Genomic DNA, 72,089 nt, shown 5'->3' with positions numbered 1-72,089 from the left:
GAGGTCTGATTACACATCTCTCCAGGGACAATACATAACACTGGCTGCAGAGAACACAGAGCACAGCAGTGTGAGGTCTGATTACACATCTCTCCAGGGACAATACATAACATTGGCTGCAGAGAGCAAAGAGCACAGCAGTGTGAGGTCTGATTACACATCTCTCCAGAGACAATACATAACACTGGCTGCAGAGAGCACAGAGCACAGCAGTGTGAGGTCTGATTACACATCTCTCCAGGGACAATACATAACACTGGCTGCAGAGAGCACAGAGCACAGCAGTGTGAGGTCTGATTACACATCTCTCCAGGGACAATATATAACACTGGCTGCAGAGAGCACAGAGCACAGCAGTGTGAGGTCTGATTACACATCTCTCCAGGGACAATACATAACACTGGCTGCAGAGAACACAGAGCACAGCAGTGTGAGGTCTGATTACACATCTCTCCAGGGACAGTACATAACACTGGCTGCAGAGAGCACAGAGCACAGCAGTGTGAGGTCTGATTACACATCTCTCCAGGGACAATACATAACACTGGCTGCAGAGAGCACAGAGCACAGCAGTGTGAGGTCTGATTACACATCTCTCCAGGGACAATACATAACACTGGCTGCAGAGAGCACAGAGCACAGCAGTGTGAGGTCTGATTACACATCTCTTCAGGGATAATACATAACACTGGCTGCAGAGAGCACAGAGCACAGCAGTGTGAGGTCTGATTACACATCTCTCCAGAGACAGTACATAACACTGGCTGCAGAGAGTACAGAGCACAGCAGTGTGAGGTCTGATTACACATCTCTCCAGAGACAATACATAACACTGGCTGCAGAGAGCACAGAGCACAGCAGTGTGAGGTCTGATTACACATCTCTCCAGGGACAATACATAACACTGGCTGCAGAGAGCACAGAGCACAGCAGTGTGAGGTCTGATTACACATCTCTCCAGGGACAATACATAACACTGGCTGCAGAGAGCACAGAGCACAGTAGTGTGAGGTCTGATTACACATCTCTCCAGGGACAATACATAACACTGGCTGCAGAGAGCACAGAGCACAGCAGTGTGAGGTCTGATTACACATCTCTCCAGGGACAGTACATAACACTGGCTGCAGAGAGCACAGAGCACAGCAGTGTGAGGTCTGATTACACATCTCTCCAGAGACAATACATAACACTGGCTGCAGAGAGTACAGAGCACAGCAGTGTGAGGTCTGATTACACATCTCTCCAGGGACACTACATAACACTGGCTGCAGAGAGCACAGAGCACAGCAGTGTGAGGTCTGATTACACATCTCTCCAGGGACAATACATAACACTGGCTGCAGAGAGCACAGAGCACAGCAGTGTGAGGTCTGATTACACATCTCTCCAGGGACAATACATAACACTGGCTGCAGAGAGCACAGAGCACAGCAGTGTGAGGTCTGATTACACATCTCTCCAGGGACAATACATAACACTGGCTGCACAGAGCACAGCAGTGTGAGGTCTGATTACACATCTCTCCAGGGAGAGTACATAGCACTGACTGCAGAGAGCACAGAGCACTGCAGTGTGAGGTCTGATTACACATCTGTCCAGGGACAATACATAACACCGGCTGCAGAGAGCATAGAGCACAGCAGTGTGAGGTCTGATTACACATCTCTCCAGGGACCATACATAACACTGGCTGCAGGGAGCACAGAGCACTGCAGTGTGAGGTCTGATTACACATCTCTCCAGGGACAGTACATAACACTGGCTGCAGAGAGTACAGAGCACAGCAGTGTGAGGTCTGATTACACATCTCTCCAGGGACAGTACATAACACTGGCTGCAGAGAGCTCAGAGCACAGCAGTGTGAGGTCTGATTACACATCTCTCCAGGGACAATACATAACACTGGCTGCAGAGAGTACAGAGCACAGCAGTGTGAGGTCTGATTACACATCTCTCCAGGGACAATACATAACACTGGCTACAGAGAGTACAGAGCACAGCAGTGTGAGGTCTGATTACACATCTCTCCAGGGACAATACATAACACTGGCTGCAGAGAGCACAGAGCACAGCAGTGTGAGGTCTGATTACACATCTCTCCAGGGACAGTACATAACACTGGCTGCAGAGAGCACAAAGCACAGCAGTGTGAGGTCTGATTACACATCTCTCCAGGGATAATACATAACACTGGCTGCAGAGAGCACAGAGCACAGCAGTGTGAGGTCTGATTACACATCTCTCCAGGGATAATACATAACACTGGCTGCAGGGAGCACAGAGCACAGCAGTGTGAGGTCTGATTACACATCTCTCCAGGGACAATACATAAAACTGGCTGCAGAGAGCAGAGAGCACAGCAGTGTGAGGTCTGATTACACATCTATCCAGGTACAATACATAACACTGGCTGCAGAGAGCACAGAGCACAGCAGTGTGAGGTCTGATTACACATCTCTCCAGGGATAATACATAACACTGGCTGCAGAGAGCACAGAGCACAGCAGTGTGAGGTCTGATTACACATCTCTCCAGGGACAATACATAACACTGGCTGCAGAGAGCACAGAGCACAGCAGTGTGAGGTCTGATTACACATCTCTCCAGGGACAATACATAACACTGGCTGCAGAGAGCACAGATCACAGCAGTGTGAGGTCTGATTACACATCTCTCCAGGGACAATACATAACACTGGCTGCAGAGAGCACAGATCACAGCAGTGTGAGGTCTGATTACACATCTCTCCAGGGACAATACATAACACTGGCTGCAGAGAGCACAGAGCACAGCAGTATGAGGTCTGATTACACATATCTCCAGGGACAATACATTACACTGGCTGCAGAGAGCACAGAGCACAGCAGTGTGAGCTCTGATTACACATCTCTCCAGGGACAATACATAACACTGGCTGCAGAGAGTACAGAGCACAGCAGTGTGAGGTCTGATTACACATGTCTCCAGGGACAATACATAACACTGGCTGCAGAGAACACAGTGCACAGCAGTGTGAGGTCTGATTACACATCTCTCCAGGGACAATACATAACATTGGCTGCAGAGAGCACAGAGCACAGCAGTGTGAGGTCTGATTACACATCTCTCCAGAGACAATACATAACACTGGCTGCAGAGAGCACAGAGCACAGCAGTGTGAGGTCTGATTACACATCTCTCCAGAGACAATACATAACACTGGCTGCAGAGAGCACAGAGCACAGCAGTGTGAGGTCTGATTACACATCTCTCCAGGGACAATACATAACACTGGCTGCAGAGAGCACAGAGCACAGCAGTGTGAGGTCTGATTACACATCTCTCCAGAGACAGTACATAACACTGGCTGCAGAGAGTACAGAGCACAGCAGTGTGAGGTCTGATTACACATCTCTCCAGAGACAATACATAACACTGGCTGCAGAGAGCACAGAGCACAGCAGTGTGAGGTCTGATTACACATCTCTCCAGAGACAATACATAACACTGACTGCAGAGAGCACAGAGCACAGCAGTGTGAGGTCTGATTACACATCTCTCCAGGGACAATACATAACACTGGCTGCAGAGAGCACAGAGCACAGCAGTGTGAGGTCTGATTACACATCTCTCCAGGGACAATACATAACACTGGCTGCAGAGAGCACAGAGCACAGCAGTGTGAGGTCTGATTACACATCTCTCCAGGGACAATACATAACACTGGCTGCAGAGAGCACAGAGCACAGCAGTGTGAGGTCTGATTACACATCTCTCCAGGGACAATACATAACACTGGCTGCAGAGAGCACAGAGCACAGCAGTGTGAGGTCTGATTACACATCTCTCCAGAGACAGTACATAACACTGGCTGCAGAGAGTACAGAGCACAGCAGTGTGAGGTCTGATTACACATCTCTCCAGAGACAATACATAACACTGGCTGCAAAGAGCACAGAGCACAGTAGTGTGAGGTCTGATTACACATCTCTCCAGAGACAATACATAACACTGGCTGCAGAGAGTACAGAGCACAGCAGTGTGAGGTCTGATTACACATCTCTCCAGGGACACTACATAACACTGGCTGCAGAGAGCACAGAGCACAGCAGTGTGAGGTCTGATTACACATCTCTCCAGGGACAATACATAACACTGGCTGCAGAGAGCACAGAGCACAGCAGTGTGAGGTCTGATTACACATCTCTCCAGGGACAATACATAACACTGGCTGCAGAGAGCACAGAGCACAGCAGTGTGAGGTCTGATTACACATCTCTCCAGGGACAATACATAACACTGGCTGCAGAGAGCACAGAGCACAGCAGTGTGAGGTCTGATTACACATCTCTCCAGGGACAGTACATAGCACTGACTGCAGAGAGCACAGAGCACAGCAGTGTGAGGTCTGATTACACATCTCTCCAGGGACAATACATAACACTGGCTGCAGAGAGCACAGAGCACAGCAGTGTGAGGTCTGATTACACATCTCTCCAGGGACCATACATAACACTGGCTGCAGGGAGCACAGAGCACAGCAGTGTGAGGTCTGATTACACATCTCTCCAGGGACAGTACATAACACTGGCTGCAGAGAGTACAGAGCACAGCAGTGTGAGGTCTGATTACACATCTCTCCAGGGACAGTACATAACACTGGCTACAGAGAGTACAGAGCACAGCAGTGTGAGGTCTGATTACACATCTCTCCAGGGACAATACATAACACTGGCTGCAGAGAGCACAGAGCACAGCAGTGTGAGGTCTGATTACACATCTCTCCAGGGACAGTACATAACACTGGCTGCAGAGAGTACAGAGCACAGCAGTGTGAGGTCTGATTACACATCTCTCCAGGGACAATACATAACACTGGCTGCAGAGAGCACAGAGTACAGCAGTGTGAGGTCTAATTACACATCGCTCCAGGGACAATACATAACACTGGCTGCAGAGAGTACAGAGCACAGCAGTGTGAGGTCTGATTACACATCTCTCCAGGGACAATACATAACACTGGCTGCAGAGAGCTCAGAGCACAGCAGTGTGAGGTCTGATTACACATCTCTCCAGGGACAATACATAACACTGGCTGCAGAGAGCACAGAGCACAGCAGTGTGAGGTCTGATTACACATCTCTCCAGGGACAATACATAACACTGGCTGCAGAGAGCACAGAGCACAGCAGTGTGAGGTCTGATTACACATCTCTCCAGGGACACTACATAACACTGGCTGCAGAGAGCACAGAGCACAGCAGTGTGAGGTCTGATTACACATCTCTCCAGGGACAGTACATAACACTGGCTGCAGAGAGCACAGAGCACAGCAGTGTGAGGTCTGATTACACATCTCTCCAGGGACAATACATAACACTGGCTGCAGAGAGCACAGAGTACAGCAGTGTGAGGTCTAATTACACATCGCTCTAGGGACAATACATAACACTGGCTGCAGAGAGTACAGAGCACAGCAGTGTGAGGTCTGATTACACTTCTCTCCAGGGACAATACATAACACTGGCTGCAGAGAGCTCAGAGCACAGCAGTGTGAGGTCTGATTACACATCTCTCCAGGGACAATACATAACACTGGCTGCAGAGAGCACAGAGCACAGCAGTGTGAGGTCTGATTACACATCTCTCCAGGGACAATACATAACACTGGCTGCAGAGAGCACAGAGCACAGCAGTGTGAGGTCTGATTACACATCTCTCCAGGGACAATACATAACACTGGCTGCAGAGAGCACAGAGCACAGCAGTGTGAGGTCTGATTACACATCTCTCCAGGGACAGTACATAACACTGGCTGCAGAGAGCATAGAGCACAGCAGTGTGAGGTCTGATTACACATCTCTCCAGGGACAGTACATAACACTGGCTGCAGAGAGTACAGAGCACAGCAGTGTGAGGTCTGATTACACATCTCTCCAGGGACAGTACATAACACTGGCTACAGAGAGTACAGAGCACAGCAGTGTGAGGTCTGATTACACATCTCTCCAGGGACAATACATAACACTGGCTGCAGAGAGCACAGAGCACAGCAGTGTGAGGTCTGATTACACATCTCTCCAGGGACAGTACATAACACTGGCTGCAGAGAGCACAAAGCACAGCAGTGTGAGGTCTGATTACACATCTCTCCAGGGATAATACATAACACTGGCTGCAGAGAGCACAGAGCACAGCAGTGTGAGGTCTGATTACACATCTCTCCAGGGATAATACATAACACTGGCTGCAGGGAGCACAGAGCACAGCAGTGTGAGGTCTGATTACACATCTCTCCAGGGACAATACATAAAACTGGCTGCAGAGAGCAGAGAGCACAGCAGTGTGAGGTCTGATTACACATCTCTCCAGGTACAATACATAACACTGGCTGCAGAGAGCACAGAGCACAGCAGTGTGAGGTCTGATTACACATCTCTCCAGGGATAATACATAACACTGGCTGCAGAGAGCACAGAGCACAGCAGTGTGAGGTCTGATTACACATCTCTCCAGGGACAATACATAACACTGGCTGCAGAGAGCACAGAGCACAGCAGTGTGAGGTCTGATTACACATCTCTCCAGGGACAATACATAACACTGGCTGCAGAGAGCACAGAGCACAGCAGTGTGAGGTCTGATTACACATCTCTCCAGGGACAATACATAACACTGGCTGCAGAGAGCACAGATCACAACAGTGTGAGGTCTGATTACACATCTCTCCAGGGACAATACATAACACTGGCTGCAGAGAGCACAGATCACAGCAGTGTGAGGTCTCATTACACATCTCTCCAGGGACAGTACATAACACTGGCTGCAGAGAGCACAGAGCACAGCAGTGTGTGGTCTGATTACACATCTCTCCAGGGACAATACATAACACTGGCTGCAGAGAGCACAGAGCACAGCAGTGTGAGGTCTGATTACACATCTCTCCAGGGACAATACATAACACTGGCTGCAGAGAGCACAGAGCATAGCAGTGTGAGGTCTGATTACACATTTCTTCAGGGACAATACATAACACTGGCTGCAGAGAGCACAGAGCACAGCAGTATGAGGTCTGATTACACATATCTCCAGGGACAAGACATAACACTGGCTGCAGAGAGCACAGAGCACAGCAGTATGAGGTCTGATTACACATATCTCCAGGGACAATACATTACACTGGCTGCAGAGAGCACAGAGCACAGCAGTGTGAGCTCTGATTACACATCTCTCCAGGGACAATACATAACACTGGCTGCAGAGAGTACAGAGCACAGCAGTGTGAGGTCTGATTACACATGTCTCCAGGGACAATACATAACACTGGCTGCAGAGAACACAGAGCACAGCAGTGTGAGGTCTGATTACACATCTCTCCAGGGACAATACATAACATTGGCTGCAGAGAGCACAGAGCACAGCAGTGTGAGGTCTGATTACACATCTCTCCAGAGACAATACATAACACTGGCTGCAGAGAGCACAGAGCACAGCAGTGTGAGGTCTGATTACACATCTCTCCAGAGACAATACATAACACTGGCTGCAGAGAGCACAGAGCACAGCAGTGTGAGGTCTGATTACACATCTCTCCAGGGACAATACATAACACTGGCTGCAGAGAGCACAGAGCACAGCAGTGTGAGGTATGATTACACATCTCTCCAGAGACAGTACATAACACTGGCTGCAGAGAGTACAGAGCACAGCAGTGTGAGGTCTGATTACACATCTCTCCAGAGACAATACATAACACTGGCTGCAGAGAGCACAGAGCACAGTAGTGTGAGGTCTGATTACACATCTCTCCAGAGACAATACATAACACTGGCTGCAGAGAGTACAGAGCACAGCAGTGTGAGGTCTGATTACACATCTCTCCAGGGACACTACATAACACTGGCTGCAGAGAGCACAGAGCACAGCAGTGTGAGGTCTGATTACACATCTCTCCAGGGACAATACATAACACTGGCTGCAGAGAGCACAGAGCACAGCAGTGTGAGGTCTGATTACACATCTCTCCAGGGACAATACATAACACTGGCTGCAGAGAGCACAGAGCACAGCAGTGTGAGGTCTGATTACACATCTCTCCAGAGACAGTACATAACACTGGCTGCAGAGAGTACAGAGCACAGCAGTGTGAGGTCTGATTACACATCTCTCCAGAGACAATACATAACACTGGCTGCAGAGAGCACAGAGCACAGTAGTGTGAGGTCTGATTACACATCTCTCCAGAGACAATACATAACACTGGCTGCAGAGAGTACAGAGCACAGCAGTGTGAGGTCTGATTACACATCTCTCCAGGGACAATACATAACACTGGCTGCAGAGAGCACAGAGCACAGCAGTGTGAGGTCTGATTACACATCTCTCCAGGGACAATACATAACACTGGCTGCAGAGAGCACAGAGCACAGCAGTGTGAGGTCTGATTACACATCTCTCCAGGGACAATACATAACACTGGCTGCAGAGAGCACAGAGCACAGCAGTGTGAGGTCTGATTACACATCTCTCCAGGGACAATACATAACACTGGCTGCAGAGAGCACAGAGCACAGCAGTGTGAGGTCTGATTACACATTTCTACAGGGACAATACATAACACTGGCTGCACAGAGCACAGCAGTGTGAGGTCTGATTACACATCTCTCCAGGGACAGTACATAGCACTGACTGCAGAGAGCACAGAGCACTGCAGTGTGAGGTCTGATTACACATCTGTCCAGGGACAATACATAACACCGGCTGCAGAGAGCATAGAGCACAGCAGTGTGAGGTCTGATTACACATCTCTCCAGGGACCATACATAACACTGGCTGCAGGGAGCACAGAGCACAGCAGTGTGAGGTCTGATTACACATCTCTCCAGGGACAGTACATAACACTGGCTGCAGAGAGCATAGAGCACAGCAGTGTGAGGTCTGATTACACATCTCTCCATGGACAATACATAACACTGGCTGCAGAGAGCACAGAGCACAGCAGTGTGAGGTCTGATTACACATCTCTCCAGGGACAATACATAACACTGGCTGCAGAGAGCACAGAGCACAGCAGTGTGAGGTCTGATTACACATCTCTCCAGGGACAGTACATAACACTGGCTGCAGAGAGTACAGAGCACAGCAGTGTGAGGTCTGATTACACATCTCTCCAGGGACAATACATAACACTGGCTGCAGAGAGCACAGAGTACAGCAGTGTGAGGTCTAATTACACATCGCTCCAGGGACAATACATAACACTGGCTGCAGAGAGTACAGAGCACAGCAGTGTGAGGTCTGATTACACATCTCTCCAGGGACAATACATAACACTGGCTGCAGAGAGCTCAGAGCACAGCAGTGTGAGGTCTGATTACACATCTCTCCAGGGACAATACATAACACTGGCTGCAGAGAGCACAGAGCACAGCAGTGTGAGGTCTGATTACACATCTCTCCAGGGACAATACATAACACTGGCTGCAGAGAGCACAGAGCACAGCAGTGTGAGGTCTGATTACACATCTCTCCAGGGACAATACATACCACTGGCTGCAGAGAGCACAGAGCACAGCAGTGTGAGGTCTGATTACACATCTCTCCAGGGACACTACATAACACTGGCTGCAGAGAGCACAGAGCACAGCAGTGTGAGGTCTGATTACACATCTCTCCAGGGACAGTACATAACACTGGCTGCAGAGAGCACAGAGCACAGCAGTGTGAGGTCTGATTACACATCTCTCCAGGGACAATACATAACACTGGCTGCAGAGAGCACAGAGTACAGCAGTGTGAGGTCTAATTACACATCGCTCCAGGGACAATACATAACACTGGCTGCAGAGAGTACAGAGCACAGCAGTGTGAGGTCTGATTACACATCTCTCCAGGGACAATACATAACACTGGCTGCAGAGAGCACAGAGTACAGCAGTGTGAGGTCTAATTACACATCGCTCCAGGGACAATACATAACACTGGCTGCAGAGAGCACAGAGCACAGCAGTGTGAGGTCTGATTACACATCTCTCCAGGGACAATACATAACACTGGCTGCAGAGAGCACAGAGCACAGCAGTGTGAGGTCTGATTACACATCTCTCCAGGGACAATACATAACACTGGTTGCAGAGAGCACAGAGCACAGCAGTGTGAGGTCTGATTACACTTCTCTCCAGGGACAATACATAACACTGGCTGCAGAGAGCTCAGAGCACAGCAGTGTGAGGTCTGATTACACATCTCTCCAGGGACAATACATAACACTGGCTGCAGAGAGCACAGAGCACAGCAGTGTGAGGTCTGATTACACATCTCTCCAGGGACAATACATAACACTGGCTGCAGAGAGCACAGAGCACAGCAGTGTGAGGACAACACATAACACTGGCTGCAGTCTCCATGGTCACACCTGCTGATGGTTTCCCCTCTGGTCAGTGCAGGATTGGGCAGGATTATAGCTGTGTAATCCGGGGTAATCTGAGGCTCCTCACCTGTGCTCCGATCCCTTTGTCTCCGCTGTGTTTGATATGTAGACATGGTTTTTTTGTGTTTTCTGCCCTTTTCACTAATTCCCTGTGTAATTCTGCGATAAACCCTTTAACCTTCCTAATTTGTGGCACTAAGCCTCCCATTGTCAGCGGGGAGGACAGAGGCTGGAGCTGAGGGGTGTGTGGATGGACCTGGGGATCATCTGCTACCTGATGCTTAACCCCTGAAGCTGCACATCCTTATTACACCTGTGTTGTGTCTATGGGACATGTGCTTAACCCCGGAATGGCCGAGCACTTTGTTGTGTTTCTCTCACACACCCAGAGCCCTGGTTTATATTTCTTCCATGTTACTGAACGAGGTCTTGTTTCTTTTTATTTTAGGACAAGTCAGATAAGTCTTTTTGATCCCTTTGTATTATGTTTTTGTTTTTTGTTTTTTCAGTAAATGCAGCAAATCTTTGTCAAGTTTTATTTATTTTTATTAGTATTTATCACGTGGAACAAATAACATGAGATAAATACATAACATGAGATGATACATGAGATACATACATAACATTAGAGACCCGACAATGCCCAATATTTGTATTTCTTACTTGTGTCTTGTTATTTGCTATATACAATGGGGGTCATTTACTAAGGGCCCGATTCGCGTTTTCCCGACGTGTTACCCGAATATTTCCGATTTGCGCCAATTTCCCCTGAATTGCCCTGGGATTTTGTGCATGCGATCGGATTGTGGCGCATCGGCGCTGGCATGCACGCGATGGAAATCGGGGAGGGGCGTGTCCGACCGAAAACCCAACGGATTGGGAAAAACTGCCGCATTTAAAAAAAAAAAAGTGTCGCGGAGCTTGCACTTACCTTCACTAGAAATAGGCCGGTGAACTTGAGTGCGTTCCGATGCTCTTCAGCGCAGCAGCGCCACCTGGTGGACGTCGGAGGAACTGCCTTAGTGAATCCCGGCCGGACCCGAATCCACCGCAGAGAAGGCGCCGCTGGATCGCGAATGGACCGGGTAAGTAAATCTGCCCCAATGTATCTCTTTGCAGAGTGTTAATATCTGCTTTGATATGGCATGGCACCTCATGGGTTAACCCTTTTCTAAACAAAGACCCCCATAATGGAAACGTGTCTGATCACTGGGACCCCTGGTGATTACAAGAATGGGGGTCCTGTGCCCACCTGTATGAAAGGAGATACTGCACTATATACATGCTGTGCTCCATTCACGCACGAGACCCCCATACCTGTGACTGGTGGGACCCTCTGTGATCAGACATATAACATCAGTGCTTTGGACAAGTTACCCTAGTTTCACCCTAACCCAAAAATGTTGTTTTTCACTGACAGCAAGCGGAGATCTTGAAAACATCAAAGAAAGTGTCCAAAAAAGTATCACAGAACGTTATGTAACTTATAATGAAGTGACTCGGCCTTCTATACATTGTATCAAATGTCGCACAACTTTCTCATTCCATGCCCATTTCTAGACCTCTGCTTGCTGCCAGTGAAAGATCCCTCTGGGACCAATATTACATGTCCAGATCCATCGCAACACACTATTGAGGATCCACTCTACCTGGATAAAATTGTTCCAAACCCTCAGCTGTGAGAAGTGTCATCTGTTATAGTTGGATGATCTTCAGTTGGGGACTGAGCAGTATTTCACTCTCTAGATATAAGCAGCATTCACTGACATCAAGCAGAGATCTTACAAAATGATGCATGCACTTAGCGGCAGAACTTTCCCTGATAACTTTTCACATACTTTCCATAGTTCCAGAACCTCTGCTGTGTGACAGCATGAAGGTCTGTGCCCCATTGTTCCCGGGGAGGTGTGGGGTCTTGTATTTTACCCCCCATGAGTCGCTCACGTTTCAGGATCATATATCTGAGTGTTTCATCTCCTCTTCTCCCTAATCTGCAGTAAGTATGTGGAGCTTTGTGCGGCCGGCCGGGGGCTGGGGGCCGGGGGGACAATGGCATTAAGTGCAGGTATTTGTGAAGTCACCTGGATCAGGTCTGGGTGATTACATAGCCAGAAGTGACAGCTACTCCCAGGGCTTTGAAGCTCCCCCCCCCCCCCCCTGCACCTCTGCCTAGTAGTTTGGGAATTAGGGTTTGAAGTTAATTTTGGGAAACTTGCAATTAGCCGCCTTGTTCTTTCCCACCTTCTCAGCAAATTGTAAACTCCTTGGATTTGTAGAGTCGACACGTCCTCACTGTACAGAGCGGTAACCTAAGGGGGCTGCAGGAGCCATAGGGGCCCATAGGGTGCCTCCTCCCCATATGTAGATAGGAAAGAGGGGGCACAGCCTCAAAGGAAGCTAGATTTGAAATTTTTTAAAAAATCTCAAAAATTCCTGCGGGAAAAGTAATAATTATATTTTCGGTTGACATAGGCAGGAGGAGGAGGCTGATTCCCTGCTGAGCTTCACTCACAGTTACCATAGCTCAAAAGGCTCCTCCTGCAGGGAAAGTAAGAAGGAAACTGATTCAGACTGGAAGAGAGGAAGGAGACTGATTTACACTGTTAGAGGGGAAGGAGACTGATTATGTGCAGAGCGCCCCAGAAGCTGTAGAGGGGGAATGACGCTGATTCTGTGTAAAAACTCCACCTATATGCTGATAGAGGGGAAGGATTCAGATTCTCTGTAGATATTGTCCTTGGTTGCTGCCAGAGGGGGAAGGAGACTGATTCTGTACAGAGCTCCCCCAGCAGCTGTAGAGGAGAAAGGAGACTGATTCTGTGCAGAGCCTGCCCCAGCAACTGCAGAGGGGGAAGGAAACTGATTCTGTGCAATGTGTCCCCAGCAACTACAGAGGGGGAAGGAGACTTCTGTGCAGAGTCTGCACCCAGCTCAGATCTATGTTATTTTTCAAAATTTACTATTAGAATCTATGGAGGATATTCTGTGTTTTAAAAACCAACTATTCAAGCCCTTACGTTCTATTTATTTTAATGAAATTAAATAATTAAAGTGACATTTTATAAGAGTGTAGATATCCGGAAATGGGTTTTTCCGTAGCCTGCATCCAGCAACTACAAGAGGGGGTTGAAGATTGATCCTGTGCAAAGCCTGTCCCTATCAGCTGGTAGAGAGAGAGAAAGAGAGAGATTCTGTGCAGAGACTGAGCACAGCAGCTTACGATGGGAGAGGGGACTGATTATGTGCAGATTCCATCTCCAATAGCTTCCAGAGGGGGAAGGAGACCAATTCTGTGCAGAGCGCCCCCAGCAGCAGGGTGAATGAGATTTCTTCCATGCAGAGCCTGGGCACCACAACTGTAGTGGGAGAAGTTGGCTGATTTAATGCAGAGCGCCCCCAGCATCTGTAGAGGTGGAAGGAGACTGATTCTGTGCAGACCGCCCCCAGCATCTGTAGAGGGGGAAGGAGACTGATTCTGTACAGAGCCTATCCATATATCCATAGCAGCTGTAGAGCGTAAAGAGACTGATTCAATGCAGAGCCTGCCCATAGCAGCTGTAGAGGGGAAGGAGACTGATTTTTTGCAGAGCACCCCAACAGCAGCTGTAGAGGGGGAAGGAGACTGATTTTGTGCAAAGCCTGGGCACCACAACTGTAGAGGGGGAAGGAGACTGTTTCAATGCAGGGTGCCCACAGCATCTTTAGAGGGGGAAGGAGACTGATTTTGTGCAAAGCCTGTCCCAGCAGCTCTAGAGGGGGACTGCTTCCATGCATAGCTTGAGCACCACAGCTGTAGAGAGGGAAGGAGACCAATTCTGTGCATAGCGCCCCCAGCAGCTGTAGAGTGGAAAGGAGACTGATTCAGTGAATAGTGCAGAGTCCACTCGTATCAACTCGTAGAGAGAGAGAAGGAGACTTATTCTGTGCAGAGCGCCCCCATCAGCTGTAGAGGGGGAAGGAGACTGATTCTGTGCATAGCGCCCCCAGCAGCTGTAGAGTGGAAAGGAGACTGATTCTGTGCAGAGTCCACTCGTATCAACTCGTAGAGAGAGAGAAGGAGACTTATTCTGTGCAGAGCGCCCCCATCAGCTGTAGAGGGGGAAGGAGACTGATTCAGTGAATAGTGCCCTCAGCAGCTGTAGAGGGGAAAGGAGACTGATTCTGTGCAGAGTGCCCCCATTAGCTGTAGGGGGGGAAGGAGACTGATTCTGTGCAGAGCGCCCCCAGCAGCTGTAGAGGGGGAAGGAGACTGATTCTGTGCAGAGTGCCCCCATTAGCTGTAGGGGGGGAAGGAGACTGATTCTGTGCATAGCGCCCTCAGCAGCTGTAGAGGGGAAAGGAGACTGATTCTGTGCAGAGTGCCCCCATTAGCTGTAGAGGAGGAAGGAGACTGATTCTGTGCAGAGCGCCCCCAGCAGCTGTAGAGGGGGAAGGAGACTGATTCAGTGCATAGCCTGTCCCCCAGCAGCTGTAGAGAGGGAAGGAGACTGATTCTGTGCAGAGCGCCCCCAGCAGCTGTAGGGCGGAAGGAGACTGATTCTGTGCAGAGCGCCCCCAGCAGCTGTAGGGCGGAAGGAGACTGATTCTGGGCAGAGCGCCCCCAGCAGCTGTAGAGGGGGAAGGAGACTGAATGCAGCTACCAGTGGGGGCTATTTCAATGACCTATATTGTGCAAATAATAATAAATACTGTATTTTTTTATCCTAGGAACAAGATTATCCCAAGGTTTTTCTAGGACAAGGTATGTGAGATAATCCGCTGAAGTTTCTTGTTTTTTAAGCAACCTGTGCAGTTGTGTGAAGTTTTCTCGTCTTCTGGTCTGATGACTCGCCTCACGCTGGGGCTGCGGGACCTGCGCTCGCTAATACGGGTAATTGATGAATGAAGTAGTGATGGAGCGGCAGCAATGTACAGAGGTCAAAGTCCTGCAGCGAGATTTGCTTTGTAATCAATTGCAGATGATTAGAGGTAATGCTGAGGCGTACAATCGCCATTATCCGGGCTTTGATCTGTGTCAGTACCATCTTGTGAAAGTTACGAGGAGTTTATGCTTTGAAGTAAACAACCATATAAGTAATTCAGGTAGTTGTTTACAGGAGGTGAGAACCGCGATAGCGTATCCCCGCCGCCACAAGGCGCTGCCAGCCTCAGCACTGCGCTGCCACATCATACCGTCATATGGAACACTGATAACACTGCCGCCCATCATACCCATAATAATACCGCCCACAGGTGCAGCCCTGGGGTATAATACAGGATGTAACTCAGGATCAGTACAGGATAAGTAATGTCATGTATGTACACAGTGACTGCACCAGCAGCAGAATAGTGAGTGCAGCTCTGGAGTATAATACAGGATGTAACTCAGGATCAGTACAGGATAAGTAATGTCATGTATGTACACAGTGACTGCACCAGCAGCAGAATAGTGAGTGCAGCTCTGGGGTATAATACAGGATGTAACTCAGGATCAGTACAGGATAAGTAATGTCATGTATGTACACAGTGACTGCACCAGCAGCAGAATAGTGAGTGCAGCTCTGGAGTATAATACAGGATGTAACTCAGGATCAGTACAGGATAAGTAATGTCATGTATGTACACAGTGACTGCACCAGCAGCAGAATAGTGAGTGCAGCTCTGGGGTATAATACAGGATGTAACTCAGGATCAGTACAGGATAAGTAATGTCATGTATGTACACAGTGACTGCACCAGCAGCAGAATAGTGAGTGCAGCTCTGGGGTATAATACAGGATGTAACTCAGGATCAGTACAGGATAAGTAATGTCATGTATGTACACAGTGACTGCACCAGCAGCAGAATAGTGAGTGCAGCTCTGGAGTATAATACAGGATGTAACTCAGGATCAGTACAGGATAAGTACTGTCATGTATGTACACAGTGACTGCACCAGCAGCAGAATAGTGAGTGCAGCTCTGGGGTATAATACAAGATGTAACTCAGGATCAGTACAGGATAAGGAATGTCATGTATGTACACAGTGACTGCACCAGCAGCAGAATAGTGAGTGCAGCTCTGGGGTATAATACAGGATGTAACTCAGGATCAGTACAGGATAAGTAATGTCATGTATGTACACAGTGACTGCACCAGCAGCAGAATAGTGAGTGCAGCTCTGGAGTATAATACAGAATGTAACTCAGGATCAGTACAGGATAAGTAATGTCATGTATGTACACAGTGACTGCACCAGCAGCAGAATAGTGAGTGCAGCTCTGGGGTATAATACAGGATGTAACTCAGGATCAGTACAGGATAAGTAATGTCATGTATGTACACAGTGACTGCACCAGCAGCAGAATAGTGAGTGCAGCTCTGGGGTATAATACAGGATGTAACTCAGGATCAGTACAGGATAAGTAATGTCATGTATGTACACAGTGACTGCACCAGCAGCAGAATAGTGAGTGCAGCTCTGGAGTATAATACAGGATGTAACTCAGGATCAGTACAGGATAAGTAATGTCATGTATGTACACAGTGACTGCACCAGCAGCAGAATAGTGAGTGCAGCTCTGGAGTGTAATACAGGATGTAACTCAGGATCAGTACAGGATAAGTAATGTCATGTATGTACACAGTGACTGCACCACCAGCAGAATAGTGAGTGTAGCTCTGGGGTATAATACAGGATGTAACTCAGGATCAGTACAGGATAAGTAATGTCATGTATGTACACAGTGACTGCACCAGCAGCAGAATAGTGAGTGCAGCTCTGGAGTATAATACAGGATGTAACTCAGGATCAGTACAGGATAAGTACTGTCATGTATGTACACAGTGACTGCACCAGCAGCAGAATAGTGAGTGCAGCTCTGGGGTATAATACAAGATGTAACTCAGGATCAGTACAGGATAAGGAATGTCATGTATGTACACAGTGACTGCACCAGCAGCAGAATAGTGAGTGCAGCTCTGGGGTATAATACAGGATGTAACTCAGGATCAGTACAGGATAAGTAATGTCATGTATGTACACAGTGACTGCACCAGCAGCAGAATAGTGAGTGCAGCTCTGGAGTATAATACAGAATGTAACTCAGGATCAGTACAGGATAAGTAATGTCATGTATGTACACAGTGACTGCACCAGCAGCAGAATAGTGAGTGCAGCTCTGGGGTATAATACAGGATGTAACTCAGGATCAGTACAGGATAAGTAATGTCATGTATGTACACAGTGACTGCACCAGCAGCAGAATAGTGAGTGCAGCTCTGGGGTATAATACAGGATGTAACTCAGGATCAGTACAGGATAAGTAATGTCATGTATGTACACAGTGACTGCACCAGCAGCAGAATAGTGAGTGCAGCTCTGGAGTATAATACTGGATGTAACTCAGGATCAGTACAGGATAAGTAATGTCATGTATGTACACAGTGACTGCACCAGCAGCAGAATAGTGAGTGCAGCTCTGGAGTATAATACAGGATGTAACTCAGGATCAGTACAGGATAAGTAATGTCATGTATGTACACAGTGACTGCACCAGCAGCAGAATAGTGAGTGCAGCTCTGGGTATAATACAGGATGTAACTCAGGATCAGTACAGGATAAGTAATGTCATGTATGTACACAGTGACTGCAGCAGCAGCAGAATAGTGAGTGCAGCTCTGGAGTATAATACAGGATGTAACTCAGGATCAGTACAGGATAAGTAATGTCATGGATGTACACAGTGATTGCACCAGCAGCAGAATAGTGAGTGCAGCTCTGGAGTATAATACAGGATGTAACTCGGGATCAGTACAGGATAAGTAATGTCATGTATGTACACAGTGACTGCACCAGCAGCAGAATAGTGAGTGCAGCTCTGGGGTATAATACAAGATGTAACTCAGGATCAGTACAGGATAAGGAATGTCATGTATGTACACAGTGACTGCACCAGCAGCAGAATAGTGAGTGCAGCTCTGGGGTATAATACAGGATGTAACTCAGGATCAGTACAGGATAAGTAATGTCATGTATGTACACAGTGACTGCACCAGCAGCAGAATAGTGAGTGCAGCTCTGGAGTATAATACAGAATGTAACTCAGGATCAGTACAGGATAAGTAATGTCATGTATGTACACAGTGACTGCACCAGCAGCAGAATAGTGAGTGCAGCTCTGGGGTATAATACAGGATGTAACTCAGGATCAGTACAGGATAAGTAATGTCATGTATGTACACAGTGACTGCACCAGCAGCAGAATAGTGAGTGCAGCTCTGGAGTATAATACAGGATGTAACTCAGGATCAGTACAGGATAAGTAATGTCATGTATGTACACAGTGACTGCACCAGCAGCAGAATAGTGAGTGCAGCTCTGGGTATAATACAGGATGTAACTCAGGATCAGTACAGGATAAGTAATGTCATGTATGTACACAGTGACTGCAGCAGCAGCAGAATAGTGAGTGCAGCTCTGGAGTATAATACAGGATGTAACTCAGGATCAGTACAGGATAAGTAATGTCATGGATGTACACAGTGATTGCACCAGCAGCAGAATAGTGAGTGCAGCTCTGGAGTATAATACAGGATGTAACTCGGGATCAGTACAGGATAAGTAATGTCATGTATGTACACAGTGACTGCACCAGCAGCAGAATAGTGAGTGCAGCTCTGGGGTATAATACAAGATGTAACTCAGGATCAGTACAGGATAAGGAATGTCATGTATGTACACAGTGACTGCACCAGCAGCAGAATAGTGAGTGCAGCTCTGGGGTATAATACAGGATGTAACTCAGGATCAGTACAGGATAAGTAATGTCATGTATGTACACAGTGACTGCACCAGCAGCAGAATAGTGAGTGCAGCTCTGGGGTATAATACAGGATGTAACTCAGGATCAGTACAGGATAAGTAATGTCATGTATGTACACAGTGACTGCACCAGCAGCAGAATAGTGAGTGCAGCTCTGGAGTATAATACAGGATGTAACTCAGGATCAGTACAGGATAAGTAATGTCATGTATGTACACAGTGACTGCAGCAGCAGCAGAATAGTGAGTGCAGCTCTGGAGTATAATACAGGATGTAACTCAGGATCAGTACAGGATAAGTAATGTCATGGATGTACACAGTGATTGCACCAGCAGCAGAATAGTGAGTGCAGCTCTGGAGTATAATACAGGATGTAACTCGGGATCAGTACAGGATAAGTAATGTCATGTATGTACACAGTGACTGCACCAGCAGCAGAATAGTGAGTGCAGCTCTGGGGTATAATACAAGATGTAACTCAGGATCAGTACAGGATAAGTAATGTCATGTATGTACACAGTGACTGCACCAGCAGCAGAATAGTGAGTGCAGCTCTGGGGTATAATACAAGATGTAACTCAGGATCAGTACAGGATAAGGAATGTCATGTATGTACACAGTGACTGCACCAGCAGCAGAATAGTGAGTGCAGCTCTGGGGTATAATACAGGATGTAACTCAGGATCAGTACAGGATAAGTAATGTCATGTATGTACACAGTGACTGCACCAGCAGCAGAATAGTGAGTGCAGCTCTGGAGTATAATACAGAATGTAACTCAGGATCAGTACAGGATAAGTAATGTCATGTATGTACACAGTGACTGCACCAGCAGCAGAATAGTGAGTGCAGCTCTGGGGTATAATACAGGATGTAACTCAGGATCAGTACAGGATAAGTAATGTCATGTATGTACACAGTGACTGCACCAGCAGCAGAATAGTGAGTGCAGCTCTGGAGTATAATACTGGATGTAACTCAGGATCAGTACAGGATAAGTAATGTCATGTATGTACACAGTGACTGCACCAGCAGCAGAATAGTGAGTGCAGCTCTGGAGTATAATACAGGATGTAACTCAGGATCAGTACAGGATAAGTAATGTCATGTATGTACACAGTGACTGCACCAGCAGCAGAATAGTGAGTGCAGCTCTGGGTATAATACAGGATGTAACTCAGGATCAGTACAGGATAAGTAATGTCATGTATGTACACAGTGACTGCAGCAGCAGCAGAATAGTGAGTGCAGCTCTGGAGTATAATACAGGATGTAACTCAGGATCAGTACAGGATAAGTAATGTCATGGATGTACACAGTGATTGCACCAGCAGCAGAATAGTGAGTGCAGCTCTGGAGTATAATACAGGATGTAACTCGGGATCAGTACAGGATAAGTAATGTCATGTATGTACACAGTGACTGCACCAGCAGCAGAATAGTGAGTGCAGCTCTGGGGTATAATACAAGATGTAACTCAGGATCAGTACAGGATAAGGAATGTCATGTATGTACACAGTGACTGCACCAGCAGCAGAATAGTGAGTGCAGCTCTGGGGTATAATACAGGATGTAACTCAGGATCAGTACAGGATAAGTAATGTCATGTATGTACACAGTGACTGCACCAGCAGCAGAATAGTGAGTGCAGCTCTGGGGTATAATACAGGATGTAACTCAGGATCAGTACAGGATAAGTAATGTCATGTATGTACACAGTGACTGCACCAGCAGCAGAATAGTGAGTGCAGCTCTGGGGTATAATACAGGATGTAACTCAGGATCAGTACAGGATAAGTAATGTCATGTATGTACACAGTGACTGCACCAGCAGCAGAATAGTGAGTGCAGCTCTGGGGTATAATACAGGATGTAACTCAGGATCAGTACAGGATAAGTAATGTCATGTATGTACACAGTGACTGCACCAGCAGCAGAATAGTGCGTGCATGCTCATTCTGCTGTGAGCTGTTGGAGGGTGTGGTTGTCTGTGACTGAGCTCCTGCACCACCTGGTGGAAGACCAATCCACCCAGGCCTGCTCTCTCCTCCCCAGGGAGGGAGTAGGTTTCTGGGATGAGTGAGCCAGGAAAATCCCAGGCTTCTGCCTCCCGGACCAGGCCGGCGGGAGGCAGGAAAAACAAGTTACCGGCCAAAGCGGAGGGGGTGAGAAGATCTGCCCGGAGCCAAGGACGCAGCGATGTGACCTCGGCTGCCACCCCCAAGACCCAGGGAAGCTGCAAGGTCTCCAGATCACAGAAGATCAAGGCAAGTAACATCAGCCTGAGTGCTCCTCCTGGAAAGCTGAGTGACTGTGCGGGAAAGCTGGGTGGTTCAGCTGAAAAGCTGGGTGCTCACGGAGGTGTGCAAAAGGCATGGGGTGATCTTAAGGCCCGGGAGTCTGCTTCCATCTATGGCTCCCGGATTGCTGAGCACCTCCGTGAGTACGAGGAAGCTGGAAAAGCGCTGAGGAGGCTCCAGGAGGAGATACGGGAGACCTTGGCCCTAGCGGGGGTGGCCACTAAGAAGAAAAAGTCTGATTTTCTTACCACCATCAACAGGCTTAAAGCCGAGGTCACCGCTCTGGAGGAGAAGCGTCATATAATCCGCGAGCACAGCGGTCCGTTCCGCGAAAAGTTGGAGAACGACGCCAGATTTGAGGAGATGCGCCAGGAGAAGCTGAGAAAGCTGAAGGGGCTTGAGATCCAGGCGGATGATGGCGATGATGAGGAGGATGAGGAAGACCAGCCGTGTCCGTCTGGTGGCCTGCGCCAACACCAGCAGGCCTCGCACGACAGGCTGCCTGCGGAGCAAGCGCCATTACCATCAGGCTGCGGCTCTGCCAACCTGGAGGAGGAAAGTGATGACAGCGGCCAGGGGGGGGCGCTAATGGCTCAAATACGTCAGCTTGAGTCCCCAGTTCACCTCCAGAACTTTTCCTTCGGCGATGATATCCCAGATGACGACCTAAAGAGAAAGAAGAGAGCCAAGAAGATCAAGGCGTCTCAGGAGGTGAATCTGGTGTTTCGTCCCCTCCCTGTTCCCTCTGGGCGGGCAGCAGTGCCAGCCTGTCGTGTAGGCCCCGTTACCCAGCCCAGCATGAATCCTGCAGTGGACTCGGTGCCAGGGTGCGGGGAGATTACAAAGCCACGTTCCATCATGGCGCAGAGCACCAGCCTTGTTTGTAGTAGCAAGGATGGTGCAGGGAAGGCATCGGCTGAAAGGCCGGACAGTGAGGGCGATCCAGCAGGTCCTGGTACTGTGCGCTGCCCCCCAGTGGGAGGGGGGGGTGGCCCGGTGCCAGGGGCAGTGGCGGTGGCTCCTGTGGCCCCTAGCGCTGTGGCTGCATCTAGCTCCGGTGGGCAGCGGCAGTGTGATGGGGCCGCTGGGGCTTGTGGTGCGGCGCCTCCCAAGCGTCCTGTGCAGCCTGCGGGAAAGGGCGCAGGAAAGGTTTTATTTTGTATTGGCTCATCTGACCCTGGAGATGGCACAAAGAGACTGTCCGGAGTAAATAAAGACAGGAGGCCTCTTTCATCCAGCGAGCAGCGATGCTCCAACCTTAGAAAAACTGCGGGACAACAAGGGGTTAATGCCAATGAGGCAGAGGGCACAAGTAAGATCGGGGTTGGAGCTGCCTCTTCTCAGGCTGTATCAGCTATGGAGGTGGCTCTACCCCCAGTGCCCAGTGACGCTGAGGCAACCCCAGGTCCTCCTGGCCCAGCTGGTGTGAGTGATGCAAGGAAGCGAGGGAAGCGAGGCAGTAATGTACATAGTGTGGTGAGTGTGGGAGTGGTGGATGGTGGTGAGGGGGTTAATCATGTGGTTTGTGCTGATCCATCTGCACCCCCAGTGGTGGCCGCTCCCATAAGGAGCTATGCGGGTGTCACCGCTGGGGCAAGTGGGGTTAACTCCTTGTCTCCTGGCTCTGGGAACAGCGTTTTGCAAAGGCGTCTTCTGGAGGCTCTCAGGAGAGGGGAAAAGTCAATCACTGTAGAGGGGAGAGAGGTTGATCTGTCCTTCTGGACAGACAGGCATGGCCTGGCAGCCTTCCAAGAGAAAAGGGGGGGAGAGACTGTATGGTCTTTACCCACAACCGGGCCCGGAGCTGCCCGTAGGAATGTGGTTCGTCTTCGCTGGAGGGGCAGTGACGCATGCCCACCCAGGTCAAGGGTGGTGGAGCTCCTCCTGAAGATGAACTTCAGGGCTAGTGACATCTTTGCCCTGATACATCCTTATGGGACTCCGGAGTTCGATGTCAGCTTTGTTCGGCCGGAGGGCTTAGAGCTCTTCTGGTCGAATTATGAGCTGGCAAAGAACGAGCCCGCATGGCGAGACTTTGCTGTGCAAGCAGTGTCTCGCCAAAACGCAGTCAAGAAGGTGACCGTTTTGACCCGTAACGAGTCACTTTCTTGCATGGACATCATGACTTGGCTCAGTCGTTATGGTGAGGTTGTACAGGTACCTCAGAAAAACCGCGATGAATTTGGCATTTGGTCTGGAGCCTGGACCTTCATGATGAAGTTGAAGTGTTCAGGCGGCACAGTCGCCCACATTCCCTCTTCAGCCTTTCTTGGGCGGGACAGAATCCTGATTTTCTACCAGGGGCAGCCGAAGGTCTGTCACAGGTGCGGTGACCCCACACACTTTAGCGCCAGCTGCCAAGTGCAGAAGTGCGCTTTGTGTGGTGGGCTAGGTCATCTCGCTGCATCCTGTAAGGACATTAGGTGTAACCTGTGTGGTGAGCTCGGTCACCCTTTCAGCCGTTGTCCTCGCTCCTTTGCCAATGCGGTTGTGACCCCAGTGGAGGAGAGCCATGAGGTTGCTTCTGCTGGGGAAGGTACCAGCAGAGGTGGAGGAGCTGAGGGGCCTGTGAAGAAAAGCAAGAATAAGTCACCTTCTCAGTTGAGGCGGCTTGAGGCCAGACAAAAAGGGAGAGAGCTGGGGAAGCCTCAGGTTGCTGGGGTGACCCTTGGTCCTTCCTCAGAGGCTGGTCATGCTACTGAGGCCCTGAGGGATGATGAGTTGGATGAGGAGGTCAGGAGGATGGAGCGTGAGAAAGGTGCCATGTCTTCCACGTCCTCCCATTATGAGAGTATGGATGAGGATAACAGGATTTGGCTAGAAAATAAGCGCAAGCAGAAAAAGAAAAAACGCAGCGTATCTAAGGTACCTAAGGAAGGGAAAACTTCCTCCCCTCTGGTTGAGCTTTCCAACCGGTTCCTCACCCTCGATGAGATCGCCTCCTCGGAAGGAGAGGCTGAGGGTGGGGTTCTGGAGGTGGCGGCGGAGCAGCCTGCAGGGGGCGCCGAGTCTCTATCCTCTGGGGATGCTGGGTCCTCAGGGAGACTGACTCAGAGTCAGGAGACAAGGACGAAGGAGAGGGTGGTCCGGGTGGGTCCTTGGGGGCCAGTAATAACATGGACACCTCAATTTCGTTAAAAAGAAGTTGCCCCAATTCTGAAGGTAAAAGGGAAAAGGGATCATCTTCAGAGGAGAGTCGGGGGAAGGGAAATAGTAAGAAAAAAGCCGTCTAACTTAATCACTCATGATGGCGGCACCCACTCCGTTGACACTGGCGTCCATTAATGTCGCCAGCATTAAGTCTGATGCGGCTAGATTTGCGGCCTTTGATTTTCTCGGCCGTGTTGAAGCCGACATTTTATTTTTGCAGGAGACCAGGCTGCCAGATTTGGCGGCCGTGTTTAAAGCTAAGAGGGAATGGAGACACGGGCCTTCCCATTGGTCTCTTGCGGCCGAGCCGTATAGCGGAGTGGCGGTCCTTTTTACCGCACCGACGAATGCCGTAGAATGCCGACGAGTTATTGAGTTAGAAATGGGGAGGTGCCTGATCCTGGATGTCCTCATGAAGGGACAAGAACTGCGCCTAATTAACATCTATGGTCCCCAGTCCAAGTGGGACAGGAAGTGTCTCTTTATGAGGATCAAGCCCTACCTTTTTACAAGTCGGCAGGTGGTCTTTGGAGGGGACTTCAATGCTGTCACGAGGTCCCAGGATAGGGGAGGTTCCAGAGACAAGCTGACTTATGATAGCGTCGCTCTTAATAGCATAGCTAGTGAGGCTCGCCTGGTGGATGTCCACATCCGGCACACCCCAGGCCACGCGGGGTTCACCTATTATAGGGGTAGCTGCAGGTCTAGAATAGACAGGTTTTATTTAAAGGAGGAAGCCATTTCTTCAGCAGTGTCCGTTGTTGAGGTGGAGTTCTCCGACCACTGTCTAATTTTGTTTTCTCTGAATGTTACAGAGACCCCCCGGATGGGAAGAGGCTACTGGAAGCTCAATTCGTCTCTCCTGGAGGAAGCGGAGATCAGACAATCCTTTGAGGACTTTCTTCAGAGCCAGGTACCATTGCTGGGCCTTTGTAGCAGTAAGTCAGAGTGGTGGGAGATGCTCAAGAAAAGGGTGGCGAGATTCTTCCGCCAGCTCTCGAGCCTCAGGAGCCTGGACAGGTACCGCCTGTATCAGGGCCTGAGGAGGAAACTCGAGCATCTCGTCTCGACTGGAGGTAGTCGTGAGGACATCTCCAGAGTGAAATCCTTGCTGAAGAGGTGTCAGTACGATAGACACGCATCTTTGGTTTTTGAGAGGGATTACGGGAAATACCGCTCGCCCGACCCTTACAGAAACTGCAAGATGTCAGTGAATGGTAAAGTCGTCACAGGACTGGTTGACAGTACGGGATCCCTGAAAAGGTCCAGATCAGGGATTCTGGAGGTCGTCAGATCCTTCTACTCGCACCTCTTGGGCAGGAAGGATCTAGATCGGGATGTGATATCGGCTTTCCTGGCTGAAACTGTCCCTGAGCCAGGAGTAGACCCCTCTCTTGATGTTTTGACAGAGATGATCAGGGAAGAGGAAGTCAGCCTGGCGATTGAAGGGCTCGCCCTCAAGAAATCGCCGGGTCCGGATGGCTTAACATCTGAGTTCTATAAGACCTTTAAGGACGCCTTGGTTCCCCTCTTGACTGAGGTATTCAATGAGTGTCTTTCCTCGGGCGCTCTGCCGAAGTCAATGAGGAGGTCTGCCCTGATCATCCTGTCAAAGGGTAAGGACCGATCTCTTATTGAGAACTGGCGTCCCATAACGCTTCTCAATACGGACAGAAAGGTTTTGGCAAAGGTGCTGTTTAATCGGCTGGTGCAGTTTGCGCCCCGGCTCCTTTCGGGGACCCAGCACTGTTCTGTTCCAGGCCGCAGTACATTTAGTGCTGTGCTTTGTGTCCGGGAGGCAGTGGAGCAGGGCCGGGCTGGTAACTGGAAGGGGTACTTGCTGTCCTTGGATCAGGCAAAAGCGTTTGATCGGGTTGACCACGAGTACCTCTGGTCTGTCCTTCTGAGGTATGGCCTGCCGGGGGAGTTTGTCAATTGGCTGAAAGTTTTGTACGCAGGGGCAGAGAGTTTCCTGCTTGTGAACGGTTGGATTGGCCGCTCTTTTGAGGTCGGGTCTGGTGTTCGCCAGGGTTGTCCTCTGAGCCCACTTTTATACGTGTTCGCGATTGACCCATTCCTTAGGAGGGTTGATCGTGGGCCGTTGGTGGGAGTCGGGATGGACCAGGCGGCACCGGAAGCCACTCTAAGGGTGGTAGCGTACGCTGATGATGTCACCGTTTTTGTGTCCTCGAGAGGGGAGGCGCAATGGGTGATGTCAGAGGTTGACCGCTACTCAGAGGCTTCTGGGTCCAAGATCAACCGGGATAAGTGTGAGAGTCTCTGGCTGGGAGAGGGGGATCCAGGCTTTGATCTCCCGGACACTCTTCCAGGGCCCCAAGACTCTGCCAAAGTTCTCGGCATCGAATTTGGCCAGGGGGATTACCCCATGCAAAACTGGGATGGCAGGCTTAAGATTGCCGCTCAGAGGGTGGACCAGTGGAAGGGTTGGTCTTTGACCCTCAGGGAAAGGGTGAACTTGATTAAAACTTACCTGCTCCCATTGCTGATATATCTGGGCAGTGTGTGCATGTTGCCAGAACCCCTCTGGACTCGGGTGTACAGTCTGTTCTTCCAGCTGTTATGGGGGAATAGGCTGAACCTAATCAAGAGGGAGGTTACTTACCGTACGAGGAGACAAGGAGGGTTGTGTATGGTCAACCCTGTGGTGTTCCTAGTGAATACCTTTCTTAAGATCAATGTAGCAAACCTCTGGAAAGAGAGGGCTCCTCCGTGGGTATACTCCTGTAGGGGATGGTTTCGGCCTTTCTTCCAGGAATGGGAGACAGGAGGACAAGTGAAGGATCTCCGTACACCGCATGGGCATCTTCCGGCTTACGCTACCCCGGTTCTGAAGGTGATTCGCCGGTGGGGTCTGGGAATGTGGGAGATCAGGACCATGTCGAGGAAACTCCTTGACAAAAGGGTTCTGTTGACCCATTTCCAGAAGCCTCTGGCCCTCAGGGATTGCCCAAGTCGGGATCTGGGGGTGGGTTTAGGTCTTTTGAATTCCATCAGGATCCCCTTGAAGTTTTGGGACTTGACTTGGCGCTGCTTCCATGGAAAGCTGTGTGTGAGGGACAATCTGAAGTGTAGGAGCTCTGAGGAAAGGGGTTGTCCCCGGGAGGAGTGCGGTGGCCTGCTGGAGAGCATGGACCACTTCCTGCTTCAGTGCCCCTTTAACACAGAGGTGTACAACCGGGTGGGCGCTTCCATCCATTGGCCCGGGTTGGCCGGTCTCTCCTATGCGGAGTGGGCCTATGCAGCATTCAGAGGCCTGGGTGGCCGGGACCGCTGCACGTTATTCCTAGTCAGTCTAGTGGTCAGGTACCACACGTGGAACGCACGGTGCTTAGTTTCGACGCAGCGTAAAATCCTCCCGGTGGATGAGGTGGTTAGGAACATTCTGGGTGACCTGGTGAAGGTGCGCTCTCTGGAGTATGAGAGGCTGGGCACGGGGAGGGCCTCTCTCCTTTGGAGGGGGTTCTCCTTTAGTGTCCCTTAGTCTGTCATCTCCGCTCCTGGTGTTGGGCTGAAGCTGACACTGTAGATTTTTGTTTTGTATCTGAGGTTATAGAGATGTAGGGGCTTGCAGGCACCGAACCTGGGCTTTATGTGGTTGGTTTGTTATATGTTGATATGTTTAATGTGTTTGTATTTTGTGTACAGTGTGTATTTATGTAGTTATAGTTAATGTGTATACAGCTTGGTTGGTTTTGGGGTGTTGGTGTTAGGGTGTTAGGTTGGGAGGGGGGTGGACGGGATTTGGACAATATGATCCTGGGCACTGGTCTGGACTATATAGCGCGAACTTTGGACGTTAGACCAGTGTCTGGGTGGGAGGGTGATGGGCGTGGGATTTAGTTAGTTATATTTAATGTTTTTATTTCCTGTTTTATGTCTTTTTTTTGCTGTGTATTCTTTAGTTATTTATGGAAAAAAAAAAAAAAAAAAAATTATTATAAAAAATTATATAAAAAAAAAATAAAAAATAAAATTAGGTGGTGGGATTGGGTGAAGGTTTTGTTTTATAATGCTGATTGTGTGGTGTGTGTGTGGCTGGGCCAGGAGATTTTTGTAAGTCTCTTTTAGTTTGTATTATTGTTTTGTTATTATTATTATTGTTTTGTTTTGCCAGAAGTTATGGCTTGATTTATGTTTATTGTTGTAATGTTTTTCATTTTTATATATAAAATAAAAGATTTACAGGATGTAACTCAGGATCAATACAGGATAAGTAATGTCATGTATGTACACAGTGACTGCACCAGCAGCAGAATAGTGAGGGCAGCTCTGGAGTATAATACAGGATGTAACTCAGGATCAGTACAGGATAAGTAATGTCATGTATGTACACAGTGACTGCACCAGCAGCAGAATAGTGAGTGCAGCTCTGGGGTATAATACAGGATGTAACTCAGGATCAGTACAGGATAAGTAATGTCATGTATGTACACAGTGACTGCACCAGCAGCAGAATAGTGAGGGCAGCTCTGGAGTATAATACAGGATGTAACTCAGGATCAGTACAGGATAAGTAATGTCATGTATGTACACAGTGACTGCACCAGCAGCAGAATAGTGAGTGCAGCTCTGGGGTATAACACAGGATGTAACTCGGGATCAGTACAGGGTAAGTAATGTCATGTATGTACACAGTGACTGCACCAGCAGCAGAATAGTGAGTGCAGCTCTGGAGTGTAATACAGGATGTAACTCAGGATCAGTACAGGATAAGTAATGTCATGTATGTACACAGTGACTGCACCAGCAGCAGAATAGTGAGTACAGCTCTGGGGTATAATACAGGATGTAACTCAGGATCAGTACAGGATAAGTAATGTCATGTATGTACACAGTGACTGCACCAGCAGCAGAATAGTGAGTGCTGCTCTGGAGTATAATACAGGATGTAACTCAGGATCAGTACAGGATAAGTAATGTCATGTATGTACACAGTGACTGCACCAGCAGCAGAATAGTGAGTGCAGCTCTGGAGTATAATACAGGATGTAACTCAGGATCAGTACAGGATAAGTAATGTCATGTATATACACAGTGACTGCACCAGCAGCAGAATAGTGAGTGCAGCTCTGGGGTATAATACAGGATGTAACTCAGGATCAGTACAGGATAAGTAATGTCATGTATGTACACAGTGACTGCACCAGCAGCAGAATAGTGAGTGCAGCTCTGGGGTATAATACAGGATGTAACTCAGGATCAGTACAGGATAAGTAATGTCATGTATGTACACAGTGACTGCACCACCAGCAGAATAGTGAGTGTAGCTCTGGGGTATAATACAGGATGTAACTCAGGATCAGTACAGGATAAGTAATGTCATGTATGTACACAGTGACTGCACCAGCAGCAGAATAGTGAGTGCAGCTCTGGGGTATAATACAGGATGTAACTCAGGATCAGTACAGGATAAGTAATGTCATGTATGTACACAGTGACTGCACCAGCAGCAGAATAGTGAGTGCAGCTCTGGAGTATAATATAGCACCACTAAGCTATAGGTGAAAAGTGATACATACAAGTCTATTTCAGGACACATAAATGTAACAATTAGTTGTTATCCCTCGGATATGAGGTCATTTATTTATTAGGGTATAAAAGGAGTGTATAAAAAGTATTTCATATCATTTTGAATGGATTTAGAACAGGAAGCGTTTCTATAAATACAATGTATAAATATAGTATAAAATAAGGAGTCTGCAGACAATAAATTACTATAAATAGTGCATGGAGAACAAGTGCTGAATAATAATAATAATAAACATGTGACATCAGTAATACTGGAGGAATCAGAGAGACAGGACCAGGAGCCGGACCTCACTCACATCAGTCGTATCATATGTAAGATATCGAGTCCGGAACCAGAGAAGTGTCTAGAACAGCGCAGAACCTTGTGTGAATATGGACCTGACACGAGGGAGACGATGGCTGATGAGGGGAATCGTGTACAATTTTTTCCATATTGGACTCTCCATAAGATAACACAGTCTGGACTTGGTGCCACAACTTAGATTGGTGCTGGTTCTGTCCGGACCTGCCATAGGGTTGTCCTGGTGGAGCGGGAGGTTGGATCTGATCTGGTCCTCTCTGTAGCTGAGCATGCATGTGTATGGGGAGTCTAGGGGAATGACTGTAATGTCCGTCTTCATCCCTTGTTATTCCCTCCCTCAGTAGATTCCATCACTTCCGATGACTTGACCTTTGTCTTCTCTCTGTATTCCGGGTCGTCCGGTGTATTCCTCATGTATTGTGTCTTTCCATTGTCCTTCCCTTAGTTCATCATCTCCCGTTTCAATGAGAGTCCAAAAACATGGCAGCAATTTTTTGGGAAAGCCCCAGGGGGTCCATACTCTCCACATTGTGACTGTCTTTGTTGTACTGATACTCGTCGTCTTCCCCGAGGTCCTGGTTATGGTCCAGGGAGCCCCAGGGGATATGGGGCAGGAAATGGGACAAAGTGCCCTTTCCCCGGGACTGCGGCCGCTGCTTGTCCCTGCCCAGGGAGACCACCGCCCCATGTTTAGGAGAGGTGTAGATATTGTACCCATCCCGGATCTCCTCCCTGAAGGAGCAGTCATCGGGGGAGAAGCTCATCTGGGGAGAAAGATAATAACTTTTATTGGGATTGGTAAAAAATGATAAAGAATTAACCAAAAATTCTGTGCGGATCCGTTACTTAGTATATGATCGGGAGAGCGACATGGATCAGCACCGAATATTCCATGTTACAATGACATGTAATGTGCACATGAGGTGTAACGGTCTCCAGAGTTTATAAATATAATATACTGTCCTATAATACACTATATAATATACAATATACCATTATATAACACTATATAACATGCTGTCCTATAACACTGTATAATATATGATATACCATTATATAACACTATATAATATACTGTCCTATAACACACTATATAATATACTGTCCTATAATACACTATATAATATACAGTCCTATAATACACTATATAATATACTGTCCTATAACACACTATATAATATACTGTCCTATAACACACTATATAATATACTGTCCTATAATACACTATATAATATACAGTCCTATAATACACTATATAATATACTGTCCTATAACACACTATATAATATACTGTCCTATAATACACTATATAATATACTGTCCTATAACACACTATATAATATACTGTCCTATAACACACTATATAACAGTGGTGGCGAACCTATGGCACTGGTGCCAGAGGCGGCACTCGGAGCCCTATCTGTGGGCACCCAGGCCATCACCCCAGAATGAAGTTCACCAGACAGAACTCAAAGAATCTTCCTGCAGAATCTTCCTACAGTAATAGATGAAGTTGCCCTCCTCCTTTCAACTGCGTTGGTGTCTTTAGGAGGCTGAACGATTGAAAGTTGTCAATGAACAAGGAGAAATAAATTACTGCTTAAATTCCTGTGCTGGCACTTTGCAATAAATAAGTGGCTTTTGGTGGAGGTTTGGGCACTTTGGCTCTCAAAGGTTCGCCATCACTGCTATATAATATACTGTCCTATAATACACTATATAATATACTGTCCTATAATACACTATATAATATACTGTCCTATAATACACTATATAATATACTGTCCTATAATACACTATATAATATACTGTCCTATAATACACTATATAATATACTGTCCTATAATACACTATATAATATACTGTCCTATAACACACTATATAATATACTGTCCTATAATACACTATATAATATACTGTCCTATAACACACTATATAATATACTGTCCTATAATACACTATATAATATACTGTCCTATAACACACTATATAATATACTGTCCTATAATACACTATATAATATACTGTCCTATAACACCCTATATAATATACTGTCCTATAACACACTATATAATATACTGTCCTATAATACACTATATAATATACTGTCCTATAACACACTATATAATATACTGTCCTATAATACACTATATAATATACTGTCCTATAACACACTATATAATATACTGTCCTATAACACACTATATAATATACTGTCCTATAATACACTATATAATATACTGTCCTATAATACACTATATAATATACTGTCCTATAATACACTATATAATATACTGTCCTATAACACACTTTATAATATACTGTCCTATAACACACTATATAATATACTGTCCTATAATACACTATATAATATACTGTCCTATAACACACTATATAATATACTGTCCTATAATACACTATATAATATACTGTCCTATAATACACTATATAATATACTGTCCTATAATACACTATATAATATACTGTCCTATAACACACTATATAATATACTGTCCTATAACACACTATATAATATACTGTCCTATAATACACTATATAATATACTGTCCTATAACACACTATATAATATACTGTCCTATAACACACTATATAATATACTGTCCTATAACACACTATATAATATACTGTCCTATAATACACTATATAATATACTGTCCTATAACACACTATATAATATACTGTCCTATAACACACTATATAATATACTGTCCTATAATACACTATATAATATACTGTCCTATAATACACTATATAATATACTGTCCTATAATACACTATATAATATACTGTCCTATAACACACTTTATAATATACTGTCCTATAACACACTATATAATATACTGTCCTATAATACACTATATAATATACTGTCCTATAACACACTATATAATATACTGTCCTATAACACACTATATAATATACTGTCCTATAATACACTATATAATATACTGTCCTATAATACACTATATAATATACTGTCCTATAATACACTATATAATATACTGTCCTATAACACACTATATAATATACTGTCCTATAACACACTATATAATATACTGTCCTATAATACACTATATAATATACTGTCCTATAACACACTATATAATATACTGTCCTATAACACTGTATAATATACTGTCCTATAACACACTATATAATATACTGTCCTATAATACACTATATAATATACTGTCCTATAACACACTATATATTATACTGTCCTATAACACACTATATAATATACTGTCCTATAACACACTATATAATATACTGTCCTATAATACACTATATAATATACTGTCCTATAACACACTATATAATATACTGTCCTATAATACACTATATAATATACTGTCCTATAACACACTATATATTATACTGTCCTATAACACACTATATAATATACTGTCCTATAATACACTATATAATATACTGTCCTATAACACACTATATAATATACTGTCCTATAATACACTATATAATATACTGTCCTATAATACACTATATAATATACTGTCCTATAATACACTATATAATATACTGTCCTATAACACACTATATAATATACTGTCCTATAACACACTATATAATATACTGTCCTATAATACACTATATAATATACTGTCCTATAACACACTATATAATATACTGTCCTATAATACACTATATAATATACTGTCCTATAACACCCTATATAATATACTGTCCTATAACACACTATATAATATACTGTCCTATAACACACTATATAATATACTGTCCTATAATACACTATATAATATACTGTCCTATAACACACTATATAATATACTGTCCTATAATACACTATATAATATACTGTCATATAACACACTATATAATATACTGTCCTATAACACACTATATAATATACTGTCCTATAATACACTATATAATATACTGTCCTATAATACACTATATAATATACTGTCCTATAATACACTATATAATATACTGTCCTATAACACACTTTATAATATACTGTCCTATAACACACTATATAATATACTGTCCTATAATACACTATATAATATACTGTCCTATAATACACTATATAATATACTGTCCTATAACACACTATATAATATACTGTCCTATAATACACTATATAATATACTGTCCTATAATACACTATATAATATACTGTCCTATAACACACTATATATTATACTGTCCTATAACACACTATATAATATACTGTCCTATAACACACTATATAATATACTGTCCTATAATACACTATATAATATACTGTCCTATAACACACTATATAATATACTGTCCTATAATACACTATATAATATACTGTCCTATAACACACTATATAATATACTGTCCTATAATACACTATATAATATACTGTCCTATAATACACTATATAATATACTGTCCTATAACACACTATATAATATACTGTCCTATAACACACTATATAATATACTGTCCTATAATACACTATATAATATACTGTCCTATAATACACTATATAATATACTGTCCTATAATACACTATATAATATACTGTCCTATAATACACTATATAATATACTGTCCTATAACACACTATATAATATACTGTCCTATAACACACTATATAATATACTGTCCTATAATACACTATATAATATACTGTCCTATAACACACTATATAATATACTGTCCTATAACACTGTATAATATACTGTCCTATAACACACTATATAATATACTGTCCTATAATACACTATATAATATACTGTCCTATAATACACTATATAATATACTGTCCTATAACACACTATATAATATACTGTCCTATAACACACTATATAATATACTGTCCTATAATACACTATATAATATACTGTCCTATAATACACTATATAATATACTGTCCTATAACACACTATATATTATACTGTCCTATAACACACTATATAATATACTGTCCTATAACACACTATATAATATACTGTCCTATAATACACTATATAATATACTGTCCTATAACACACTATATAATATACTGTCCTATAATACACTATATAATATACTGTCCTATAACACACTGAATAATATACAATATACCACTATATAATATACTGTCCTATAACACACTATATAATATACTGTCCTATAATACACTATATAATATACTGTCCTATAATACACTATATAATATACTGTCCTATAACACACTATATATTATACTGTCCTATAACACTATATAATATACTGTCCTATAACACACTGAATAATATACAATATACCACTATATAACACACTATATAATAATCTTCATACTCTGCTTGTTCGTCAGCGAATGGAATCATCAAACCTAAACGCCTATCACTTGGGATTTGCTACAATGTATCCGGTCAGTCTTTGTTTGGTACAATGTATGGAGACAGAGCCGCAGTCTCCAGATGTGACAGGTAGGTGTCCCCCCAGCGTGCCGGAGACCAGACATTATCAGATGTTTGCTCCAGTGAACTCGAGTTCATTCACTTACTGTGACTGAGCCAAATATAGAGCGTGAGAAGTGCGATTGTGCAAAGGTAACGAAAGGTCAGCTCTGAACAAGCCGGGATGTGGGTCTCTGAATATCTCTGTGGAAGGGGCAGGGTAACCACACAGGACCCCAGCACCGTCACTGGCACATGGCAGGTGGTGCCCAGTATACATTGGGCTGCGGCCATGAGGGGGGGCTATATTACATATACTGAGCTTCTTCTCTAGTGCCCTCCCTGGAGGAGAGAAAATCACTTAAAATGGAAATTTAGAAGAAGACTCAAAGATATAATTTGGATACAATGTATTCCCCCACGTGTCACTTATGTGGCAGATCGTGGGGGTCTCTGCTGCCCCCGTGTAGTTACTCCTGGTTGGCTCAGCTTCTTCTCTAGAGCCCTCATTGCTATGAGCTGCCTCCTCTCACCCCTGATTTCAGGGTCAGGTCCCCCCGGGGCGTCTCCGTTCTGCTCCATCACATTTTACAAGCTGGGTCACATCCATCATGGATGGTGGAAGGGCAGAACTGGTGATCCCAGACCAGTGTTACCAGAACTCCCAATGAGAGGAGACTCACCATTCCGTACAATGTGCCGTCACTCGCCATGCAGAGATATAAGGAGGAGATGTATCCTTTAATGGCCACCAGTCCGGCCGCCACGGCTCTGATCTCCAGTACACCTGCGGCCCAAAACAGAGAGGTGTTACATCATGTGGGGTAAGACTACAACTCCCAGCATGCCCTGGCACCAGCCTGGTGATCGGAGGTGCCAACAAGCCCTTGTCACCTCATTTATGGGGGCAGAGCCTTCCCCAGTATTTCTTGTCTGCCCTGTAGTGTCTGGTCCCTGCTGCCCTTTGACCTCCGGGTTAGTAGTCACTGCCCCCTCCACACCCACACCCCTGTACAGTGGGATTGTTAAGGTGGGAAGGGGGGGGGGGTTTACAAAATCCATTGACCCATTTCTTCCCACACAGTGACAGCCTATAATTAGTGACAAGTATATAGCAGGGATAGTCGCAGTATGTAGCCCCCCCCCCCATATAGATGGATAGGGGCAGATTTGGTATTTTTCGGTATTTTGCACCAGGCAAGTCCAACAGAGATGTGGGGTGCGCCCCTGAACTGAGCGCAAAAGAAAAAAAAGCTCCTGCACTTTGGGGGCAGAAAATCGGTCTCCATGAATGTGTCTCCCCCTGCAGAGTATCGAGGCAAACTGCACGAAGGCTCACATCTGTCTAATAGCGAGGGGAGTGAAGGCTCGGCACCTCTTCATCAATTCTGAGGGACCCCCCTGATCTGTGGGGTTCTCAGCACCCCTGTACATAGGACCCTAGCGTATGGTGTCCCTTTGGTTAGAACCCTGGTAGACAGCGCCCCTGTAGATATGACCCTGGCAGAGGGGGTCTCTGTGGACTGGACCCTGGCGGGCAGCTCCCCTGTACATAGGACCCTAGCGGATGGTGTCCCTTTGGATAGGACCCCGGTGAGCAGCAACCTCGGAACATAGGACCCTGGCGAATGGTGTCCCTGTAGATAGGACCCCGGTATGTGGCACACCTGTAGATAGGTCCCTGGCGGATGGTGTCCCTATGGATAGGACCCTGTATGTGGCACCCCTGTAGATAGGACCCTAGCAGATGACGTCCCTATGGATAGGACCCCATAGGTGGCACCCCTGTACATAGGACCCTGGTATGTGGTACCCCTGTAGATAGGACCCTGGTGGATGGTGTCCCTATGGATAGGACCCTATATGTGGCCCTCCCGTACATAGGACCCTGGTATGTGGTACCCCTGTAGATAGGACCCTGGCGGATGGTGTCCCTATGGATAGGACCCTGTAGGTGGCACCCCTGTACATAGGACCCTGGTATGTGGCACCACTGTACATAGGACCCCTGGTATGTGGCACCCCTGTAGATAGGACCCTGGCGGATGGTGTCCCTATGGATAGGACCCTGGTATGTGGCCCCCCCGTACATAGGACCCTGGTATGTGGCACCCCTGTACATAGGACCCCTGGTATGTGGCACCCCTGTAGATAGGACCCTGGCGGATGGTGTCCCTATGGATAGGACCCTGGTATGTGGCCCCCCCGTACATAGGACCCTGGTATGTGGCACCCCTGTACATAGGACCCCTGGTATGTGGCACCCCTGTAGATAGGACCCTGGCGGATGGTGTCCCTATGGATAGGACCCTGGTATGTGCCCCCCCTGTACATAGGACCCTGGTATGTGGCACCCCTGTACATAGGACCCCTGGTATGTGGCACCCCTGTAGATAGGACCCTGGCGGATGGTGTCCCTATGGATAGGACCCTGGTATGTGGCACCCCTGTACATAGGACCCTGGTATGTGGCACCCCTGTACATAGGACCCCTGGTATGTGGCACCCCTGTAGATAGGACCCTGGCGGATGGTGTCCCTATGGATAGGACACTGTATGTGGCACCCCTATAGATAGGACCCTGGTATGTGGTACCCCTGTAGATAGGACCCTGGCGGATGGTGTCCCTATGGATAGGACCCTGTAGGTGGCACCCCTGTAGATAGGACCCTGTATGTGGCACCCCTGTAGATAGGACCCTGGTATGTGGCACCCCTGTAGATAGGACCCTGTATGTGGTACCCCTGTAGATAGGACCCTGTAAGTGGCACCCCTGGGGGTCGTGGTACTCACTGAGAGAACTCTGATGCCGCTCTCCATCCACCCGGCCGTCCTGGTGTATCCTCAGGTAGTAGCTCTCCTGTCCATTCCTCCGCGCTGTGGACAGTCTCCTGATCCGGATGGACTCCCCCCATCCGTGGCGCACATGTGGCCCCGCATCATAAAGGGGCAACGTATGGACCCCCAGAACCAGCAATAGCTCCAGCAGCAGCAGCGCAGCCCCCGGGATCTGAGGAAGCCTCATCCACATCTTCTCCAGGGCTGGAAATTGCAATTTGAGAGCTGAAAGCTGGAAGACAGTGTGACACTAACGTCCCAGGACTCCGACTAAGACGAGTAGCCTCAGGGCTGTAGTAAATACAAAGCCAATCCCCTGCCTTTTATAGATCCTTTATCAGCGCTGGAGATGAAGCAACTATCTGTATACATCAGTCACAGCCCCGATTATTGACCCGTCAGGACATTACATCACACTCCGCACTTCCCTGACACATTGTAACGAATCCTGGCACTTCATGTTTATACTTTACTATCTGTAACATTGTAACAAGCATCGGCTTCTGTATGACGGACCCTGTCATTGTACTGACGGACCCCTCCACCGCTGGATCTGCTCACAACAAAGAGCTTCCAGCGGTGGGTGCGGAGCATACGGGGGTCTCTCTGGTGGATTAGGGCTTGGCCACATTTCCTTTCATTGAAAGGACCTAGAAGATGACAAGAGTAAGGGGGCGGCGGTCAGCAACCTAAAGCACTCCAGATGCTGTAGGACTACAACTCCCAGCATGCACGCTTCCTCAGCTGTCCTTAGACGTCTAATAGGGGGATTGGAGCATGCTGGGAGTTGTAGTTTGAGAAGGTTGCAGACCCCTGTCTTATGGTCGCAAACTTAAAGGGACGTTATGAACCCATCATAAAGATGGCGGCACAAGATGGGAGGGGCGGCACAAGATGGGAGGGGCCAGAAGAATTAGAATAAGAATGAAACATATTAATTAATAAATGATAAGAATAAAGAAAAAAAAGTAATTTTTGGGTTTTTTTTGGGGGGGAAAACATCTACAGATGTCAATAGGGGGCAGATATTTCGGGGGGAAGGTCGAAAAGTCAAAACTTTGTTCTAACGACTAATATTTTAACCCTTGTGATCCTGTAACTTGTATCTGAGATCAGCGGCGGTGGAGGGTCCTGGCACCGCTTATCTCCATCCCCATGAATCCTAAATCTTCTTGTTGCTGATCCTGGAGGAGCTGAGGATTGGTGCCGTCCTGTTAGAATACAGGGGGTCCTCTTTATTTTGGTATATGGGGGTCCTCCGCCCATAATAGTGACAGGTTTGATTCGCAGGTATCAGCCAAGGTAATTTCTTCCCTTTTAGTCTTCCTATTGCTAGGTGCAGGATTTAGTTCTGGGGGTGTAGGAGAGGCACGGGCACTAGGACCCTGGTGCCTACGGGGGTGCATGACCCCAGTATTAGGAATGGTTGCCCCCCCTTGGTCCTGTTTGTCTGTGGGCACAGATGGACCCGGTGCAGGTGACTGGTGGACACAGGTGACCTTTCACCAGGTCACAGGTAAAGAGCGGAGTAACACAGGACAGATGTGACACATAAAGTGACGTCCCGCGGAGAAGCCTCTTCCAAAATAATTTAAAAAAAATCAAATGTATTTGGACTTTCGGCTTTAGAGTCATTTTGTAACAAATATCTGTTACAATGTATCAGCGCAGAACATGTGTGTGGTCATACCGGGCGATACATGAGGCCATCGTTCTGACTCCCTACGCAGGAATTGCTCACATCCCTCTAATATTTGGGGCCCCCGATTTCCAGGGCCAAATGTGAGTTGCATTATGGGTGACCACAACACCCCTGCAGGTAGTGGAGGGCCCCAGGGATGCCACTAATATAAGATCATAACAGCAGGAGACGCAGGACAGAGGCGTCTGTGCCGGTGCTTAGGCTTTGTCACCACTAGATGGCGACGCGTTACTGATGGAAGGAGAAGCTCAGACACATGGAAACAGGCGGATAAAAGGATAATAATAATTCCTTTACTTATATAGCGCACACAGATGCCGCAGCGCTGCACATCAGTCCCTGTCCCCAATGGGGCTCACAATCCAATCAACCTAACAGTGTGTTTTGGAGTGTGGGAGGAAACCGGAGGACCCGGAGGAAACCCTCTACATACAGTGTCAGGACATATTGGGGCACATTTACTTACCTGGTCCATTTGCGTTCCAGCGGCGGCTTCTCGGACGAGCGTTCGGGTCTTCCGGCGATTTATGAAGGTCGTGCGCCCGATGTCCGCCGAGTTGCGTCGGAGTTCACTGATCTTTTCCTGGTGCATGTAAGTATGGCGCGTGCGGCCAATTATTTTTTTTAAATGCGGCGGTTTTTCCGAATCCGTCGGGTTTTTGTTCGGCCACGCCCCCCGATTTCCGTCGCGTGCATGCCAGCGCCGATGCGCCACAATCCAATCGCGTGCAATTCAGGGAAAACCGACGCGAATCGGAAATATTCGGGTAACACGTCGCCGAATCGGGCCCTTAGTAAATGACCCCCATTGTCCTCTATAGTGTCAGGACATATTCCCCTCTATATGCAGTGTCAGGACATATTCCCCTCTATATATAGTGTCAGGACATATTCCCCTCTATATACAGTGTCAGGACATATTCACCTCTATATACAGTGTCAGGACATATTCTCCTCTATATACAGTATCAGGACATATTCCCCTCTATATGCAGTGTCAGGACATATTCTCCTATATATACAGTGTCAGGACATATTCCCCTCTATATACAGTGTCAGGACATATTCACCTCTATATGCAGTGTCAGGACATATTCTCCTATATATACAGTGTCAGGACATATTCCCCTCTATATACAGTGTCAGGACATATTCACCTCTATATGCAGTGTCAGGACATATTCTCCTCTATATACAGTGTCAGGACATATTCACCTCTATATACAGTGTCAGAACATATTCTCCTCTATATACAGTATCAGAACATATTCCCCTCTATATGCAGTGTCAGGACATATTCTCCTCTATATACAGTGTCAGGACATATTCCCCTCTATATACAGTGTCAGGACATATTCACCTCTATATGCAGTGTCAGGACATATTCTCCTCTATATACAGTGTCAGGACATATTCTCCTCTATATACAGTGCAGGACATATTCCCCTCTATATATAGTGTCAGGACATATTCCCCTCTATATACAGTGTCAGGACATATTCACCTCTATATAGTGTCAGGGCATATTCCCCTCTATATGCAGTGTCAGGACATATTCTCCTCTATATACAGTGTCAGGACATATTCTCCTCTATATACAGTGTCAGGACATATTCCCCTCTATATGCAGTGTCAGGACATATTCCCCTCTATATAGAGTGTCAGGACATATTCTCCTCTATATACAGTGTCAGGACATATTCCCCTCTATATGCAGTGTCAGGACATATTCTCCTCTATATACAGTGCAGGACATATTCTCCTCTATATACAGTGTCAGGACATTTTCCCCTCTATATACAGTGTCAGGACATATTCCCCTCTATATGCAGTGTCAGGACATATTCTCCTCTATATACAGTGCAGGACATATTCCCCTCTATATACAGTGTCAGGGCGTATTCCCCTCTATATGCAGTGTCAGGACATATTCTCCTATATATACTGTGTCAGGACATATTCTCCTCTATATACAGTATCAGGACATATTCCCCTCTATTTACAGTGTCAGGACATATTCCCCTCTATATACAGTATCAGGACATATTCTCCTCTATATACAGTGTCAGAACATATTCCCCTCTATATACAGTGTCAGGACATAGTCTCCTCTATATACAGTGTCAGGACATATTCTCCTCTATATACAGTGTCAGAACATATTCCCCTCTATATACAGTGTCAGGACATAGTCTCCTCTATATACAGTGTCGGGACATATTCTCCTCTATATACAGTGTCAGGACATATTCCCCTCTATATACAGTGTTAGGACATATTCTCCTCTATATACAGTGTCAGGACATATTCTCCTCTATTTACAGTGCAGGACATATTCTCCTCTATATACAGTGTCAGGACATATTCTCCTCTATATATAGTGTCAGGACATATTCCCCTCTATATACAGTGTCAGGACATATTCTCCTCTATATACAGTGTCAGGACATATTCCCCTCTATATACAGTGTCAGGACATATTCTCCTCTATATACAGTGTCAGGACATATTCCCCTCTATATACAGTGTCAGAACATATATCCCCTCTATATACAGTGTCAGGACATATTCTCCTCTACATACAGTGTCAGGACATATTCTCCTCTATATACAGTGTCAGGACATATTCCCCTCTATATACAGTGTCAGGACATATCCCCCTCTATATACAGTGTCAGGACACATTCTCCTCTATATACAGTGTCAGGACATATTCTCCTCTATATACAGTATCAGGACATATTCCCCTCTATATACAGTGCAGGACATATTCCCCTCTATATACAGTGTCAGGACACATTCTCCTCTATATACAGTGCAGGACATATTCCCCTCTATATACAGTGTCAGGACATATTCCCTTCTATATACAGTGCCAGGACATATTCCCATCTATATACAGTATTAGGACATATTCTCCTCTATATACAGTGTCAGGACATATTCCCCTCTATATACAGTGTTAGCACATATTGTCCTCTATATACAGTGCAAGATATATTGTCCTCTTTATACAGTGCAGGACATCTTCTCCTCTATATACAGTGCAGGACATATCCCCCTCTATATACAGTGTCAGGACATATTCCCCTCTATATACAGTGTCAGAACATATTCCCCTCTATATACAGTGTCAGTACATATTCTCCTCTATATACAGTGTCAGGACATATTCTCCTCTATATACAGTGCAGGACATATCCACCTCTATATACAGTGCCAGGACATATTCTCCTCTATATACAGTGTCAGGACATATTCCCCTCTATATACAGTGTCAAGACATATTCTCCTCTATATACAGTGCAGGACATATTCCCCTCTATATACAGTGTCAGGACATATTCCCCTCTATATACAGTGTCAGAAAATATTCCCCTCTATATAAAGTGTCAGGACATATTCTCCTCTATATACAGCGCAGGACATATTCCCCTCTATATACAGTGTCAGGACATATTCCCCTCTATATACAGTGTCAGGACATATTCCCCTCTATATACAGTGTCAGAACATATTCTCCTCTATATACAGTGTCAGAACATATTCCCCTCTATATACAGTGTCAGGACATATTCTCCTCTATATAGTGTCAGGACATATTCCTCTCTATATACAGTGTCAGGACATATTCCCCTCTATATACAGTGCAGGACATATTCCCCTCTATATACAGTGTCAGGACATATTCCCCTCTATATACAGTGTCAGAACATATTCTCCTCTATATACAGTATCAGGAGATATTCCCCTCTATATACAGTGTCAGAACATATTCCCCTCTATATACAGTGCAGGACATATCCCCCTCTATATACAGTGTCAGGACATATCCCCCTCTATATATAGTATCAGGACATATTCTCCTCTATATACAGTGCAGGACATATTCTCCTCTATATACAGTGTCAGGACATATTCTCCTCTATATACAGTGTCAGGACATATTCTCCTCTATATACAGTGTCAGAACATATCCCCCTCTATATACAGTGTCAGAACATATTCCCCTCTATATACAGTGTCAGGACATATTCCCCTCTATATACAGTGTCAGAACATATTCCCCTCTATATACAGTGTTAGGACATATTCTCCTCTATATACAGTGTCAGGACATATTCTCCTCTATATACAGTATCAGGACATATTCCCCTCTATATACAGTGTCCGATATTAGCTTTTCTATAGATCCCTGATGGGGGGACACTATATGAAGGGGTTGCTCCCCCTGTACTACTTCTGCTCGCACTCCGGCAGGTATTGGCCAGTGATACATAACATAAGCCATGTAGGTGACAGGTTATTATAAGGCCGGACGCGCCGCGCTGGTGACCTGCGGGACGTTGACCCTGACTACTGTATGCACAAGGCGCTGTGTCACCGGGGAGCGGAGGCTGCAGGGGATCACTCTGTCATTTTAGGAAGTGACGGCTCAGCTTCCAATATTAATGACGGTTAGGGGTGCGGTGAGTAATGAGCCAGGAATCCATAACTTACTACGTACATATACACAGTCATTATATGGCCAGCAAGTACAGAGACTTCACCTACAACTCAAAGGTTTTCTGTTATATCATAGACATAGGGAGGTCATATACTTACATAGTATGGCTCCCCCTGGTGGTGATATACTTACATAGTATGGCTCCCCCTGGTGATCATATACTTACATAGTATGACGCCTCCTGGAGGTCATATACTTACATAGTATGGCTCCCCCTGGTGGTGATATACTTACATAGTATGGCGCCCCCTGGTGGACATATACTTACATAGTATGGCTCCTCCTGGTGGTGATATACTTACATAGTATGGCGCCCCCTGGTGGTCATATACTTACATAGTATGGCGCCCCCTGGTGGTCATATACTTACATAGTATGGCTCCCCCTGGTGGTGATATACTTACATAGTATGGCGCCCCCTGGTGGTCATATACTTACATAGTATGGCTCCCCCTGGTGGTCATATACTTACATAGTATGGCGCCCCCTGGTGGTCATATACTTACATAGTATGGCTCCCCCTGGTGGTGATATACTTACATAGTATGGCCCCCCCCTGGTGGTCATATACTTACATAGTATGGCGCCCCCTGGTGGTCATATACTTACATAGTATGGCTCCCCCTGGTGGTCATATACTTACATAGTATGGCGCCCCCTGGTGGTCATATACTTACATAGTATGGCGCCCCCTGGTGGTCATATACTTACATAGTATGGCTCCTCCTGGTGGTCATATACTTACATAGTATGGCTCCTCCTGGTGGTCATATACTTACATAGTATGGCTCCCCCTGGTGGTCATATACTTACATAGTATGGCGCCCCCTGGTGGTCATATACTTACATAGTATGGCTCCTCCTGGTGGTCATATACTTACATAGTATGGCCCCTCCTGGTGGTCATATACTTACATAGTATGGCTCCTCCTGGTGGTCATATACTTACATAGTATGGCGCCTCCTGGTGGTCATATACTTACATAGTATGGCTCCTCCTGGTGGTCATATACTTACATAGTATGGCGCCCCCTGGTGGTCATATACTTACATAGTATGGCTCCTCCTGGTGGTCATATACTTACATAGTATGGCTCCTCCTGGTGGTCATATACTTACATAGTATGGCGCCTCCTGGTGGTCATATACTTACATAGTATGGCTCCTCCTGGTGGTCATATACTTACATAGTATGGCTCCTCCTGGTGGTCATATACTTACATAGTATGGCTCCTCCTGGTGGTCATATACTTACATAGTATGGCTCCTCCTGGTGGTCATATACTTACATAGTATGGCTCCTCCTGGTGGTCATATACTTACATAGTATGGCTCCTCCTGGTGGTCATATACTTACATAGTATGGCGCCCCCTGGTGGTCATATACTTACATAGTATGGCGCCCCCTGGTGGTCATATACTTACATAGTATGGCTCCTCCTGGTGGTCATATACTTACATAGTATGGCGCCCCCTGGTGGTCATATACTTACATAGTATGGCGCCTCCTGGTGGTCATATACTTACATAGTATGGTGCCTCCTGGTGGTCATATACTTACATAGTATGGCTCCTCCTGGTGGTCATATACTTACATAGTATGGCGCCCCCTTGTGATCATATACTTACATAGTATGGCGCCTCCTGGTGGTCATATACTTACATAGTATGGCGCCCCCTGGTGGTCATATACTTACATAGTATGGCTCCTCCTTGTGGTCATATACTTACATAGTATGGCGCCTCCTGGTGGTCATATACTTACATAGTATGGCGCCCCCTGGTGGTCATATACTTACCTAGTATGGCGCCTCCTGTTGGTCATATACTTACATAGTATGGCGCCTCCTGGTGATCATATACTTACATAGTATGGCGCCCCCTGGTGGTCATATACTTACATAGTATGGCGCCCCCTGGTGGTCATATACTTACATAGTATGGCGCCCCCTGGTGGTCATATACTTACATAGTATGGCGCCCCCTGGTGGTCATATACTTACATAGTATGGCGCCCCCTGGTGGTCATATACTTACATAGTATGGCTCCCCCTGGTGGTCATATACTTACATAGTATGGCGCCTCCTGGTGGTCATATACTTACATAGTATGGCGCCTCCTGGTGGTCATATACTTACATAGTATGGCTCCTCCTGGTGGTCATATACTTACATAGTATGGCGCCTCCTGGTGGTCATATACTTACATAGTATGGCTCCTCCTGGTGGTCATATACTTACATAGTATGGTGCCCCCTGGTGGTCATATACTTACATAGTATGGCTCCTCCTGGTGGTCATATACTTACATAGTATGGCGCCCCCTGGTGGTCATATACTTACATAGTATGGCGCCCCCTGGTGGTCATATACTTACATAGTATGGCTCCTCCTGGTGGTCATATACTTACATAGTATGGCGCCCCCTGGTGGTCATATACTTACATAGTATGGCTCCTCCTGGTGGTCATATACTTACATAGTATGGTGCCCCCTGGTGGTCATATACTTACATAGTATGGCTCCTCCTGGTGGTCATATACTTACATAGTATGGCGCCTCCTGGTGATCATATACTTACATAGTATGGCTCCCCCTGGTGGTCATATACTTACATAGTATGGTGCTCCCTGGTGGTCATATACTTACATAGTATGGCGCCCCCTGGTGGTCATATACTTACATAGTATTGGCCTCCTGGTGGTCATATACTTACATAGTATGGCGCCCCCTGGTGATCATATACTTACATAGTATGGCTCCTCCTGGTGGTCATATACTTACATGGTATGGCTCCCCCTGGTGATCATATACTTACATAGTATGGCTCCTCCTGGTGGTCATATACTTACATAGTATGGCGCCCCCTGGTGGTCATATACTTACATAGTATGGCTCCTCCTGGTGGTCATATACTTACATAGTATGGCTCCTCCTGGTGGTCATATACTTACATAGTATGGCTCCTCCTGGTGATCATATACTTACATAGTATGGCTCCCCCTGGTGGTCATATACTTACATAGTATGGCGCCCCCTGGTGGTCATATACTTACATAGTATGGTGCCCCCTGGTGGTCATATACTTACATAGTATGGCTCCTCCTGGTGGTCATATACTTACATAGTATGGTGCTCCCTGGTGGTCATATACTTACATAGTATGGCGCCCCCTGGTGGTCATATACTTACATAGTATGGCGCCCTCTGGTGATCATATACTTACATAGTATGGCTCCTCCTGGTGGTCATATACTTACATAGTATGGCTCCTCCTGGTGGTCATAAACTTACATAGTATGGCTCCTCCTGGTGGTCATAAACTTACATAGTATGGCTCCTCCTGGTGGTCATATACTTACATAGTATGGCGCCCCCTGGTGGTCATATACTTACATAGTATGGCTCCTCCTGGTGGTCATATACTTACATAGTATGGCTCCTCCTGGTGGTCATATACTTACATAGTATGGCGCCCCCTGGTGGTCATATACTTACATAGTATGGCTCCTCCTGGTGGTCATATACTTACATAGTATGGCGCCCCCTGGTGGTCATATACTTACATAGTATGGCGCCCCCTGGTGGTCATATACTTACATAGTATGGCTCCTCCTGGTGGTCATATACTTACATAGTATGGCTCCTCCTGGTGGTCATATACTTACATAGTATGGCTCCTCCTGGTGGTCATATACTTACATAGTATGGCTCCTCCTGGTGGTCATATACTTACATAGTATGGCTCCTCCTGGTGGTCATATACTTACATAGTATGGCTCCTCCTGGTGGTCATATACTTACATAGTATGGCGCCCCCTGGTGGTCATATACTTACATAGTATGGCTCCTCCTGGTGGTCATATACTTACATAGTATGGTGCTCCCTGGTGATCATATACTTACATAGTATGACGCCCCCTGGTGGTCATATACTTACATAGTATGGCTCCTCCTGGTGGTCATATACTTACATAGTATGGCTCCTCCTGGTGGTCATATACTTACATAGTATGGCTCCCCCTGGTGGTCATATACTTACATAGTATGGCTCCTCCTGGTGGTCATATACTTACATAGTATGGCTCCTCCTGGTGGTCATATACTTACATAGTATTGGCCTCCTGGTGGTCATATACTTACATAGTATGGCTCCTCCTGGTGGTCATATACTTACATAGTATGGCGCCTCCTGGTGGTCATATACTTACATAGTATGGCTCCCCCTGGTGGTCATATACTTACATAGTATGGCGCCCCCTGGTGGTCATATACTTACATAGTATGGCTCCTCCTGGTGGTCATATACTTACATAGTATGGCTCCCCCTGGTGGTCATATACTTACATAGTATGGCGCCCCCTGGTGGTCATATACTTACATAGTATGGCGCCCCCTGGTGGTCATATACTTACATAGTATGGTGCCCCCTGGTGGTCATATACTTACATAGTATGGCTCCCCCTGGTGGTCATATACTTACATAGTATGGTGCCCCCTGGTGGTCATATACTTACATAGTATGGCTCCTCCTGGTGGTCATATACTTACATAGTATGGCTCCTCCTGGTGGTCATATACTTACATAGTATGACGCCCCCTGGTGGTCATATACTTACATAGTATGGCGCCCCCTGGTGGTCATATACTTACATAGTATGGCGCCTCCTGGTGGTCATATACTTACATAGTATGGCGCCCCCTGGTGGTCATATACTTACATAGTATGACACCTCCTGGTGAGTAAGCTCTTGTGTCACCCCTCATCCTCATAGACTGTAAGCTCTTGTGTCCCCCTCAACCTCATAGACTGTAAGCTCTTGTGTCTCCCCCTCATCCTCATAGACTGAAAGCTCATGTGTTCCCCCCTCATCCTCATAGACTGTAAGCTCTTGTGTCACCCCCTCATCCTCATAGACTGTAAGCTCATGTGTCTCCCCCTCATCCTCATAGACTGTAAGCTCTTGTGTCACCCCGTCATCCTTATAGACTGTAAGCTCTTGTGTCCCCCTCAACCTCATAGACTGTAAGCTCTTGTGTCACCCCCTCATCCTCATAGACTGTAAGCTCTTGTGTCACCTCCTCATCCTCATAGACTGTAAGCTCTTGTGTCTCCCCCTCATCCTCATAGACTGAAAGCTCATGTGTTCCCCCCTCATCCTCATAGACTGTAAGCTCTTGTGTCACCCCTCATCCTCATAGACTGTAAGCTCTTGTGTCACCCCCTCATCCTCATAGACTGTAAGCTCTTGTGTCACCCCTCATCCTCATAGACTGTAAGCTCTTGTGTCACCCCCTCATCCTCATAGACTGTAAGCTCTTGTGTCCTCCACTCATCCTCATAGACTGTAAGCTCTTGTGTCACCCCTCATCCTCATAGACTGTAAGCTCTTGTGTCACCCCCTCATCCTCATAGACTGTAAGCTCTTGTGTCACCCCCTCATCCTCATAGACTGTAAGCTCTTGTGTCTCCCCCTCATAGACTGTAAGCTCTTGTGTCCCCCCTCATCCTCATAGACTGTAAGCACTTGTGTCACCCCCTCATCCTCATAGACTGTAAGCTCTTGTGTCACCCCTTCATCCTCATAGACTGTAAGCTCTTGTGTCACTCCTCATCCTCATAGTCTGCAAGCTCTTGTGTCACCCCTCATCCTCATAGACTGCAAGCTCTTGTGTCACCCCCTCATCCTCATAGACTGTAAGCTCTTGTGTCACCCCCTCATCCTCATAGACTGTAAGCTCTTGTGCCCCCCCTCATCCTCATAGACTGTAAGCTCTTGTGTCACCCCCTCATCCTCATAGACTGTAAGCTCTTTTGTCACCTCCCTCATCCTCATAGACTGTAAGCTCTTGTGTCACCCCCTCATCCTCATAGACTGTAAGCTCTTGTGTCACCCCCTCATCCTCATAGACTGTAAGCTCTTGTGTCACCCCCTCATCCTCATAGACTGTAAGCTCTTGTGTCACCCCCTCATCCTCATAGACTGTAAGCTCTTGTGTCACCCCCTCATCCTCATAGACTGTAAGCTCTTGTGTCACCCCCTCATCCTCATAGACTGTAAGCTCTTGTGTCACCCCCTCATCCTCATAGACTGTAAGCTCTTGTGTCACCCCCTCATCCTCATAGACTGTAAGCTCTTGTGTCACCCCCTCATCCTCATAGACTGTAAGCTCTTGTGCCCCCCCTCATCCTCAAAGACTGTAAGCTCTTGTGTCCTCCCCTCATCCTCATAGACTGTAAGCTCTTGTGTCCCCTCCTCATCCTCATAGACTGTAAGTTCTTGTGTCACCCCCTCATCCTCATAGACTGTAAGCTCTTGTGTCACCCCCTCATCCTCATAGACTGTAAGCTCTTGTGTCCTCCCCCATCCTCATAGACTGTAAGCTCTTGTGTCCCCCTCATCCTCATAGACTGTAAGCTCTTGTGTCACCCCCTCATCCTCATAGACTGTAAGCTCTTGTGTCCTCCCCTCATCCTCATAGACTGTAAGCTCTTGTGTCCCTCTCATCCTCCATAGACTGTAAGCTCTTGTGTCACCCCTCATCCTCATAGACTGTAAGCTCTTGTGTCCCCCCCTCATCCTCATAGACTGTAAGCTCTTGTGTCCCCCCTCATCCTCATAGACTGTAAGCTCTTGTGTCCCCTTCATCCTCATAGACTGTAAGCTCTTGTGTCACCTCCTCATCCTCATAGACTGTAAGCTCTTGTGTCCCCTTCATCCTCATAGACTGTAAGCTCTTGTGTCACCTCCTCATCCTCATAGACTGTAAGCTCTTGTGTCACCTCCTCATCCTCATAGACTGTAAGCTCTTGTGTCCCCTTCATCCTCATAGACTGTAAGCTCTTGTGTCACCTCCTCATCCTCATAGACTGTAAGCTCTTGTGTCACCTCCTCATCCTCATAGACTGTAAGCTCTTGTGTCCCCTCCTCATCCTCATAGACTGTAAGTTCTTGTGTCACCCCTCATCCTCATAGACTGTAAGATCTTGTGTCCCCTCCTCATCCTCATAGACTGTAAGTTCTTGTGTCACCTCCTCATCCTCATAGACTGTAAGCTCTTGTGTCACCCCCCTCATCCTCATAGACTGTAAGCTCTTGTGTCCCCCCCTCATCCTCATAGACTGTAAGATCTTGTGTCACCCCTCATCCTCATAGACTGTAAGCTCTTGTGTCCCCTCCTCATCCTCATAGACTGTAAGTTCTTGTGTCACCCCTCATCCTCATAGACTGTAAGATCTTGTGTCCCCTCCTCATCCTCATAGACTGTAAGTTCTTGTGTCACCTCCTCATCCTCATAGACTGTAAGCTCTTGTGTCCCCCCCTCATCCTCATAGACTGTAAGATCTTGTGTCACCCCTCATCCTCATAGACTGTAAGCTCTTGTGTCCCCTCCTCATCCTCATAGACTATAAGCTCTTGTGTCCCCCCTCATCCTCATAGACTGTAAGCTCTTGTGTCCTCCCCTCATCCTCATAGACTGTAAGCTCTTGTGTCCCTCTCATCCTCCATAGACTGTAAGCTCTTGTGTCACCCCCTCATCCTCATAGACTTTAAGCTCTTGTGTCACCCCTCATCCTCATAGACTGTAAGCTCTTGTGTCACCCCCTCATCCTCATAGACTGTAAGCTCTTGTGTCACCTCTCATCCTCATAGACTGTAAGCTCTTGTGTCACCCCCTCATCCTCATAGACTGTAAGCTCTTTTGTCACCCCCTCATCCTCATAGACTGTAAGCTCTTGTGTCACCCCCTCATTCTCATAGACTGTAAGCTCTTATGTCACCTCCTCATCCTCATAGACTGTAAGCTCTTGTGTCACCCCCTCATCCTCATAGACTGTAAGCTCTTGTGTCACCTCCTCATAGACTGTAATCTCTTGTGTCACCCCCTCATCCTCATAGACTGTAAGCTCTTGTGTCACCCTCTCCTCATAGACTGTAAGCTCTTGTGTCACCCCTCATCCTCATAGACTGTAAGCTCTTGTGTCACCCCCTCATCCTCATAGACTGTAAGCTCTTGTGTCCCCCCTCTTGTGTTTGTACAGCGCTGCAGTATTTGGTGGTGATATATAAATAAAGATTATTATTATAGTTAAATCTTTTGACCTTGTTTGAAATGTGACAGTAATACCGGGTGTGGTGTGTGAGGCGGCCAGCAGGGGGCAGTGTTCTCTGTGTGATCTGCAGTCACATAATTCCAGCACTGGTCCAGAGAGCACCAGCAGAGGGCGCTACAGACTGATGACCCGCACAAGGCACTTGTCTTCTCTCTGCTGTGATGCCCCCTGATGTGCTGATATATGGAGACCCTGAGGCTGCAGCACTGAGACCCATAATAACACAAACTGATTACAGGTGCGCTGGAGGCTTCACTCATCATCAGGGAATTGGCGTCATTTAGGTCGGAGGAGGAGACGATTTTCTTCGGTTTAGTCAATAGAAAGAAGGTTCCATCATCTGCAAATTAAGGAATGTGATTTCCTTCCATTCAATGACAGCAAGCAGAGATGTTTCTATCTGGATGGAGCCTCATCCTATAACTGCAGCCCGTTATCACATCACAGGATCCTCCAGAACTTCCTCCCCCTCTTCTTATTACATGAAGCGGATATATCTATAGAAGCGGATACACTAATGGGTTAAATATGGAAGATAATCAGAACAGCGTCAGGGGGTTTGGGGTCCTCGGTCCCCTCATTGCTCCTCTGGGGTCTTTATATGTGATGAGGAGTTTGGGGGTTTCTCTCAACAATGGAAATTAGGAATTTGTGATCCTTAGTGTAAAGAATATCAGAAAAGTAACAGATAGAAAAGTAACAGATAGAGAAGTAACAGATAGAAAAGTAACAGATAGAGAAGTAACAGATAGAAAAGTAACAGATAGAAAAGTATCAGATAGAAAAGTATCAGATAGAAAAGTAACAGATAGAAAAGTAACAGATAGAAAAGTATCAGATAGAAAAGTAACAGATAGAAAAGTAACAGATAGAAAAAGTAACAGATAGAGAAGTAACAGATAGAAAAGTAACAGATAGAAAAGTAACAGATAGAGAAGTAACAGATAGAAAAGTAACAGATAGAGAAGTATCAGATAGAAAAAGTAACAGATAGAAAAGTAACAGATAGAAAAGTAACAGATAGAAAAAGTAACAGATAGAGAAGTATCAGATAGAAAAGTAACAGATAGAAAAGTATCAGATAGAAAAGTATCAGATAGAAAAGTAACAGATAGAAAAGTAACAGATAGAAAAAGTAACAGATAGAGAAGTAACAGATAGAAAAGTAACAGATAGAAAAGTAACAGATAGAGAAGTAACAGATAGAAAAGTAACAGATAGAAAAGTATCAGATAGAAAAGTAACAGATAGAAAAGTAACAGATAGAAAAAGTAACAGATAGAGAAGTAACAGATAGAAAAGTAACAGATAGAAAAGTAACAGATAGAGAAGTAACAGATAGAAAAGTAACAGATAGAAAAGTATCAGATAGAAAAGTATCAGATAGAAAAGTAACAGATAGAAAAGTAACAGATAGAAAAAGTAACAGATAGAGAAGTAACAGATAGAAAAGTAACAGATAGAAAAGTAACAGATAGAGAAGTAACAGATAGAAAAGTAACAGATAGAGAAGTATCAGATAGAAAAAGTAACAGATAGAAAAGTAACAGATAGAAAAGTAACAGATAGAAAAAGTAACAGATAGAGAAGTAACAGATAGAAAAGTAACAGATAGAAAAGTAACAGATAGAGAAGTAACAGATAGAAAAGTAACAGATAGAGAAGTATCAGATAGAAAAGTAACAGATAGAAAAGTAACAGATAGAAAAGTAACAGATAGAGAAGTAACAGATAGAAAAGTAACAGATAGAAAAGTAACAGATAGAAAAGTATCAGATAGAAAAGTATCAGATAGAAAAGTATCAGATAGAAAAGTAACAGATAGAAAAGTAACAGATAGAAAAAGTATCAGATAGAAAAGTAACAGATAGAAAAGTAACAGATAGAAAAAGTATCAGATAGAAAAGTAACAGATAGAAAAAGTATCAGATAGAAAAGTAACAGATAGAAAAAGTATCAGATAGAAAAGTAACAGATAGAAAAGTAACAGATAGAAAAGTAACAGATAGAAAAAGTATCAGATAGAAAAGTATCAGATAGAAAAGTATCAGATAGAAAAGTATCAGATAGAAAAGTAACAGATAGAAAAGTATCAGATAGAAAAGTATCAGATAGAAAAGTAACAGATAGAAAAGTAACAGATAGAAAAAGTAACAGATAGAGAAGTAACAGATAGAAAAGTAACAGATAGAAAAGTAACAGATAGAGAAGTAACAGATAGAAAAGTAACAGATAGAGAAGTATCAGATAGAAAAAGTAACAGATAGAAAAGTAACAGATAGAAAAGTAACAGATAGAAAAGTATCAGATAGAAAAGTAACAGATAGAAAAGTATCGGATAGAAAAGTAACAGATAGAAAAGTATCAGATAGAAAAGTATCAGATAGAAAAGTAACAGATAGAAAAGTAACAGATAGAAAAGTAACAGATAGAGAAGTAACAGATAGAGAAGTAACAGATAGAAAAAGTATCAGATAGAAAAGTAACAGATAGAAAAGTAACAGATAGAAAAGTATCAGATAGAAAAGTAACAGATAGAAAAGTAACAGATAGAAAAGTATCGGATAGAAAAGTAACAGATAGAAAAGTAACAGATAGAAAAGTATCAGATAGAAAAGTATCAGATAGAAAAGTAACAGATAGAAAAGTATCAGATAGAAAAGTATCAGATAGAAAAGTAACAGATAGAAAAGTATCGGATAGAAAAGTATCAGATAGAAAAGTATCAGATAGAAAAGTAACAGATAGAAAAGTATCGGATAGAAAAGTAACAGATAGAAAAGTATCAGATAGAAAAGTATCAGATAGAAAAGTAACAGATAGAAAAGTAACAGATAGAGAAGTAACAGATAGAAAAGTAACAGATAGAGAAGTAACAGATAGAGAAGTAACAGATAGAAAAAGTATCAGATAGAAAAGTAACAGATAGAAAAGTAACAGATAGAGAAGTAACAGATAGAGAAGTAACAGATAGAAAAAGTATCAGATAGAAAAGTAACAGATAGAAAAGTAACAGATAGAAAAGTATCAGATAGAAAAGTAACAGATAGAAAAGTAACAGATAGAAAAGTAACAGATAGAAAAGTATCAGATAGAAAAGTAACAGATAGAAAAGTATCGGATAGAAAAGTATCAGATAGAAAAGTATCAGATAGAAAAGTAACAGATAGAGAAGTATCAGATAGAAAAGTAACAGATAGAAAAGTATCAGATAGAAAAGTATCAGATAGAAAAGTAACAGATAGAAAAGTAACAGATAGAAAAGTATCAGATAGAAAAGTAACAGATAGAAAAGTATCAGATAGAAAAGTAACAGATAGAAAAGTAACAGATAGAAAAGTATCAGATAGAAAAGTAACAGATAGAAAAGTATCAGATAGAAAAGTAACAGATAGAAAAGTAACAGATAGAAAAGTAACAGATAGAAAAGTAACAGATAGAAAAGTATCAGATAGAAAAGTAACAGATAGAAAAGTATCGGATAGAAAAGTAACAGATAGAAAAGTATCGGATAGAAAAGTAACAGATAGAAAAGTATCAGATAGAAAAGTAACAGATAGAAAAGTAACAGATAGAAAAGTAACAGATAGAAAAGTAACAGATAGAAAAGTATCAGATAGAAAAGTAACAGATAGAAAAGTAACAGATAGAAAAGTATCAGATAGAAAAGTATCGGATAGAAAAGTAACAGATAGAAAAGTATCAGATAGAAAAGTATCAGATAGAAAAGTAACAGATAGAAAAGTAACAGATAGAAAAGTATCAGATAGAAAAGTATCAGATAGAAAAGTAACAGATAGAGAAGTAACAGATAGAAAAGTAACAGATAGAAAAGTATCAGATAGAAAAGTAACAGATAGAAAAGTAACAGATAGAAAAGTATCAGATAGAAAAGTAACAGATAGAAAAGTAACAGATAGAAAAGTAACAGATAGAAAAGTAACAGATAGAAAAGTAACAGATAGAAAAGTAACAGATAGAAAAGTATCAGATAGAAAAGTAACAGATAGAAAAGTAACAGATAGAAAAGTATCAGATAGAAAAGTAACAGATAGAAAAGTATCAGATAGAAAAGTATCAGATAGAAAAGTAACAGATAGAAAAGTAACAGATAGAAAAGTATCAGATAGAAAAGTAACAGATAGAAAAGTATCAGATAGAAAAGTATCAGATAGAAAAGTAACAGATAGAAAAGTAACAGATAGAAAAGTAACAGATAGAAAAGTAACAGATAGAAAAGTATCGGATAGAAAAGTAACAGATAGAAAAGTAACAGATAGAAAAGTAACAGATAGAAAAGTAACAGATAGAAAAGTAACAGATAGAAAAGTATCAGATAGAAAAGTATCAGATAGAAAAGTAACAGATAGAGAAGTAACAGATAGAAAAGTAACAGATAGAAAAGTATCAGATAGAAAAGTAACAGATAGAAAAGTAACAGATAGAAAAGTATCAGATAGAAAAGTAACAGATAGAAAAGTATCAGATAGAAAAGTAACAGATAGAAAAGTAACAGATAGAAAAGTAACAGATAGAAAAGTATCAGATAGAAAAGTAACAGATAGAAAAGTAACAGATAGAAAAGTAACGGATAGAAAAGTATCGGATAGAAAAGTAACAGATAGAAAAGTAACAGATAGAAAAGTAACAGATAGAAAAGTAACAGATAGAAAAGTATCAGATAGAAAAGTAACAGATAGAAAAGTATCGGATAGAAAAGTAACAGATAGAAAAGTATCAGATAGAAAAGTAACAGATAGAAAAGTATCAGATAGAAAAGTAACAGATAGAAAAGTAACAGATAGAAAAGTAACAGATAGAAAAGTAACAGATAGAAAAGTATCAGATAGAAAAGTAACAGATAGAGAAGTAACAGATAGAAAAGTAACAGATAGAAAAGTAACAGATAGAAAAGTAACAGATAGAAAAGTAACAGATAGAAAAAGTAACAGATAGAGAAGTAACAGATAGAAAAGTAACAGATAGAAAAGTAACAGATAGAGAAGTAACAGATAGAAAAGTAACAGATAGAGAAGTAACAGATAGAAAAGTAACAGATAGAGAAGTAACAGATAGAAAAGTAACAGATAGAAAAGTATCAGATAGAAAAGTAACAGATAGAAAAGTAACAGATAGAAAAGTAACAGATAGAGAAGTAACAGATAGAAAAGTAACAGATAGAAAAGTATCAGATAGAAAAGTAACAGATAGAAAAGTAACAGATAGAAAAGTAACAGATAGAAAAAGTAACAGATAGAGAAGTAACAGATAGAAAAGTAACAGATAGAAAAGTAACAGATAGAGAAGTAACAGATAGAAAAGTAACAGATAGAGAAGTATCAGATAGAAAAAGTAACAGATAGAAAAGTAACAGATAGAAAAGTAACAGATAGAAAAGTATCAGATAGAAAAGTAACAGATAGAAAAGTATCGGATAGAAAAGTAACAGATAGAAAAGTATCAGATAGAAAAGTATCAGATAGAAAAGTAACAGATAGAAAAGTAACAGATAGAAAAGTAACAGATAGAGAAGTAACAGATAGAGAAGTAACAGATAGAAAAAGTATCAGATAGAAAAGTAACAGATAGAAAAGTAACAGATAGAAAAGTATCAGATAGAAAAGTAACAGATAGAAAAGTAACAGATAGAAAAGTATCGGATAGAAAAGTAACAGATAGAAAAGTAACAGATAGAAAAGTATCAGATAGAAAAGTATCAGATAGAAAAGTAACAGATAGAAAAGTATCAGATAGAAAAGTATCAGATAGAAAAGTAACAGATAGAAAAGTATCGGATAGAAAAGTATCAGATAGAAAAGTATCAGATAGAAAAGTAACAGATAGAAAAGTATCGGATAGAAAAGTAACAGATAGAAAAGTATCAGATAGAAAAGTATCAGATAGAAAAGTAACAGATAGAAAAGTAACAGATAGAGAAGTAACAGATAGAAAAGTAACAGATAGAGAAGTAACAGATAGAGAAGTAACAGATAGAAAAAGTATCAGATAGAAAAGTAACAGATAGAAAAGTAACAGATAGAGAAGTAACAGATAGAAAAGTAACAGATAGAAAAGTATCAGATAGAAAAGTAACAGATAGAAAAGTAACAGATAGAAAAGTATCAGATAGAAAAGTAACAGATAGAAAAGTAACAGATAGAAAAGTAACAGATAGAAAAGTATCAGATAGAAAAGTATCAGATAGAAAAGTAACAGATAGAAAAGTATCAGATAGAAAAGTATCAGATAGAAAAGTAACAGATAGAAAAGTATCGGATAGAAAAGTATCAGATAGAAAAGTATCAGATAGAAAAGTAACAGATAGAAAAGTATCGGATAGAAAAGTAACAGATAGAAAAGTATCAGATAGAAAAGTATCAGATAGAAAAGTAACAGATAGAAAAGTAACAGATAGAGAAGTAACAGATAGAAAAGTAACAGATAGAAAAGTAACAGATAGAAAAGTAACAGATAGAGAAGTAACAGATAGAGAAGTAACAGATAGAAAAAGTATCAGATAGAAAAGTAACAGATAGAAAAGTAACAGATAGAAAAGTAACAGATAGAAAAGTAACAGATAGAAAAGTAACAGATAGAGAAGTAACAGATAGAGAAGTAACAGATAGAAAAAGTATCAGATAGAAAAGTAACAGATAGAAAAGTAACAGATAGAAAAGTAACAGATAGAAAAGTAACAGATAGAAAAGTAACAGATAGAGAAGTAACAGATAGAAAAGTAACAGATAGAGAAGTATCAGATAGAAAAAGTAACAGATAGAAAAGTAACAGATAGAAAAGTAACAGATAGAAAAGTATCAGATAGAAAAGTAACAGATAGAAAAGTATCGGATAGAAAAGTAACAGATAGAAAAGTATCAGATAGAAAAGTATCAGATAGAAAAGTAACAGATAGAAAAGTAACAGATAGAAAAGTAACAGATAGAGAAGTAACAGATAGAGAAGTAACAGATAGAAAAAGTATCAGATAGAAAAGTAACAGATAGAAAAGTAACAGATAGAAAAGTATCAGATAGAAAAGTAACAGATAGAAAAGTAACAGATAGAAAAGTATCGGATAGAAAAGTAACAGATAGAAAAGTAACAGATAGAAAAGTATCAGATAGAAAAGTATCAGATAGAAAAGTAACAGATAGAAAAGTATCAGATAGAAAAGTATCAGATAGAAAAGTAACAGATAGAAAAGTATCGGATAGAAAAGTATCAGATAGAAAAGTATCAGATAGAAAAGTATCAGATAGAAAAGTAACAGATAGAAAAGTATCGGATAGAAAAGTATCAGATAGAAAAGTATCAGATAGAAAAGTAACAGATAGAAAAGTATCAGATAGAAAAGTAACAGATAGAAAAGTATCGGATAGAAAAGTAACAGATAGAAAAGTATCAGATAGAAAAGTATCAGATAGAAAAGTAACAGATAGAAAAGTAACAGATAGAGAAGTAACAGATAGAAAAGTAACAGATAGAGAAGTAACAGATAGAGAAGTAACAGATAGAAAAAGTATCAGATAGAAAAGTAACAGATAGAAAAGTAACAGATAGAGAAGTAACAGATAGAGAAGTAACAGATAGAAAAAGTATCAGATAGAAAAGTAACAGATAGAAAAGTAACAGATAGAAAAGTATCAGATAGAAAAGTAACAGATAGAAAAGTAACAGATAGAAAAGTATCAGATAGAAAAGTATCAGATAGAAAAGTAACAGATAGAAAAGTATCAGATAGAAAAGTATCAGATAGAAAAGTAACAGATAGAAAAGTATCGGATAGAAAAGTATCAGATAGAAAAGTATCAGATAGAAAAGTAACAGATAGAAAAGTATCGGATAGAAAAGTAACAGATAGAAAAGTATCAGATAGAAAAGTATCAGATAGAAAAGTAACAGATAGAAAAGTAACAGATAGAGAAGTAACAGATAGAAAAGTAACAGATAGAAAAGTAACAGATAGAAAAGTAACAGATAGAGAAGTAACAGATAGAGAAGTAACAGATAGAAAAAGTATCAGATAGAAAAGTAACAGATAGAAAAGTAACAGATAGAAAAGTAACAGATAGAAAAGTAACAGATAGAAAAGTAACAGATAGAAAAGTAACAGATAGAGAAGTAACAGATAGAGAAGTAACAGATAGAAAAAGTATCAGATAGAAAAGTAACAGATAGAAAAGTAACAGATAGAAAAGTAACAGATAGAAAAGTAACAGATAGAAAAGTAACAGATAGAAAAAGTAACAGATAGAAAAGTAACAGATAGAAAAGTAACAGATAGAAAAGTAACAGATAGAAAAAGTAACAGATAGAAAAGTAACAGATAGAAAAGTATCGGATAGAAAAGTAACAGATAGAAAAGTATCAGATAGAAAAGTATCAGATAGAAAAGTAACAGATAGAAAAGTATCAGATAGAAAAGTATCAGATAGAAAAGTAACAGATAGAAAAGTAACAGATAGAAAAGTAACAGATAGAAAAGTAACAGATAGAAAAAGTATCAGATAGAAAAGTAACAGATAGAAAAGTATCAGATAGAAAAGTAACAGATAGAAAAGTATCAGATAGAAAAGTAACAGATAGAAAAGTAACAGATAGAAAAGTAACAGATAGAAAAGTAACAGATAGAAAAGTATCAGATAGAAAAGTAACAGATAGAAAAGTATCAGATAGAAAAGTAACAGATAGAAAAGTAACAGATAGAAAAGTATCAGATAGAAAAGTAACAGATAGAAAAGTATCAGATAGAAAAGTAACAGATAGAAAAGTAACAGATAGAAAAGTAACAGATAGAAAAGTAACAGATAGAAAAGTATCAGATAGAAAAGTAACAGATAGAAAAGTAACAGATAGAAAAGTAACAGATAGAAAAGTAACAGATAGAAAAGTAACAGATAGAAAAGTATCAGATAGAAAAGTAACAGATAGAAAAGTATCAGATAGAAAAGTAACAGATAGAAAAGTATCGGATAGAAAAGTAACAGATAGAAAAAGTAACAGATAGAGAAGTAACAGATAGAAAAGTATCAGATAGAAAAGTAACAGATAGAAAAGTAACAGATAGAAAAGTAACAGATAGAAAAGTAACAGATAGAAAAAGTAACAGATAGAAAAGTAACAGATAGAAAAGTATCGGATAGAAAAGTAACAGATAGAAAAGTATCAGATAGAAAAGTATCAGATAGAAAAGTAACAGATAGAAAAGTATCAGATAGAAAAGTAACAGATAGAAAAGTAACAGATAGAAAAGTAACAGATAGAAAAAGTAACAGATAGAAAAGTAACAGATAGAAAAGTATCAGATAGAAAAGTAACAGATAGAAAAGTAACAGATAGAAAAGTATCAGATAGAAAAGTAACAGATAGAAAAGTAACAGATAGAAAAGTAACAGATAGAAAAGTATCAGATAGAAAAGTAACAGATAGAAAAGTAACAGATAGAAAAGTAACAGATAGAGAAGTAACAGATAGAAAAGTATCGGATAGAAAAGTAACAGATAGAAAAGTATCAGATAGAAAAGTATCAGATAGAAAAGTAACAGATAGAAAAGTAACAGATAGAAAAGTAACAGATAGAAAAGTAACAGATAGAAAAGTAACAGATAGAGAAGTAACAGATAGAAAAGTATCGGATAGAAAAGTAACAGATAGAGAAGTAACAGATAGAAAAGTATCGGATAGAAAAGTAACAGATAGAAAAGTATCAGATAGAAAAGTATCAGATAGAAAAGTAACAGATAGAAAAGTAACAGATAGAAAAGTAACAGATAGAAAAGTAACAGATAGAAAAGTATCGGATAGAAAAGTAACAGATAGAAAAGTATCAGATAGAAAAGTAACAGATAGAAAAGTAACAGATAGAAAAGTAACAGATAGAAAAGTATCAGATAGAAAAGTAACAGATAGAAAAGTAACAGATAGAAAAGTAACAGATAGAAAAGTAACAGATAGAAAAGTAACAGATAGAAAAGTATCAGATAGAAAAGTAACAGATAGAAAAGTAACAGATAGAAAAGTATCAGATAGAAAAGTAACAGATAGAAAAGTATCAGATAGAAAAGTATCGGATAGAAAAGTAACAGATAGAAAAGTATCAGATAGAAAAGTAACAGATAGAAAAGTATCAGATAGAAAAGTAACAGATAGAAAAGTAACAGATAGAAAAGTAACAGATAGAAAAGTAACAGATAGAAAAGTAACAGATAGAAAAGTATCAGATAGAAAAGTAACAGATAGAAAAGTAACAGATAGAAAAGTAACAGATAGAAAAGTAACAGATAGAAAAGTAACAGATAGAAAAGTAACAGATAGAAAAGTATCAGATAGAAAAGTAACAGATAGAAAAGTAACAGATAGAAAAGTAACAGATAGAAAAGTATCAGATAGAAAAGTAACAGATAGAAAAGTATCAGATAGAAAAGTATCAGATAGAAAAGTAACAGATAGAAAAAGTATCAGATAGAAAAGTATCAGATAGAAAAGTAACAGATAGAAAAAGTATCAGATAGAAAAGTATCAGATAGAAAAGTAACAGATAGAAAAGTAACAGATAGAAAAGTATCGGATAGAAAAGTAACAGATAGAAAAGTAACAGATAGAGAAGTATCAGATAGAAAAGTATCGGATAGAAAAGTAACAGATAGAAAAGTATCAGATAGAAAAGTAACAGATAGAGAAGTAACAGATAGAAAAGTAACAGATAGAAAAGTAACAGATAGAAAAGTAACAGATAGAGAAGTATCAGATAGAAAAGTAACAGATAGAAAAGTATCAGATAGAAAAGTATCAGATAGAAAAGTAACAGATAGAAAAGTAACAGATAGAAAAGTATCAGATAGAAAAGTAACAGATAGAAAAGTATCAGATAGAAAAGTAACAGATAGAAAAGTAACAGATAGAAAAGTATCAGATAGAAAAGTAACAGATAGAAAAGTATCAGATAGAAAAGTAACAGATAGAAAAGTAACAGATAGAAAAGTAACAGATAGAAAAGTATCAGATAGAAAAGTAACAGATAGAAAAGTATCGGATAGAAAAGTAACAGATAGAAAAGTATCGGATAGAAAAGTAACAGATAGAAAAGTATCAGATAGAAAAGTAACAGATAGAAAAGTAACAGATAGAAAAGTAACAGATAGAAAAGTAACAGATAGAAAAGTATCAGATAGAAAAGTAACAGATAGAAAAGTAACAGATAGAAAAGTATCAGATAGAAAAGTATCGGATAGAAAAGTAACAGATAGAAAAGTATCAGATAGAAAAGTATCAGATAGAAAAGTAACAGATAGAAAAGTAACAGATAGAAAAGTATCAGATAGAAAAGTATCAGATAGAAAAGTAACAGATAGAGAAGTAACAGATAGAAAAGTAACAGATAGAAAAGTATCAGATAGAAAAGTAACAGATAGAAAAGTAACAGATAGAAAAGTATCAGATAGAAAAGTAACAGATAGAAAAGTAACAGATAGAAAAGTAACAGATAGAAAAGTAACAGATAGAAAAGTAACAGATAGAAAAGTAACAGATAGAAAAGTATCAGATAGAAAAGTAACAGATAGAAAAGTAACAGATAGAAAAGTATCAGATAGAAAAGTAACAGATAGAAAAGTATCAGATAGAAAAGTATCAGATAGAAAAGTAACAGATAGAAAAGTAACAGATAGAAAAGTATCAGATAGAAAAGTAACAGATAGAAAAGTATCAGATAGAAAAGTATCAGATAGAAAAGTAACAGATAGAAAAGTAACAGATAGAAAAGTAACAGATAGAAAAGTATCGGATAGAAAAGTAACAGATAGAAAAGTAACAGATAGAAAAGTATCAGATAGAAAAGTATCAGATAGAAAAGTAACAGATAGAAAAGTAACAGATAGAAAAGTATCAGATAGAAAAGTAACAGATAGAAAAGTAACAGATAGAAAAGTATCAGATAGAAAAGTAACAGATAGAAAAGTATCAGATAGAAAAGTAACAGATAGAAAAGTAACAGATAGAAAAGTAACAGATAGAAAAGTATCAGATAGAAAAGTAACAGATAGAAAAGTAACGGATAGAAAAGTAACGGATAGAAAAGTATCGGATAGAAAAGTAACAGATAGAAAAGTAACAGATAGAAAAGTAACAGATAGAAAAGTAACAGATAGAAAAGTAACAGATAGAAAAGTATCGGATAGAAAAGTAACAGATAGAAAAGTAACAGATAGAAAAGTAACAGATAGAAAAGTATCAGATAGAAAAGTAACAGATAGAAAAGTAACAGATAGAAAAGTATCAGATAGAAAAGTAACAGATAGAAAAGTAACAGATAGAAAAGTATCAGATAGAAAAGTAACAGATAGAAAAGTATCAGATAGAAAAGTAACAGATAGAAAAGTAACAGATAGAAAAGTAACAGATAGAAAAGTATCAGATAGAAAAGTAACAGATAGAAAAGTAACAGATAGAAAAGTAACGGATAGAAAAGTATCGGATAGAAAAGTAACAGATAGAAAAGTAACAGATAGAAAAGTAACAGATAGAAAAGTAACAGATAGAAAAGTATCAGATAGAAAAGTAACAGATAGAAAAGTATCGGATAGAAAAGTAACAGATAGAAAAGTATCAGATAGAAAAGTAACAGATAGAAAAGTAACAGATAGAAAAGTAACAGATAGAAAAGTATCAGATAGAAAAGTAACAGATAGAAAAGTAACAGATAGAGAAGTAACAGATAGAAAAGTAACAGATAGAAAAGTAACAGATAGAAAAGTAACGGATAGAAAAGTATCAGATAGAAAAGTAACAGATAGAAAAGTATCAGATAGAAAAGTAACAGATAGAAAAGTATCAGATAGAAAAGTAACAGATAGAAAAGTAACAGATAGAAAAGTAACAGATAGGAAAAGTAACAGATAGAAAAGTATCAGATAGAAAAGTATCAGATAGAAAAGTAACAGATAGAAAAAGTAACAGATAGAAAAGTAACAGATAGAAAAGTAACAGATAGAAAAGTATCAGATTGAAAAGTAACAGATAGAAAAGTAACAGATAGAAAAGTAACGGATAGAAAAGTATCGGATAGAAAAGTAACAGATAGAAAAGTAACAGATAGAAAAGTAACAGATAGAAAAGTAACAGATAGAAAAGTATCAGATAGAAAAGTAACAGATAGAAAAGTAACAGATAGAAAAGTAACAGATAGAAAAGTAACAGATAGAAAAGTAACAGATAGAAAAGTAACAGATAGAAAAGTAACAGATAGAAAAGTAACAGATAGAAAAGTATCAGATAGAAAAGTAACAGATAGAAAAGTAACAGATAGAAAAGTAACAGATAGAAAAGTAACAGATAGAAAAGTATCAGATAGAAAAGTAACAGATAGAAAAGTAACAGATAGAAAAGTAACAGATAGAAAAGTAACAGACCAGGGACATCACATGACCAGGGATATAACGAGCCGTGCACCTGTGTGACATCACATGACCAGAGATATAACAAGCCGTGCACCTGTGTGACATCACATGACCAGGGATATAATGAGCCGTGCCCCTGTGTGACATCACATGACCAGGGATATAACAAGCCGTGCACCTGTGTGACATCACATGACCAGGGATATAACAAGCCGTGCACCTGTGTGACATCACATGGCCAGGGATATAATGAGCCGTGCACCTGTGTGACATCACATGGCCAGGGATATAACAAGCCGTGCACCTGTGTGACATCACATGACCAGGGATATAACAAGCCGTGCACCTGTGTGACATCACATGACCAGGGATATAACGAGCCGTGCACCTGTGTGACATCACATGACCAGGGATATAACGAGCTGTGCACCTGTGTGACATCACATGGCCAGGGATATAATGAGCCGTGCACCTGTATGACATCACATGACCAGGGATATAACAAGCCGTGCACCTGTGTGACATCACATGACCAGGGATATAACAAGCCGTGCACCTGTGTGACATCACATGACCAGGGATATAACAAGCCGTGCACCTGTGTGACATCACATGGCCAGGGATATAATGAGCCGTGCACCTGTGTGACATCACATGACCAGGGATATAACGAGCCGTGCACCTGTGTGACATCACATGACCAGGGATATAACGAGCTGTGCACCTGTGTGACATCACATGACCAGGGATATAAGGAGCTGTGCACCTGTGTGACATTACATGACCAGGGATATAACAAGCTGTGCACCTGTGTGACATCACATGACCAGGGATATAACGAGCCGTGCACCTGTGTGACATCACATGACCATAGACCGCGGTTTATCTATAGGAAGAAAGAAAGAATCTCCCTATAGACAGACAGCAAGCAGAGATCTAGAAAATTGTGAGGAATTGATACAGAATGTATTCTAGCAAAGAGGACAATCCCTTTAAAGGAAATCTCCCATCACAATCCATCCTGATAAATATTACTCATAGACCAAGGACTGTGGGATCTGCTTATATGTGATATCCATGACCTCCTTCCTTGCTGTAGCTTCACAGGCTGTTACACTGTGCAGGAGCCCTTCCCCTTCCCACTGTGCCCGGATCCATGAGTATGGATTCCCTTTCATGTATAGTGTCCTTGGATGGGCGCAGTCTTTCTTTTTTTTTTCTCTTATATTTGGAACTTTTTTGGGTGCATTGGTAGTTCTGCGCTGAAATGCGCAGGTTTTCCCCCCGCCCACAGAACCAGTGACCCAGCTTTTTGCGGTTGTGTCCAATTTATCCTTAGAATCCGGATGTGGATGTTTCAAAAAGTTGCCTCTGTCAGCGCTGTTAACCCCTGCTTGTCTGGGCAATGATGGAAGATCTGATGTAGACATAACTGCGTCTGATGCAAGGAGTCTCAGATCTTCTAGGAACCTTTCATGTTGTGTAGACACCTGCACCCCCGGAGCCCGCGCCGTCCCCCCCCCCTCCCCAGACTGACTACAAAGCCAGGACTGAGATCAGACAGGGGGGTGTCATCCAATATGGCGTCCAGATACCGCGCGCCATGCGGTGCCCCTGGGATTTATGCATCTGCCTCCTTCTCCTAATCTACCATCTGAACGCAGGACCAGACTACACAGGGTTTCTTTGTAGTCTGTTACCATGGAGATGCATTAGTCTAGAGAGCCGGAATTGTGCAAATGGAACAAATCTAGGAACCTCATGAAGTTTCCCTGCGCCCCCCAGACTCTGTTATTGCAGGATTGAAGTCAATGGGGAGGGGCTGCAGTACCAGACACAGCCATGGAGGTGGGGGGCGCTGTTTGTATCCTGTTATATGAAGATTCTCCATCACTAAACCTCCACTAATGTAGAGACCAGGTAACATCTGTGTGCTCATCCTGAGGGTCCTGATGCTTGTTTTCCTCTGGGGGGGTCCATGTGTCTGACATCCGCTGATCCTCTTACAGTAATGAGTTATTATCTGGTGATAATGAAGTGTGACGCCTCCTCCTAAATCCTATAAGATCCGTGTGGGATAATCGGGGGTCCTCCAGGTGCGGGGGATGGACCCGGGGGGGGGGGGGGGGGCTCACTCAGATGGAATCAGTTTTGTCAATGTTTGGTATTTGTAATTGTAACGTCAGAAAATACAAAAACACCACAAAAAACATTTCCTCGCCTGATACCTGGAGGAGCGGCCAGAGCCAAGAGGTGCAGGGGCAGCATGACAGACCCCCGGACTGGGGGCTCAGGACTGGACTCAATGGGGCAGATTTATCAGGTGTCTGAAAGTCAGAATATTTCTAGTTGCCCATGGCAACCAATCACAGCTCAGCTTTCTTTTTACCAGTGCTCATGAATATTTTTAAGGGGAGCTGTGATTGGTTGCCATGGGCAACTAGAAATATTCTGACTTTCAGACACTTGATAAATCTGCCCCAGTGTTCCACAACTATTTTGAAAAATCCAGACATTTATTCTAACCATTGATCCACCAACCCTGTAATCACTGATCCACCAACCCTGTAACCACTTATCCACCAACCCTGTAACCACTGATCCACCAACCCTGTAACCACTGATCCACCCACCCTGTAACCACTGATCCACCAACCCTGTAACCACTGATCCACCAACCCTGTAACCACTGATCCACCCACCCTGTAACCACTGATCCACCCACCCTGTAATCACTGATCCACCAACCCTGTAATCACTGATCCACCAACCCTGTAACCACTGATCCACCAACCCTGTAATCACTGATCCACCAACCCTGTAACCACTTATCCACCAACCCTGTAACCACTGATCCACCAACCCTGTAACCACTGATCCACCCACCCTGTAACCACTGATCCACCAACCCTGTAACCACTGATCCACCCACCCTGTAACCACTGATCCACCCACCCTGTAATCACTGATCCACCAACCCTGTAATCACTGATCCACCAACCCTGTAATCACTGATCCACCAACCCTGTAACCACTTATCCACCAACCCTGTAACCACTGATCCACCAACCCTGTAACCACTGATCCACCAACCCTGTAACCACTGATCCACCCACCCTGTAACCACTGATCCACCAACCCTGTAACCACTGATCCACCAACCCTGTAACCACTGATCCACCCACCCTGTAACCACTGATCCACCCACCCTGTAATCACTGATCCACCAACCCTGTAATCACTGATCCACCAACCCTGTAATCACTGATCCACCAACCCTGTAACCACTTATCCACCAACCCTGTAACCACTGATCCACCAACCCTGTAACCACTGATCCACCCACCCTGTAACCACTGATCCACCAACCCTGTAACCACTGATCCACCAACCCTGTAACCACTGATCCACCCACCCTGTAACCACTGATCCACCAACCCTGTAACCACTGATCCACCAACCCTGTAACCACTGAGCCATCGGCTGTGCAAATCACTGAGCATTGACTGTGAACCATGTAATGTAATTACAGCAGGGCTAACCATCACCATGGATAACTACTGAGCCACCAGTAGTGCCAAACACTAAGCCCCTGACTTTGCTAATTACTGATCCACTGACTTTGCTAACCACTGAGCCACAACTGTGCCAGTGGCTCAGTAGTTAGGTCAATTAGCAGTTCAGTGGTTAGCACAGTCAGTGGCTCAGTGGTTAGCAATGTTGGTGGCTCAGTGATTAGCACAGTTAGAAGTTCAGTGGTTAGCACAGTCAATGGCTCAGTGGTTAGCACAGTCAGTGGCTCAGTGGTTAGCAATGTTGGTGGCTCAGTGATTAGCACAGTTAGAAGTTCAGTGGTTAGCACAGTCAGTGGCTCAGTGGTTAGCAATGTTGGTGGCTCAGTGATTAGCACAGTTAGAAGTTCAGTGGTTAGCACAGTCAATGGCTCAGTGGTTAGCAATGTTGGTGGCTCAGTGATTAGCACAGTTAGAAGTTCAGTGGTTAGCACAGTCAGTGGCTCAGTGGTTAGCAATGTTGGTGGCTCAGTGATTAGCACAGTTAGAAGTTCAGTGGTTAGCACAGTCAGTGGCTCAGTGGTTAGCAATGTTGGTGGCTCAGTGATTAGCACAGTTAGAAGTTCAGTGGTTAGCACAGTCAATGGCTCAGTGGTTAGCACAGTCAGTGGCTCAGTGGTTAGCAATGTTGTTGGCTCAGTGATTAGCACAGTTAGCAGTTCAGTAGTTAGCACAGTCAGTGACTCAGTGGTTAACAGTGTTGCAGTGACTCAGTAGTTAGCATAATTAGTAGTTCAGTGGTTGGCACAGTCAGTGATAACCACTAAGTCACAAACAGTGGCAGCCATTCAGTGATTACCACTGAGCCATCAGCTGTGCCAATCACAGAACACTGACTGTGAACCAACCACCGTAACTACTGAACCACTGACTGTGCTACACACAGAGCAGGGCTGCCCACTAACACTAGTAACTACTGAGCCACCAACAGTGGCAGGCACTGGCCAGTGAACCACTAGTAGTTGTAAGCACACGACCACGGGGAGTTGGAGGGTCTCAGTAATGGAACGACATTGGTCCCGGTGGGGGATGGGGATCGGCCGCTGTTCACACCTCTTTATCAGGACCACCGCAGATTATAGTAAGTAGTGAGTAAGCCCCCCCCCCCCGCTGACAAGTCATCCTACACTCCACAGTTCACAATGGATTGTTATCCCACAGGGGGGTGACACCAGTCCACGGCCCCCGAACCCCAATGTCAGGGTCATCCCACAGAGAGGGACCTGAAAGGGTCTGAGGGGCCTGTGTTCTCCCCACATAGTTACATTACGCATGGACCCGACCACCATTCACTGTGCACTTGACCACTGAGCCATCCCCCAGACTCACGGGTCATGTGCTGCTCATTCAGAAGAGAAGGATTGGCTCAGTGGTCACATGTACACAATTGAAAGGTCACATATCTAAACTGGGGGGGAACCCTCCCCAAATCAGAGCCCACTGGGCTTTTACCTCGGGTGCAGTTGACTATTTTTGGAAATTTTTGGGATATTGATTGTCTGGGATACAGGGATCGGGGGGATCGCTGTTCACTAGGACTATATGTCCTCGTTATGTGTCCAACGTTTTTATTGGTCATGTGACCTCAGCGATCCCTGGGGTGGCTTAGCCTTTGCTTCTGATTGGCTGATCCACAATCACTTGCCCCGTTGGAGGGGCTCAAGATCCGGATCGGTGTAAGTCAAAACTTTTTTCATCCTTTCTGCAAACTTTTCAGATTTTGGATTCTCCCGGATTGTGACCACCAATAAAAACCTGCAATGGAAACTGGTGCTCGGTGATGTGCGACGCGGAGGAGGAGCCGCCCCCTTATCTACCGCCATATATACCACTGGGATAACCCGCTATTAGGCGTCATTATCCCTCAATGAGCCGGCAGATAAGTGCACGGGTCACACGGAGCCGCCCCGCTATACACCTGCTATCACAGGGCACCGCCCACTTACAGGGGGGTGTGACGGTATTATACAGGTGCTATAGTGCTGTACACTTACATCCTGAGGGGCCCCATATCTAATCATTTATTTACTATGCAGAGTTT

General features: G+C 43.4%; 1 protein-coding gene across 1 annotated transcript; it reads right to left on the bottom strand.

Moving 5' to 3' along the window:
* Window positions 1-30,922: 30,922 nt before the first annotated feature.
* On the bottom strand, window positions 30,923-38,950 carry FGF19 (fibroblast growth factor 19). The gene is made up of 3 exons (XM_072116635.1): window positions 38,713-38,950; window positions 36,603-36,706; window positions 30,923-31,260 (listed from the first exon to the last, which is right to left on the bottom strand). Exons 1-3 carry the CDS (start codon window positions 38,948-38,950, stop codon window positions 30,958-30,960), a joined length of 645 nt encoding a protein of 214 aa, XP_071972736.1. The 3' UTR covers window positions 30,923-30,957.
* Window positions 38,951-72,089: the final 33,139 nt, after the last annotated feature.

This window comes from Engystomops pustulosus, chromosome 7 (genome assembly GCF_040894005.1).
Source record: "Engystomops pustulosus chromosome 7, aEngPut4.maternal, whole genome shotgun sequence".
Classification (NCBI taxonomy): domain Eukaryota; kingdom Metazoa; phylum Chordata; class Amphibia; order Anura; family Leptodactylidae; genus Engystomops; species Engystomops pustulosus.
This window is presented reverse-complemented; position numbering and strand designations above follow the sequence as displayed.

What these genes read in the sequence shown, in the direction of transcription:
- FGF19 (XM_072116635.1), bottom strand. Translation starts at nt 38,950, where the DNA reads ATGTGGATGAGGCTTCCTCAGATCCCGGGGGCTGCGCTGCTGCTGCTG. An exon ending in GCGGCATCAGAGTTCTCTCA is followed by an intron (nt 36,707 to 38,712) that starts GTGAGTACCACG and finishes TTTGGGCCGCAG; the next exon opens with GTGTACTGGAGATCAGAGCC. An exon ending in ACGGCACATTGTACGGAATG is followed by an intron (nt 31,261 to 36,602) that starts GTGAGTCTCCTC and finishes CTTTCTCCCCAG; the next exon opens with ATGAGCTTCTCCCCCGATGA.